Here is a 61,617-nt window from a genome sequence, read left to right on the forward strand (position 1 = left end):
CCGCCCTCCCGCATACATTACCTGCTCCGCGGCGCGACTCCAGTCCCCCGGTCACCGCTGCTCTGTCTGCGCTCTGGTCTCCAGGTCCGGCATGCCTCACTTCTTCTAGCCCGGCAGGAAGTTTAAACAGTAGAGGGCGCTCTACTGTTTAAACTTCCTGCCGGGCTAGAAGTGAGGCATGCCGGACCTGGAGACCGGAGCGCAGACAGAGCAGTGGTGACCGGGACTGGAGACTGGAGTCGCGCCGGCGGAGCAGGTAATGTATGCGGGCTCTATTGCGTCGGTCGTCGGGCACTCGAACGCCGCTAGCGATGCGCTCTTTACCCGCGGGCGATCGACGGTTATTTTCCGCACGGTGCGATCGACGGGATCGGACGAAGTGGATCGAAATTCGCCGTGTAGCGTGAACGATTGGCAGCAGATTCGATCCCAGTGATCGAATCTGCTGTCTACACTGGCGCAAATCGGGCCGGTGTATGGCCAGCTTTAGTCGTGGAGAGGGCTGTTATCTGACTATTATCTCAACTGTAATTGAACTGTTTACTTTTCCTCTGCTAGAGGAGAGTTCATTACTTCAGACTGCTCTGAAAGACTCATTTTGAATGCTGTGTTGTGTAATCTGCACATATTATAGAGTGATGCAATGTTAGAAAAAACACTATATACCTGAAAATAAAAATATGAGAATATTTTCTTTGCTGCTAATCTTCTAGTAATTATTCATAGTACACAACCAATTCATTATATCATATATATTTTTTCGCTTCAGTGTCTCTTTAAGTGAACCTTTAATTCTTCCCCACACAATTTGACATACAAAGTGGTTATGGCCTGACAGCCGTTTGAGGAAGCATGTCCTGCGAAACGGCTGTCAGGCCATAACCACTTTGTATGTCAAATTGTGTGGGGAAGAATTAAAGGTTCACTTAAGCATCATTGCTGTGGTTGGTGCCCGGATACTTTTTGCTATTTTTGCGCTTGGATGATTGTCTTACTGATCCGGAGGCACATCATAAGTAACCTGCTACCCCCTACTGCGCTGCAGTCTGCGGAGCTCATCTGGTGCCAGTCAATCTCTCTTTGTACATTGTACAAGTACTGATGGACCATCACTTGCTGTGCTTTTGTAATGGTAGATATGACCATTTTGAGAAGCTTTTGTCCTAATTAGTATAGAAAGCTATCAAAAGTAAGATTTTTCTTTTAGAAATAAAGGTTTCCATAATTTGCTCTGGTTTAATAATAAAGCCTGTTGGAAATGTCCACAAATTCTTGTATTTCATTTTTCATTTTTATATTGTTGCTGGTGAAAGATTTAAGCCTCTTGCACACTACATGCGATTACAATTTTTTTAAGATTTTTGATAATTGAATCGTAGCAGCATGCAGTATTTTTTTAATCTGAATCAAAAATCTGATTGTATAAAAAAAAATCAGCTTTCTGTGCTGCAAAATCACCATTTTTAAAATGCACGTCCTGCTCATTGGGTACTTGTAAGATGCTTAGGGGTTATGTACAGTCTACAAGCCAAACAAATCAAATTTTGATAAACTGATAGTCAGTATGAGAAAAGAGAAGCTTAAAGTGGATCCGAGATGAACTTTTACTCATTGCATAATTGTGTTCCTTTCCTATTGTTTATAGGGCATTCCTCAAGCCAAATACTTGTTTTTGTTGTAATGCTCTAATTCCCTATAAACTAAATAAGCCACGCCCACAGGTTTTCAGAGAGCCAAGGCACTTTCAGACAGTAGCAAGGGCTCATGGGAGCTCAGTCTTACAAGAGGGGGAGGTATTACTAGCCAGAGATTTCAGAGGCAGAGGGGAGGAGGGGGGGGGGGGTTAGGTTTTTTGCTCAAGATGCAGATAAGATTGCCTCTGTGTAATGTTTACAAACATGGCTGCTGTCATTGTATCACAGGAAGAAATATTCTTATTCTATTAAAGCTGTTTGCAGCTAGATTTGCTGTGTAAACTATCTAAACTTTAGATAAGATATATAGACAAGTTACTTGTTATAGTTAGTTTTTCATCTCGGATCCACTTTAAAGCATTATTTGTGTGGATTTATACAGCCGCATCTTCCATAATTGTACATTGGAATTACAAGACATGGCTGTATGAGACAAGTACAACAGAAATATAACAATTTATAAGCAGTAAGGGTGGTGGCACATTGATTTTCCATCCAAAGCAGCACATTGGTGACAGTGGTTTCATGGTTGAAACATTGTCTAAGCTGGGACACAGCAACAAGCCCACAGGATTCCCTAGTGAAATTGGCATGGGGCCCCCTCCTTGGATCCAAACTGCCATGCGTCTGGTAAAGCACCTGTTCCCACATTGTAGAGTAGCTCAGTGGAACAGTAACATTTTACTTTAGTGCTGAGTTTGATCTCTTCTGCCTGGCAGCGGCATGCTCTATGCTTGTATACCTCCAGCTCCCGATCACATGACTTTCTCTGGGAGCCAGCTATGGAGCATAGAGCGTGTGGCTGACCTGCTGCATCGCTGGAGAAGGTAAATATTAAACTGCTCCGCTACACTATCCTGCAGAAGGGGAAAGCAGGTCCATATATCTCCAGGGGGCCCCACATCCAGTTACTATAGTTTTCCTTAGTTTGTTCACTAAATGTGTACTAGGCTTTAGATCAATGGTCCTATGCTAGAGGTGACTATTTCATAGTAATATTGTAAAATATCCTTTACATTATATTTTAGGCTATGTTTATCTGGTTTTTGAGTCTGAGAAGTCTGTCCGAGCTCTTCTACAAGCCTGCACACAGGATTTGCTTAATCAGGATGGACTGAGTGAACACTACTTCAAAATGTCAAGCCGCAGAATGCGCTGCAAGGAGGTAACCATCATTTAAAATGCTTTTCATTTCCAACATGTTTTGAGATACTTGTGCTTGCCTACGAGCAGGAAAAGCAAAGGATGCTGCTATTGATACTGCTTCAACAGGTTTAATATGTTGGCTGCACAGTTTAATAAAGAGAAGTGGAACAAATCTGTATAAATGATGTCGGATTTTTATCCTGTTGTATACCTGTAACAAGCGGCAAGATGTAGGTAGGGCAGATTTATAGGCCAGGCAGAGCCGGATTAAGGCCAAATGGGGCCCTAAGCAAAGTATCAGATTTGGGCCCCCTCCCTCACCCCCCCCCCCCCTTCCCATGGTCACATCTGTCTAATTTAAATTTTGATCCTGAGTAGCTACGAGTACGGTAAGAGCAACAATACTAGAAAGTGCCCGGAAGATGAACAGGTGCAGCTAGCAGGTGGGGGAATTCACCGCCTTCAGCTGCTCATGGAAAAAGGACCTTAGTCTGTGAAGCACCAATTTATATATATATATATATATATATATATATATATATATATATATATTCATTATCCTTGGTTCTAAACACATCAAATAACTGCCGGCTGCTGCCTGTCTCCTATACTTACTAGTATGGCACCTGCGCCCTCACATTGAGAGGCTGAGCTTGATTGAGTCGCATTCAGGAGATGGCAGGGGGCAGGCCAATGACGTCAGCAACATCAGCGTCTCAGATTCACGGTCGGACTGGGACCCTGGGAGCCCACCAGAGAAATTTCAACCTGGGGCCCACATATCCCATAATTGTGGTGAAACAAAAGAGTGACCTTGCACCAGAAGGTGAGCGTGGTCATAATGTATCGTGGACAGGGCCAAATGTACATAGCAGCATTGTAATTCAGAGACACTGCTGCCCAGCAAAACTTTGCATAGAGTCCCCCTCCAATATAAAGTAATGTCCTAGTTACCATACATATGATATTGATTAGTGTGAGCTCCTCTGAGGAGAGTCAGGGACATGGCTATGTACTCTGTAAAGTGCTGCAGAAGATGTCAGTGCTATATAAATACATAATATGATAGGACATTAGACTATGACTATGGTAGGGTTAGATTGTGAGCTCCTCTGAGGACAGTCTGTGACATGACTATGTACTCTGTAATGTGCTGCAGAAGAGGTCTGTGGTATATAAATACATAATACATAATAATAATATGGTAGGACATAAGACTATGACTATGGTAGGGGTTAGAGTGTGAGCTCCTCTGAGGACAGTCAGTGACATAACTATGTACTCTGTAAAATGCTGCAGGAGAGGTCTGTGCTGTATAAATACATAATAATATGGTAGGACATAAGACTATGACTATGGTAAAATTAGATGGTGAGCAGCTCTGAGGACAGTCAGTGACATGACTATGTACTCTGTAAAGTGCTGCAGAAGATGTCAGTGCTGCATAAATAAATAATAAATGGTAGCACATTGGGCTATCACTATGGTAGAACAGCATGGTGGCCTAGTGGTAGCACATTGGGCTATCACTATGGTAGAACAGCATGGTGGCCTAGTGGTTAGCACTCTCGCCTTGCAGCGCTGGGTCCCTGATTTGAATCCCAGCCAAGTCGACCTTTGCATGGAGTTTGTATGCCCCCCCGGTGTCTGCGTGGGTTTCCTCTGGGCACTTGTGTTTTCTCCCACACCCCAAAAACATACAGATAAGTTAATTAACTTCCCCCTAAATTGGCTCTGGCCAGCAATTCTGTTACATGCATAGACAATAGTAGGACTATGGTAGGATTAGATTGTGAGCTCCTCTGAGGGAGTTAGTGACAAGACTATGTACTCTATACAGCGCTGCAGAAGATGTCAGTGCTGAATAAAAATTTATAAAAAATTGTAGCATTAGCTTGTGAACTCCTCTGAGGACAGTCCGTGGCATGACTATGTACTCTGTATTGTGCTGCAGAAGATCATGTCAGTGTTATATAAATGAATAATATGGTAGGACATTAGAGGGATGCACAGAGGGGATGCGGGTAGGGTGAGGCAAAGGTGGGCACGGGGGCACGCATGGAAGGTGGGCACGGGGGATGCATGGAAGGTGGGCACAGGGGGATGCATGGAAGGTGGGCACAGGGGGATGCATGGAAGGTGGGCACAGGGGGATGCATGGAAGGTGGGCACAGGGGGGACGCATGGAAGGTGGGCACAGGAGGGGGGGACGCAAGGAAGGTGGGCACAGGGGGACGCAAGGAAGGTGGGCACAGGGGGACGCATGGATGGTGGGCGCAAGGGCAAGGAAGGTGGGTACAGGGGAACGCAAGGAAGGTGGGCACGGGGAAGCATGGAAGGTGGGCACGGGGAAGCATGGAAGGTGGGCACGGGGAAGCATGGAAGGTGGGCACGGGGAAGCATGGAAGGTGGGCACAGGGGGAAGCATGGAAGGTGGGCACAGGGGGACGCATGGAAGGTGGGCACAGGGGGACGCATGGAAGGTGGGCACAGGGGGAGGCATGGAAGGTGGGCACAGGGGCACGCATGAAAGGTGGGCGCAGGGGGGGAGGCATGAAAGGTGGGCGCAGGGGGAGGCATGAAAGGTGGGCGCAGGGGGAGGCATGGAAGGTGGGTGCAGGGGCACGCATGGAAGGTGGGCACGGGGGGGGGGTACGCATGGAAGGTAGGAAGGTGAGCACAGCGCAGGATGCAAGGAGAGAAGTCACAGGGAGAGAGGGTGGGCACAGAGATGGGAGACAGAATAGTAAAGAATATAGATCAAATGGCAAAAATATGAAGCTAGAATATATCACCCCTTCCCTCTCTGGCTGAGTGTCCTCAGTCTGGCTCCGGCTCCCACCTCCATGTACATCTTGCAGGCTATGTAGCTGTTATCTGTCTCCGATCTCCTTCCATGTACAGCTGCTGGCTGGATCTGGCTGTGTCTCTGATCTTCCTCTCCTCCACGTGCAGCTCCCAGTGTTCGGCTCGCTCCACTGCTCCTCACTCCTCTAGTACAAATTTTGTACTGAATCTGATGGGCAGTGCTGGGGATTTAGAGGGGATGTGGAGTGGTGAGAATGGAATTCTGGCAGCTGCATTAACTGAAGGGTTCAGGGGAAGGCCAGACAAGGGAGTTGCAGGAATCGAGGTGGAAGATAAGGCCATGGACGAGCAGCTTGGTAGTGTCTGGGTCAGTAAGATCTTGGAAATATTGCAGTGGTGGAAATTGCAGGATCTGGTGATTTGGATGTGAGGGATGGACAGAGCAGAGTCCAGGGTGACGCCCAGGCAACGGGCCTGAGAGGCAGGGTGAATGGTAATGTGTTTGAGGTGGAAATCCAGGAGGGGTGGAAAGATCAGATCAGTTTGGTCTAGGTTCACTTCAGAAACCTAGCTCTCTAGGAGGAAATAGTTGAAAGGCATGAGGTAACCTTGTACATGGGTATGAAGGTAAATCTGAGTGTTGAGGGGATGTTAACCACTTTACCCCCGCGCGTACGTATTTCTCCGCCCCTTTTTCCATCCTTTGACAACCAGGGACGGAGAAACACGTACTTTCCGCGTTCCCGACGCTGCCCGCGCTCCCGCTCGTAAACACGCCGCCCGCCGCTAGTAAACACGCCGCCGCCGCCCGCTCGCCCGGAGATCAATGAACGGGAAAATCCATTCCCGTTCGTTGATCTAAGCCCCACAATGACCCGCTGCTCTCCTATGGGCAGCGCGATCATTGTGAGAAGAAACTCACGTGTCCAGCCTCCTTATTCTTCCTCCAAGCTTCCGGAAGGAGGCTTGGAGGTGGCAATAAAGCAAAAAGTTACTGTGGCCATCTTGTGGCCAAATAGTAAACTACACCCTACACATTTTGCACATACAAATAAATGACTTTTACACAAAAAATTAACTCATTACCTCCCACACTCCCCATTTTTTTTTTTTTTGTAATTAAAAAAAAATTCAAAAATTTACAATTAAAAAAAATACATAATTAGTTACCTTAGGGACTGAACTTTTTAAATATTTAAGTCAAGAGGGTATAACACTGTTACTTTATAAACTATGGGCTTGTAATTAGGGATGGACGCAAAACTGAAAAAAATGCACCTTTATTTCCAAATGAAATATTGGCGCCAAACATTGTGATAGGGACATAATTTAAACGGTTTTATAACCGGGACAAAAGGGCACATAAATTTCATGGGTTTTAATTACAGTAGCATGCATTATTTAAAAACTATAATGGCCGAAAACTGAAAAATAATTTTTTTTTTCCCCACATTTTTCCTATTTTCCCATTAAAACACATTTAGAAAAAAATAATTCTTGGCATAATGTCCCATCTAAAGAAAGCCTAATTGGTGGCGGAAAAAACAAGATATAGTTCATTTCATTGCGATAAGTAATGATAAAGTTATAGACGAAAGAATGGAAGGAGCGCTGAAAGGTGAAAATTGCTCTGGTGGTCAGGGGGTAAAACCCCTCAGTGGTGAAGTGGTTAAACAGTTACAGGTAGTCCATGTTATCTGCTTTATCACAGATCTGGAACAGGCAGTTTTTCCTTGACAGATGACTATAAAGCATAGGGCTTCTGTGAGAATGGAGATTGCTTGGATTAAATGTAGGAATAGCCTGGATGAATATAGTCATTACATATTGCTGCCTAATTTAGAGTAGAGGGCTTTAGAAACCAGAAGGGCAGCTAGGTTAGAACACGTTTTTTGGTATGTCTACTGGGCAACTAGCCCTTTTTTGATTGAAGTTGATCTTCCTATGTTTGTCACCTTGTTTCTGTTTGACATCTAGGTGCAGGTCATTCCTTGGGTACTGGCAGACAGCAACTTTGTGCGCAGCCCATCTCAGCGTCTGGATCCCAGTAAGACCGTATTTGTTGGTGCGTTGCATGGCATGCTGAATGCTGAAGCCCTTGCCTCCATAATGAATGATCTGTTTGGTGGAGTGGTCTATGCTGGCATTGATACAGATAAGCACAAGTACCCAATTGGTAAGCGAGTCTTTCACTTCAGATATCTGTACTTATAAACTAAAGTGCAGTTTTCCTCAGCCTTCCACACCCCCAGTATTTGTAAATGGATGGCACCATTGCAATCTGCTCAGTTCTCCAGCTCTGCATTTAATGCCATAATGCCATCTTTGCTACACAGCAAGCTCTCCCAGCTACACATACCTGAATCCATCTGCAAATGGATAACCGATTTTCTAACCGATAGGAGACAGCGTGTTAGACTTGGTAAACACACATCAAGCTCTCTGACCGTCAGTACTGGTGCACCCCAGGGCTGTGTGCTTTCCCCACTGCTCTACTCACTGTAAACCAATGACTGCATCTCCACAGATCCATCTGTTAAGGTTCTGAAGGTTGCAGATGACACAACAGTAGTTTGTCTCATACAAAACGGGGATGAGTCTGCATACAGGCATGTGGTGGGACAGCTTTCCTCCTGGTGCAGCAGCAACAACTTGGAACTAAATGCTCTCAAAGCCATGGAGATGATAGACTTTAGATCTCCCCCAGTACCTCCCCTTAACCATAAATGGATCCACAATAACCCGGGTAGTCTTGTTTCTTGGGTCCACGATCTCACACAACCTAAAATGGGATAACCATACGACCACTATTGTCAAGAAAGCGAAAGAGGATGTACCATCTACGGCAGCTGAAAGTTTGGCCTACCTCAAAATTTAATGGTGCAATTCTACACTGCAATTATTGAATCCACCATAGCATAATCTATGACTGTATGGTTCAGCTCCTGCTCAGCATTAGAAAAGGTAAGGCTGCAGCGCATCATCCGAACAGCGGAAAGGATAATTGGCTGTAGCTTACCTTCCCTGCAGGATCTTTACGCTAGCAGGTGCAGAAAAAGAGCAACCAAAATTGCCTCTGACCCCTCTCACCCAGCTCACTTCATCTTCCAGCGCATGCCTTCAGGAGTAAGATTCCGGTCAATCGCTACCAAAACCTCCAGACACAGGAACAGCTTTTTTTCCTCAAGCAGTAGCCATACTTGATGCTGAACCACGTTAGAGCTGCTAGGACTTGATAGTAATCAGCACAGAACTGTAAATGAACAATTCTTACATTGCTTACTGCCACTATACTTGCATAAATGTCCTTGACTTGTAATATACACACTGTCTGTCCTTGTATTGTTTTTGTTTGCGTTTGTTAAGCAACTGCCAAGACAAATTCCTTGTAGGTGCAAACTTACTTGGCGAAATAAAATTGATTCTGAAAGAGGCAAATTGTTATGATAGAAATGACATGGAGCAGATTTTAGGCAGATTAGCTGTTGCATTACTGTACTATTGATAGACAATCTTCTGTGGCAGTGTACAACAGCATACAGGGTATAATACAAAATAAAAATACAACAGTTAAAGGGAACCTGAGATGGGTGAATAAAGGCAAAATACCTGGGGCTTCCTCCCGCCTGATCGCTCCTATGCCACCTTCTTCTGACTCCCCCTTTGTCTGCAGTTAGCCCCAGGTCCAACTGCACATACCCTGCCGCGTGCGCGCCTGCCGCAATCACGTCGCCTGGAGTGATGTGCGCCTGCGCAGTACGCTCCTGGTGATTGGAGCGTGCCTGGCCAGCCTGCACAGACTGGCCCTGATTGGAGGATTTCCTAAAGTGAGTTGCTGGTGCAGAAGGCGACTGAGGACAAGGGGCTGGAGGAAACCCCATGTATGTATAATTTTTAAAGGGGGCTCCAACTGCATTACACTCTAACCTCCCTGGTAGTATTGACAGTTATGCACGTCAATACAAAACATGCTGCGAACGGTATACACCAATGTACTCCTGCACTGTATACTAGACCCTTGACATTTTGGCAAGTTACAGGAAAAGTTATGAAAATTGGATCACTTTTTGCACAGAAATCCTGGGGAAATGGAGCGCCAGGGAGGTTTATACAGGACAATGGTGGATTAACGCTGATGCAGTAAACAAACTACAGATTTTTACACAGGGGTGGGAGGTTTGCACACATTACACAGCATTGTGAGAAATGGTAAGAGCTCTGGTCAAGGGGAAGTCTTCACAGTCCAAAGATTTAAGGGATGGGGACAGTAGGTAAAGGGAAGCTGTGTATGAGATGGTAGACATGCTGGTCTGTGGCCAAAGTGTCCAAGGAGTATGCTTGCCTGAAGAGGTTTTCAGATTGTGCTTAAAGAAAACCTGAACTGAAAATTAAAAGTCAAAATAAGCATACACAAGTCATACTTACCTTCCATGTAGTCTACTCCTCAGTGTCTTTCTCCTGTCCCGCGTCCTATTTTGTTCACTGTGATCAAGGGAATTTTCCGTCCTCCATTTTGAAAATGGCCATTACCCATAACAGCTTTCTGGTCAGCACACAGTTAAACTGTAACATCGCCCACTTGAGCCATAGGGAAACATGGACATTACCTGGTACATCAGTTGTCCTCTCAGCTATAACTGACAGCTGCTGATATATAACTGTCAGCAACTGATATATTTCAGATCTGACAAAATATTGTCAGAACTGGAAGGGATTATTATCAGAAGAAAATGGTGAGCTTCTGAGAGGAACTGATGGCAAGGTAACTATGTAATGTTCATTTGAAGTTACCTCATGTGTTTATTTTAAATATTTTTACTCAGTACAGGTTCTCTTTAAAGGGTTAGTGTGGGTGAGTGGCGGATGTGTTGCGGGAGGGTGTTCCAGAGGGTAGATCTAGAGAAGTCTTAAGTGAGTGTGAGAATAGGGTGACCAGAGAAGGGAGGATATTGCTCGTAGTGCTAACAGGAGAATATGGTTAGTAGAAAGAACACTTGAGCCTAGCTAACTTTGTCCATAATGGTGTAGTGGTGACAACCATTTACATTTAAAAGCGGTTATCCACAGATCCTCCCACATTTACCAAATTGTAATTATCAAACTACCAAGGTAGCTAATACATTTTCTCCCATAGGATCTGGGCGTGTGACTTTTAACAACCAGCGTAGCTATCTAAAGGCTGTGAGTGCTGCATTTGTTGAAATAAAAACTGCCAAGTTTACAAAGAAGGTATGTACACTAACTATAGTATGAAAGCACTACTGAAACCACTGAATTAAAATGTTTTGACTTGTTAATGAGGATTTTTAACCTTAAAACATGAATGCTGGCTGTCTTGTGCACGTGCATTTCATAGAATGTTTAAGCCATAGTTTTTATATACTTTTCATAGAACACTTTAAAATGTGCCTAAAGTGTTGCAGGTTTTCAAAGATCGGCAGCACCAGTTCAAGGATCTAATGCCTGGTGTACACAATGCAATTTCCCATCAGATGGGTTAATTTCTGACATATCAGATTTCTGATAGATTTTCTGATCACTTCTATGCAAATTGATAAAGATAGTACATTTCCGATCGGCCCTGTCAGAACTGATCTATTTGACCCATCTGACGGGAAATTGCATAGTGTACCAGGCTTAAAGCGGACCCAAGCCAAACATTTTTTCATTCAAAATATTAAGTTGCACCACTCTGACACATACAAAGATAAACACTCCAAGCCTATGACCATTTCAGTGCATGCTTTTCACCCTCCTCTTTGCATAACTAGGGTTATACAGGTGGCAGCCACTAGCAATTCCTCCTTTGCTGGACACCATCTACTCCACCAGTCTGCCAGATTCTGTCCCGGCAATTTGAAAGGAAGGGAGGGGTTTCTCCACTAAATATAAAATATTTTATTTGTCGTCATGCAGCTGAAAAAAGGCTGCTATTATAATTTAGAAAAGTCTGGTGCAAAAGTTGAGGATGCAAGGACTGGGGAAGAGTTTGTGTGCATGGATAGGGAACTGGCTAATGGACAGAAAACAAACAGTTGTGGTCAATGGATCGTACTCAAAATGGGAGACTGTTAGCAGTGGGGTCCCACAGGGGTCTGTACTGGGTCCAGTGCTCTACAATTTATTTATTAATGACCTAGTAGATGCAGTAGTGAGCAATGTTGCTATTTTTGCAGATGATACAAAATTGTGCAGAATCATCAACTCTCAGGAAGATAGTGTCATATTGCAACAGGATCTGGATAGGATGGCTATATGGGCACATACATGGCAGATGAAATTCAATGTTGACAAATGTAAAGTCATGCATTTTGGTCGTACCAATGGTCTAGCACCATACAAAATAAATGGGATACAGTTGGGAACATCAAACTTGGAGAAGGACTTAGGAGTACTCATCGACAACAAGTTAAATAATCGTACTCAATGCCAAGCCGCTGCAGCTAAAGCGAACAAAATTTTGGGATGCATTAAAAGGGAAATAAAAACTCGAGATGCTAGCATAATATTGCCCCTGTTTAACTCTCTAGTAAGGCCACATCTGGAATATGGAATTCAGTTCTGGGCACCACATTACAAAAAAGATATTGCAGTTTTAGAGCAGGTGCAGAGACGAGCTACAAAATTGATACGTGGGATGGAAGGTCTTGCTTACCAAGAAAGGTTAGATAAACTGGGTTTATTTAGTCTAGAGAAAAGACGCCTTAGAGGAGATCTAATTAACATGTATAAATACATTAGAGGGCAATATAATAGCTTGGCGGATGAGCTTTTTGTCCCTAGGCCTTCTCAAAGGACTAGAGGACATGAGCTGCGCATGGAGGAAAAACGTTTAGCCATTTATTTAGGAAAGGGTTCTTTACAGTAAGAGTGGTTAAGATGTGGAATGCATTGCCACAGGAAGTCGTTATGGCAAACTCTATACCTGCATTTAAAGGGGGCTTAGATGCTTTCCTTGCGTTGAAAGACATCCATGGCTACAATTACTAGGTCATGCCTAATGATGTTGATCCAGGGATTTTATCTGATTGCCATCTGGAGTCAGGAAGGAATTTTTCCCATTTGGGGCTAATTGGACCATGCCTGGTGGGGTTTTTTTTTCGCCTTCCTCTGGATCAACAGGGGTATGTGGGGGACGGGCTGGAGTTGTACTTTGTACTGGTTGAACTCGATGGACGTATGTCTTTTTTCAGCCAAAATAACTATAACTATGTAACTATGTATTTCTGAAATCTTGTATTTTTAATTTGGGTCCACTTTAATTTCTTGACGGCCTTGCACTTTGTACTGAATATCCATGGTGTTTGTTTTTTTCCAGTAGATTAAACAGATTCGGTATAAACATTAAATGTAATGAAAATCTACTGAAACTGGCATTTTCAGTCAAGCCCTTTACATAGCGGAGCCCATTTATGATTACCCAGAAAAGAGAGCCCACAAAGCAATTAATACTACAGTATGTCCTGGAGGGAATTCTGATGCTCCACACTTTTGTTCTGTACAATGTACAGTGCTATAAATAAAAACACCACTCAGCTGCATGCCTCAGGCAGCAGGCACCTATGTGGTTTCTTATAGCACTGTACATTGTACATAACAAGTGTGGAGCATAGATGAGACATTCAAAACTCTACAATCTGGGAAACCTCATTGTGTGGTTTGACATCGCCAATACTGGTACATGTAGCAGAAGAGTATTAGGCAGCACCCAACCATCCAAGAGCGATGTGCTATGGTCGTTGTCCGTCTTTACCAGGAACAGCAGTAAGGATTCGAAGAGAAGGGACCCAGCACTGTCTTCAGTAATTTAAGCTTTTATTAAGGCATCAGGATACAGCAAATAGGGCAGGTAGCGATGACTTTTCGAGAGGCACTCCTCTGTATTCAGAGGCCATGTTGACTTGATAAAAACTATCAAAGCAGCCTTATATAGTGGTAGCTCCAAGGAGCCAATGAAAAATAACCAGGGTGCACTGTTGCCAATCAATCCCTTGAAAAATCTGTCTCAAAATCCCTCCCTCTTGCAGAGGGCCTGATGGGGAACTGCACCTGCTCAGATGCTCCATTCCCCATTAAGTAGTAGCCAAAATGCTGACAAATGGTGATAGGACAGCCCAATGTAAAAAGATGCATGACTTGCGTGAAAATACGCCAAAAATACCCATGTGGCAAAATGGGGGAACATTAGAAGCCCCAGGTAAGTTCAAGTGTTTTTGTTCTCCCTACCCCCTACGGTACTCTTTTAAATATTAAAAAAAAAATGGAATATCTAAAGTAATTTTTTTTTTTTTTTAGGAGACTGAAGATAGATACAATTTATATCAGTTTATTTTCACCTTGGATGTCCTTTATAGATCGCATCTCCTCACATAAATCTGCTATTCGGTCTGGCACGAGCGAACAGGCTGTGGCTAGTCATTTTGCCTCACATTGCCATGTCAGCCAGTTGAGGGTACAGGTCATTGAATCTGTCCCTTCCCCATGGGGGGGGGGGGGGGTGAAAGGGTCAAAGTATTATTGAGACGTGAAGTATTCTAGATTAGGTTGGATGCTATGGATCCTGGGGGTCTCAATCGTGAGTGCAATTTGAATCTATATTTAGTGATGTATATTTTGCGGTTTTAATTTTTAAAGAAAAGTACAACTTTCAACATAGTTTAAATTGTATGGCAGTACGGTTACAGCAATTGAATATAATTAACATGGGCAAAAATAATCAGGGGTGTTCCTAGGGTCCTTGGAGATCAGGGGCACCTGTGGGCACTAGGTGGGGGTATATGCAGCGTGCTGCGGAAAAAAATGGGTGTGGCCATAGGTGGGGCCAAATGTACATGAACTTAGCGGTGTAAGCTACTGATAACGGGCCTACCCATCGAAATATTGGATGGAGCCCCCTGTCCTTTATTTAGATAATTTACAAAGGTGTATACGCACATACAATTTTGGTCAATCACTGACCAATTTTACCACCCCCATGCAGGAAGTGGGCCAAAAGACAATGAGTTTGAACAGAGCTAAAATTGGCAAATAACAATTGTATGTGTACCAGGCTTTACAGCTAATACTGTATATACTGAAAGTAGCAGGGATCAGCATACAATACAGCTGGTTTACAATCAGTAAAGGCACGGTACACACTGGAGGTAGATCAGCACACAGTGCAGGCACTAGAGAACAGCTTATAATGTACATACTGTAGACAGCAGAGATCAGCACACTGCAGCTAGCGCGCCAAATGAGGGGTACGTTGTACCGAAAAATAGGTGTGGCCATGGACCATAATGTGGGTGTGGTCTCCAGTGGAGACAAATTTACATGAACTTGGCAATGGTGGGACATTAGATTAGGACAGTGGTGGCGAACCTTTTGGAGGCTGAGTGCCCAAACTGCAACCCAAAAGTCACTTGCCTATCGCAAAGTGGCAACAGCAATTTAAGCTAAATGCTGTACAAACGTTTTAACTCATACATGAACATTATGGAAAATCCAAGTTGAAAATAAACTGAAGATAAACAATTTCATCCATCCTACTCCTGAAAAAATGTATTCACTTTTTTTAGAACCTCACCGTTTTATTTTCTGTTTGTAAAAAGCTAAAGTAGTTTTAATGCTATTGTCATGATTCAGCTTTTCCCATAGTCTCGCAGTCAGCAATCATGTGACCCCAACAAGACCATTTCGGCAATCGTGAGGCCCCCAACATGACAAATTCAGCAGTCATGAGGCACATAAATACAGCATTTCACATAAATATTCAGAATGCCCCCTTAATTTGGTAGACCACTCTCACCTGGCTTCTGAATTCTCCTTTACTGGCTGCTGTGCCTGGCAATACTGTTTTTGGCTGGACTGGGAATGTGTGGGCTGAAAGGCCTGGCGGTGATGCTGGGCTGTGCTTGGCTGGTTGAAGTAAATGCTGGCCTGACTGGTGGTGATGCTGTGGCCTTTTTGACAGTGATTCTGGCTTGGCTGTAGAGTCCGCGTTGGAGTCGGAGTTGAGGCAGTTTTGGGCACCTGGAGTTGGAGTCGTGGTTTCATAAACGTCAAGAGTAGGATGATTTTTGTTCAAAATTCACAGCCCTGTTAAGTATTTGACTAAGGAGTCGAAGTTGAGGAATCTTGAGTCTGAGCCATTTTGGGTACTGAGTCATGGTTTCATAAATTGAATCAAAGTTGGAGTCTGAAGATTTTTGTACTGACTCCACAGCCCAGGATTCTGGGCTGGTGGTGATGCTGGGCTTGCCTGGATAGTTAAGCATGTGACAGGTTCCCCAAGTGTATATAGTGACAGGAACCCCCCACTGTATGTAGTGAAAAGAGCCCCCAGGTTAGGTAGGGAGTGACAGGGGACCCACAGGTTAGGTGGGGAGTGACAGAGGACCCACAGGTTAGGTGGGGAGTGACAGGGGACCCGCAGGTTAGGTGGGGAGTGACAGAGGACCCACAGGTTAGGTGGGGAGTGACAGGGGACCCGCAGGTTAGGTGGGGAGTGACAGGGGACCCGCAGGTTAGGTGGGGAGTGACAGGGGACCCGCAGGTTAGGTGGGGAGTGACAGGGGACCCGCAGGTTAGGTGGGGAGTGACAGGGGACCCGCAGGTTAGGTGGGGAGTGACAGGGGACCCGCAGGTTAGGGAGTGACAGGCACCCCTCACCTGACAGCCAGCAGCAGCGTCAGACCTCAATCAGCAGGCGACCCGACCGGCTAGAGCGGGCGCACCATGCTGTATATGCGGAAGTGATGTCACTTCCGCATATCAGTGCGGTGTCCGCTAGGTCCTAGCGCCTGCACTAGTGGTCGCCCGCTGATCAAGGTCTGATGCTGCGGGCAGCTGGGGGGGACAGTGGGGGACCCCTAGAAATTGGGGGCACCCCAGGATATGTTGGGGGCACTGGCCCCCTAAAATAAGGCTAGTGACGCCCCTGAAGATAACAAAGTATAGTGCAGATTTATCATTAGTCATTAACGGACATAGAACTTTCTGGCACATACAGTAATTAAGCTGTTTATGGATAATCTAACAACCAACTATATGGAAGCTAATGAGAAAAAGGGAAGGGGGAAGTTCCAGAGGATAGTGTTAGAGAAAGCCAGCCATCCAGTCACTAAACCAATCATGGTAGGATGGAGACAAACCCAAATCTAACTTCTTGGTAATGTGTTGCTGTTTAACCACTTCAGGACGAGAGTAATTTTCACATATCCGCACTGTTCCCATTAATTTGTCAACTTTATTACTACTAGTCACACCTAAATTATTTTAGGCAAATTAGGTTTTTAGTGTGGAAATTGTCTAGTAATTACCTTATTTTCTATGCATTTTAAAGGTAAATTAATGTAACAAATAGAAAAAACATACTATTTTTCCATTTACATCCAATCTAGCTTTATCCAAAATTTTATTTGCTCATCCATCCCGGTTATTACATTTAGATTGGTGGGGTTTTTTTTTTGTTCTCATTGTACACTATTGATGATTGAGACCTTATTTGCAAAAATAGTAATATACCCTCATGACAAACATATTTAACCACTTCAGGATTCTGCGTACGTTTAAGTACGCCCCTGAATCCTGAAGTGGATTCCATGGAAATGGCCGCTGGTATGAGCGGCTGTTCCATGTCAGTTCACGGAGGGTGTCTCCGTGAACACCCTGCGAGCTGCCGATCGCGGCTCGCAGGGTAAATGTAAACACGCAGGGAAGATCTTCCCAGGTGTTTACATATATATACGGCGCTGCTGCGCAGCAGCGCTATAGAGATCGGCGATCCCCGGCCTCTGATTGGCTGGGGATCGCTGGCATCTGATAGGCTAAAGCCTATCCCATCAGGCGCAGAACGGAAATCCGTCCAGCGCTGCTCACTGAGGGAGGGAAGGGGAAGAAGGCCAGGAAGCGCTGCGGAGGGGGGCTTTGAAGAGCCCCCCCGCAAGCGCAAGCAGTCGGCGGCGATCAGACCCCCCAGCAGGACATCCCCCTAGTGGGGAAAAAAGGGGGGGGGGGGGAGTCTGATCGCCCTGGCTGCTAACTGATCGGTGCTGCGGGCTGGAGAGCCCACGCAGCACCGATCAGAAAAATACCCCCCTGGCACAGAAGTGGTTAAAAAGCCAAGTTCCTAAGGTAACAATACATGTGTTTTCTTATATTCCTTCACTTTGATTTCATTTTACAAGTCTTGTATTGATTGATTTTGATTGTGACTAAATAGAATACACAAGATATGGACCTCAACCCTAAAACTCTCAACTCTTTTCTACAACTTATCAGGGTTAAAACGTTACCACATATCTCGTAGTTTTGCTAAGACCTTCCCAAATTTGATCAGTTTTTGAAAATTACTTTGTTGGCTTGAGTTTGTCCCTACCCATTTTTGTCACGTGTGCCCAAGCTTTAAAGAGACTCTGTAACAACAAAAACGTCCCCTGGGGGGTACTCACCTCGGGTGGGGGAAGCCTCCGGATCCTAATGAGGCTTCCCACGCCGTCCTCTGTCCCACGGGGGTCTCGCCGCAGCCCTCCGAACAGCCGGCGACTGTGCCGACTGTCAGTTCAATATTTACCTTTGCTGGCTCCAGCGGGGGCGCTGTGGCGACTTTCGGCACGGAAATAGACGGAAATACCCGATCTCCGTCGGGTCCGCTCTACTGCGCAGGCGCCGGAAACTTGCGCCTGCGCAGTAGAGCAGACCCGACGGCGATCGGGTATTTCCGCCTACTTCGGCGCCGAGAGGCATCAGAGCGCCTGCGCAGGAGCCAGGAAGGTAAATATTGCGTCACGGCTGTACGGAGGGCTACAGCGAGACCCCCGAGGGACGCAGGACGGCGTGGGAAGCCTCATTAGGATCCTGAGGCTTCCCCCACCCGAGGTGAGTACCCCCCAGGGGCCGTTTTGTCGTTACAGTTCCTCTTTAAGACACAAAGACAAATGTTTTCTACAACTCTTCGCAGTTAAAATACCACATATACCTCATTTAATAACAAACTGGTGTTGCAGTCTCCAACTACACTGGACCAGAGATGGATTAGGACCACACAGGGCCCCAAGCAAAGCAATACATTTGGGCCCCTCTCAGCCACCCTGTTGAAAGGATGCCCCCCAGTATAGGTGAGGGATGTCCTTGCAGTATAGGTGGTTGATGTCCCCATACTATAGGTAGTAGCCAGATGTCCTCCCAGAATAGATAGCAAGACAACACCCCAGTAAAGGTTCCCAGATGTTCCCCCAGTTTAGGTAGCAGTGACCCCCCCACTATTGGTAGCCAGATAACCCACCAGTATATATAAAGCCAGCTGTCACCCCCCCCCCCCGTATGGGTAGCCAGATATCAACAGCTGTATGGCCACTTTAATTCCCCAAGGCTCATTCCTCCCCCACTCACTTATGTCCTCCCCTTTGGTATAATCTGTCAGGCCACACATCTTTACTGACCTCCCTCCTGGCACCGTGATCCCTGCCTCGCTAATGCTAATTTCCGAAGTTTCGGTACCTCCCCTTCCATCACGGTTTTCTCTCGCCCACCCCACCCCCTCAACATCCATGCCTTTTTGGTGGTCAGTGCCTGCACACAACCCACTTTACCATAGTATGAAACCCTATAGGCCACATTCCTACTTGGTACCGACAGGTGGAAAAGCCATTGATTCGATCATAGTGAAATCTGTCAGTAACGATTGATGCATGTATGGCCAGCTTTTGATTATGGTTTCTAATAACGAGAGAGAAGACAAAGCAGGTGGTTTTGGTATACGGCGCTCCGCATCGGTTACCCAAACCAGGAGCCCCATAGCAGCAATATCAGGCCTGGATTTACATCACAGGAGTCCATAGGCACAGACACTGCAAGTGTGCTGGCTGGCCTGCCCAGCTTTCACCTCCCCTACTTCTCCTGCCGGGCGTAAGTAACCACAGGTGCCTCTTAGAATAAGGTAACAAGAAGTACCCTCAACATTAGTTTGAGGTGCCCCCAAGTATTAGGTAGGTAGAGATGCCCCAGACTGAAGCGAGATCTCGTTAGTGGAATGCAGGGAGCTTGGTGAGTAATCTCACATTTACGCCCTGCTCAGGACTCTGAGAGGGAAGAAGGTATTTGCCTCACCAGGATTGCACTTATTTAGCTTTCCTGTATGACAAGTACAGACACCCAGCACTAGGGGAAAAGGGGAAACAAAGGTGAATGAGGGAGGGCTGGTGCACACAAACAGCGATTTGAAAAGCGCTTGGCTAATGTACCCTATGAGGGTGTTCCTACAACAGCATTGTTGTTTTTCAAAATCGCAAGCTTGCTGCATGTAGCATTTTTTGGAGCAATTCATTTAAAAATCTCTCTGAAAATCTCTTCACAAAATCGCACTCGCAAATTGCTAGCGATTGCTATTGCGATTTTGGCGTTCACTAGCCCAGAGGAGTGGAGAGAAATTAAGAATGGCCTGAGATGGAGCAGAGAGCTTATCTGTATTGCAGTCCCACATCACACAGAGGCTACTTGCCTGTAATAGGACTTCTGTCCCTGCTGGTCTCTCACACAAGTCAGAAAGCAGCCCTCATGGAGGGACTGTCAAACTTTTCAACTTTAACACTTTATCCACACATGCAGTCCTAACGATGGTCAGAAACAAGACAGATTTTTTTTTTCCTGCCAAACCCTCCAGGCATGCTCTGCATCATGCTGTGTATTTACCAGCTTGCCTGCCCTCTAATTGCACTTTTATCAGCTAGGCTAGTGTTTCACTTTGCCTAATGCCTGGCATACACAGCTCGTTTCTTCCTTATCAATTGAGCCGCTGATGGCTCGATAATATCCGACAGGTCCGATGACCCGGATAGATTCCCTACTTGATCCCCGCGGGCGGACAATAGCAGGGAATCCAGCGGCTGATAAGGGATGCCTGTGGGGACTAGCGGGAATCGATCTGCGCGGACGAGCAATGACATGCCGCCATCCGGTGCATAACTCACTGTGCATTCCCAGCATTACAACAAACCTGAATACACCAGACCAGCCCTAAATCACTGAATGAAAGGTGGTCTGGGGGTAAAACACACGCACGCACGCACGCACGCACGCACGCACGCACGCACGCACGCACGCACACACACACACACACACACACACACACACACACACACACACACACACACACAGATAATTTGCTCACGCTTTTTTTTTTGCTGCCGGATAATGCCACACACTCAGGTATAACTCTGGTTATAAAACGAAGGGTAAATGTTAGCATGGAAGAAAATTAACTACAGATGTCCCTGGCTCTGGCTAGCAAATAGTTCTGCTGTGTGTTTTCAAAACACTTTTTTTAGTGAATGCTGGACAGCGATCACACCAATGACATTAGTCATTCCGGAACCCAGCCTATGTCTGACAGCTAAACTAAGGGGGGAGGGGGGAAAATATCCAGGAGGAAACTGTCTCTTATCTGTTACGGAGAGCATTCCTGAAGACTTTGTTTTTAACGGACCATAAAGAGTTACATTAACAGGGGCAATAAATCTTAGGGCTGCTGGGGCCCCTGACCTTTCACTAGATCAAAGCAACTGCCTCTGTTGCCTGGTGGTTAATCCGGCCCTGCACTGGACAAACATATTTGTCCAATTAGGGCTTAAGTGGTTAATTGACCAGGGCACCTGGGGCCTACTTTGTCCCAAGGTTTGTTTGGGTCCCACCCCTGACTGGCCGCCATTATGTAAGTGGGTCTGGGCATGGCGACTTAACCCCCCCCATTGTTTGCATCCCAGACTGGCTGCTGTCCCTGGCAACCGCCATTCTAGGAATGTTTATTTTTTCTTTAATCTTGGGGGCACCTGTTTGCTGATCGGCCGCCATTTTTTGCGGCTGCTAGTCAGCGACTATTTATTTTTTGTGTAAATCTCCCTTACTCTGCCTAACATGTGTGGTGAGGGGAATTGGCCCATGTTTTGTTTGTACGCTATCGGATTGGTATGTCTATGGATACGTCTGATAGACGATTGATGCTTCAGTATTCATTACACATCTATTTTTGTTTGTGCTTACGGTTTTGCCGCATGTGTATTCATGCGTCTGACTGTTTTGACTTTGGGCTGTCCCGCTATCGCCATTAGTCAGCATTTTGGCTACTACTAGATGGGGATTTGAGCATCTGAGCAGGTGCAGTTCCCTATCAGGTCCTTTGAGTATTCTGTATGGAGGCAACCTATTCAGTACTGTCATCTCACGTAATGTGCGCAATTTAGGGTGAAAAGGCCAAGAACCGCTGGACATGTAGCGTGAGCTTGTGGCTAAGGAGCAACAGTTACATTGCATGGCACAGCACCCTGAGGTATTTCAGAGGATGACAAGACAAAACATTTATATTGCGCTTTTCTCCTTGCGGACTCAAAGCGCCAAGGATGGGGAGTGATAAAAACGTAAGTATACCATTAGCTGTACAGGTACTGCAGTAAAGGACCACTATCTGTAAAGGTGCTTCTGTGGGAAAATGAGGCTATCAGCTGCTGTGGCATGAGTGATCTCACACTGCTTTATAGTATGCACACTATGTACTTTCAGAGGTTTGCAAGTATGTTTAAAACTTAAGGTTAAAATACTTTTAATTCTTTACAGGTTCAAATTGACCCATACCTTGAAGATTCAGTATGCCAGGCTTGCAATACCCAGCCGGGTCCCTTTTTCTGCAGAGATCAGGTATTTCAATCCATTATAGGTCTTATTAAACAGTCAAGTCAGCATGTTCTTCACAATTTAGTACATTTTCAAGCAGTAAGTGGTGGTGTACTTATGACCAGGTGTACTTATGACCAGGTGTACTTATGACCAGGTGTACTTATGACCAGGTGTACTTATGACCAGGTGTACTTATGACCAGGTGTACTTATGACCAGGTGTACTTATGACCAGGTGTACTTATGACCAGGTGTACTTATGACCAGGTGTACTTATGACCAGGTGTACTTATGACCAGGTGTACTTATGACCAGGTGTACTTATGACCAGGTGTACTTATGACCAGGTGTACTTATGACCCGGTGTACTTATGACCCGGTGTACTTATGACCCGGTGTACTTATGACCCGGTGTACTTATGACCCGGTGTACTTATGACCCGGTGTACTTATGACCCGGTGTACTTATGACCCGGTGTACTTATGACCCGGTGTACTTATGACCCGGTGTACTTATGACCCGGTGTACTTATGACCCCGGTGTACTTATGACCCCGGTGTACTTATGACCCCGGTGTACTTATGACCCCGGTGTACTTATGACCCCGGTGTACTTATGACCCCGGTGTACTTATGACCCCGGTGTACTTATGACCCCGGTGTACTTATGACCCCGGTGTACTTATGACCCCGGTGTACTTATGACCCCGGTGTACTTATGACCCCGGTGTACTTATGACCCCGGTGTACTTATGACCCCGGTGTACTTATGACCCCGGTGTACTTATGACCCCGGTGTACTTATGACCCCGGTGTACTTATGACCCCGGTGTACTTATGACCCCGGTGTACTTATGACCCCGGTGTACTTATGACCCCGGTGTACTTATGACCCCGGTGTACTTATGACCCCGGTGTACTTATGACCCCGGTGTACTTATGACCCCGGTGTACTTATGACCCCGGTGTACTTATGACCCCGGTGTACTTATGACCCCGGTGTACTTATGACCCCGGTGTACTTATGACCCCGGTGTACTTATGACCCCGGTGTACTTATGACCCCGGTGTACTTATGACCCCGGTGTACTTATGACCCCGGTGTACTTATGACCCCGGTGTACTTATGACCCCGGTGTACTTATGACCCCGGTGTACTTATGACCCCGGTGTACTTATGACCCCGGTGTACTTATGACCCCGGTGTACTTATGACCCCGGTGTACTTATGACCCCGGTGTACTTATGACCCCGGTGTACTTATGACCCCGGTGTACTTATGACCCCGGTGTACTTATGACCCCGGTGTACTTATGACCCCGGTGTACTTATGACCCCGGTGTACTTATGACCCCGGTGTACTTATGACCCCGGTGTACTTATGACCCCGGTGTACTTATGACCCCGGTGTACTTATGACCCCGGTGTACTTATGACCCCGGTGTACTTATGACCCCGGTGTACTTATGACCCCGGTGTACTTATGACCCCGGTGTACTTATGACCCCGGTGTACTTATGACCCCGGTGTACTTATGACCCCGGTGTACTTATGACCCCGGTGTACTTATGACCCCGGTGTACTTATGACCCCGGTGTACTTATGACCCCGGTGTACTTATGACCCCGGTGTACTTATGACCCCGGTGTACTTATGACCCCGGTGTACTTATGACCCCGGTGTACTTATGACCCCGGTGTACTTATGACCCCGGTGTACTTATGACCCGGGTGTGCTGTAAAGGGAACCTAAACTGAGGATATGGATTTTTCCTTTTAAAATACCAGTTGCCTGACTCTGCTGCTGATCCTGTGTCTCTGATACTTTTAGCCACAGCCCCTGAACAAGCATGCAGATCAGGTGCTCTGACTGAAGTCAGACTGGATTAGCTGCATGCTTGTTTCAGGTGTTTGTCCACTAATGCAGCCAAAGACATCAGCAGGACTACCAAGCAACTGGTATTGTTTAAAAGAAAACGTCCATACCCCTCTCAGTTAAGGTTCCCTTTAACATGTGTGGTTTTCCCTCATTTTATAACTTATATTTAACCATACACGTGATCTCTTTATGCTGACATTGCATGAACGGCTAACACCATTGTGTAGCATGTCAACAGACTGCGTATAGTTTAACCCTGTAGAGACCAGAAACAAAGTCTTAGACAGATTATTAATGTCTAGGGATCCTCAAAGATACAAATTCTGAGTTTTGTGACCTTTTTATACTAAGTTTATGCAAATACATGCGGTCGGAAAACACACTGAAGTGCTAGTGTTCCATTTGGTCCAATTTAAAGCTCCATAAATTTGTATTAAATTACAAAATTCTGCTTCAACCCTGCTTGGAGATGAGTTTTCTTTTTCTCAATCACCATCCCTAGCAGAGATGATGGCTGTCACTTTTCTACTTGTAGTAAAAACCATTGCACTGCATGTACTGAGAATGACATGTCTATCTTAAAGGGGAACTGAAGAGAGAGCTATATGGAGGCTGTCCTGTTTATTTCCTTTTAATCAATACCAGTTGCCTGGCAGCCCTGCTGGTCTATTTCTCTGCAGTAGTATCTGATTAAAACCAGAAACAAGCATGCAGCTAGTCTTGTCAGATCAGACTTATAAGTCTGAACCACTGAAACACCTGATCTGCTGCATGCTTGTTCAGGGGCTATGGCTAATAGTATTAGAGGCAGAGGATCAGCAGGGCTGCCAGGCAACTGGTATTGTCTAAAAGGAAATAAACATGACAGCCTCCATACACCTCTCTCTTCAGTTCCCCTTTAAAGGGAAGATCCAAGGGGCGGAAAAATGTACTTGGGGCTTCCTCCAGCCCCTGGCAGCCGATATGTCCCTTTCCGCAGCTCCAGGGTCCCCTCCATTGCAGATGCCAACCTCACCAGGTCAGAATCTACTGTGCCTGCCGACCACATAGCTTTGCAGCTTGCAAATGCGTTCACGTGGTCTGGAGCGTTGTGTGCTGAAGTACTATGCCTGTGTAGAACGCTTCAAAACACTAGCGTGATCACTAGTGGTGCAGTCACGTGTTCTCACAGGCACAGTAGATGCAAACCTGGTGAGGTCAGCATCTGCAACGGTGGGGACACCGGAGCTGCAGCAAGGGACATATCTGCTGCCAGGGGCTGGAGGAAGCCCTGGGTAACTACTTTTTTTTCCGGATCTTCCCTTTTAACCATGTAAAATGCAAGGGTATTTTATTCAAAACCTAACTGTATTAAACAATTATTGGTATACTATGCCTTTGTGTTCCAAGCAGCAATGTCTGACCGGAGGCCATCTGATTCTCTGTGCTGGTCTGGTTTTTGAACCATAAATGTGCATCAAAAGCCCACTTACCCTTTTTATTTTATTTTTTCTTCAACAAAGGGGTTTGAGGCATAACAATTGCACATACAAACCCATGTATATATCAATGAAGTGACAGTAATACATAGTAAAGATATATATGAATTTAACTGTACAGCATTTATATAAATTCAACAGAAGCATCTATCATTAATCAAGGGTGAACTGATTAAAATAAAGCAGTGGAGGTGCCACATAGCCGTGCATAATAAAAGCTGGTACACATACACTCCAGGGGTACCCATTACTTCCAGAGGCCGGTGAAAGTTTAGGGAGCATCTTAAAAGGGGGGGGGGGGGGTGTTATCTTGTCATGTGACATCCCACAACTCTACCTCTGAGCGTGGATGAAAATCACAGCCATGTACTGAGATCACCGGTACTAAAGTGCTCACCGCTCGTGCCATTTATCCCATATTGGGTGACACTAAGGGGACATATTTAGCTATCATGTTGATACTCTGGTTTTAATACTTTAAGCCATAGACCCTAAAACAAGCATCCAGATCAGATTTTTCTGATAAAAATCCAACATGATTACCTGCACGGTTGTTTCTCACTGACCAGAAAGATGAGCTGGACTGCCAGGCAACTGGTATTATTTGAAGGGGAAATATTAAAGTTGCTCCAATTTCTTCATTTTAACTGACTTTACTTTAAACTCTTCAGAACCGCTCTGGTGTGCACCCACCCGATGTAATATAAGGGACTGCCTACATTATCCATTCAATGCGTTTACTCAATTTACTCTTAGGTCCTGTTTCCACTTGCTCAGAAACTGGGCCGAATCCGCAGAGTTTTCCCTCAGGCAAATCGTGCAGGGAAACTCTGCCATAGTGAGTAATTGAGCCGCCGGCCGAATCTCTTGCACTAGAGATTCGGCCGGCTTTTCCATCCGAATCTGTGCGAATCCCATAGCCGTGCATGGCACGGCTCATGGGATTCGTCAGCGTAACGGCATATCCGGAAGTGCCGCCACGCGTCTCAGACGCGTGCGGCTGCAGTGGAAATGGGCCCTTATATTACATGGAGTTGGTAAAATTGGATGAAAAATATTGGATCATTAGTGGCCACCGTTAATAAACACGGCAGTAGTTTAAGCCCATCTGGACAAAGCCTCAAGGAAGCTTTGGCTGGTGTATTTTCCTACTATTTCTTTGACAACATCATTGTGGTACAAAATTTGGAAAATGGTAAGGCAGGGAACACTCTTCCCGTTTTCTGAAAAACTTGCACTTTTTTCATAGCAACTAATGTAATTGATAAAGAAAACTGGCAATGTACATTTCCCATCCCCCCCCCTGCACATGTAACACATAAAATATGAACTAAGCCCATTGATTAACATGAGTTCTCAGTTTTTCTGTGCAGAAAATGTGCATGAAAATAGTAGTTTCCTGCATAGTAGTGACATGGCTAATTCAATGACCAAGAGGTGCCCAATGTTTAAAGTACTCTGCAACAGAGGCATCTGTTCACCTAAAATGTTAGTAAAAATTCTTGTAGTTTTTTTTTTTTTCTTTAAATGCTTAGAAACTGAATACAAATGTGCCTTCTCCATTTTCTTTCCTAGATTTGCTTCAAGTATTTCTGCCGCTCTTGCTGGCATTGGCAGCACGCAATGGAGCTTCTGCGTCATCATCGCCCACTCATGCGTAACCAGAAGAATCGGGATTCCAGCTAATGTTGTCAATCAGAGCCAATCCTACTTCAGAGCAAACGTGCTGACGACAATGTCCTGCGTTCCTCTTGGCAGCACATGAAGCACTTGCAACTTTTTGTTTCCAGGAGTGAAGTCAGTGGATGGTGGGGGAAATCACGTCATTATTTTGGCACTTGCTGTACTTTAACTATTTTTGCACTTGTGCACAGTGATATCTTGCCAGGGATAGATTTTTATGGTTCTGGAGGGCATGCCTATCACCCCCAGATGTTTTTGCAGTTCCTACTCTAGTCACACTTGCTGAATGTAAGCAGTGTGGACAGGGTCTGAACTTCTGAAGGTTTAATTAATGCCTCAGTCTTTTTTTTGTGTTTTTTTTTCATTTGGTCTTTTTTATTGCAGATGCTTCTTGTTTTATGTCCCTTGCAAATACTGCGGGTGATGCATATTTCATTGGCAGTTACCCAGTTTTTTGCCATTGCCATACAGTGCCTTCTGATTTCTTTAACGTCCCACCTGAACTACATAAACTGGTTGTTCAGTTGGTATTTTTACTGATACAACAATAGCAGACTCTGCTCTTTATTTAAATCAAATCATTTCATATTTTTACCCTCTGTGGGATTTTTACCAGTTCCTTTTTACACTCTTAAAGATGGTTTTTAAGTCCATTTTCCTTTTCCTGGCAGCTTTTAACATTATTGCAACTTTTCTGTTTCTGGGAGCTGCTAGTAAAGAACAAACATGAGTATAAGATATTTGTACAACTGAACTTGCAACAAAAAGGACAGACATGAGGCCTTGGCTGAAACAGATTATGACTTTGTGTGTGTGTATATATAGTTTTAAGGAAGTTTGTTGCACTTTTTAATTTGCACTTCAGGGGATGGTAGTTTTTAATCACTATTTGTTTGGCTGGACAGTAAAGGGCTGTAACTTTGAATTTTCTTTTGAGAATGGGGTAGAGGCTAGAGAGATGAGACCTTCTCCTGGAGGGAATGTGCCCATGCTCTTAGGCTCTTTTGTTTTGTTATAGGAAGCAGCTGACTTTTGCATACTGTTGCTAGCCTTTTTTTGAATTATGTCCGTGTTTTATTTCTGTCCCCCCTCCTTCTGTTTGGAAGCTCTGTGCCAAAGATTCCACTGTCTGTAATGTTCCCTCTTTCCAGTACACGCTGAGCTAAACCTGCACTAGCTGCCCTATGTGGGCATTCCTGTGAAGCTGTGTAAAGTCTCTACCTCAATGTAGTTATGCAAGCAGAAAAATGCACTTAACCTACAGATGTGGTGTTTTATTTTTTTCCTTGTTTTGGCACATAATAAACACGTTGAAGCAGTAAATGTTTTGGCATTTTATTAAGACTTTACAAATGCTATAATCTGCTTGAAAAGTACTATGCCTGTATATACATCTATAACTCTACTTAGAATTGAATCATGCTCTTAAAGTGGTATCCATGGTATAGTACGGTAATAGGTCAGTATAGGCACACCAGTGGATTGAGGGGCAGCAGATACCGCAAAACTTACTGCACATGGCAGTTAGGCACTGCAAGATTATAGTTCAAAATCTCACCTAGGGCTAGTGCACACCACAATTGCTATTGTAATAGCTAGTGTTTAGCAATGGCTATTTTGTGAAGTGATTTTTCAGGGTTTTTTTTAATGCGTTTTTGCTCATTTATGCCAGCTGAATTGCTCCAAACAATGCTACATGCAGCAGGTTTGCAATTTTAGAAAAATTACAACACTGAGAACAACCTCATAGGTTTTCAGTAGCAGAGTTCTATCCAAAGCACTGGCGATCTGGAAAGCTATCTTGGTGTGCACTATCCATGATTCTGGTGCTATATAGTAAATTTGCTCCAGAGTAAATGCACTGGAAATTAAGTGACGGCTACATAGAAAAAGTAAACATTTTATCTGATGGTTCTTTGCTGTTAATCCCAGTTTTTGAACCAAACACCTCATAGGGTAAGTTGGGTTCCGTTTTAAAAACCTTTTCAGGCAAGGATTTCTACAAAGCTATCAGACCACCAGCCTACTTGCTTGCTCCCTATTCTGGCAGTTGGACTGGGCTACTGCTGTTCAGCAAGTGCTTTTGAAAATAACCTTGAGAATCCCCTGTGAGATGGTCTAGTCCAAAACCTATCCGAGGTCAGAACATCACATTAAACCACATAAAGGAAATTTTAGTTTTTATCTGGGAAGTTTGTTTTTTTTTTTTTTGTGATAGTGCCCCTTTAAGTCCTCTAGCCTCACTGGTTTCAGCAAGGACTTTCCTGCACATCTGGCCAGACTATTCTCAAGTCATGCAGTAGCTTGTATCGAGCCTCGGAAGAAGCTCGTGTTCGAGCAAAACTGCCGTCAGGCGGACTGCTGCTCCCAACCTGCTGCACAGCTAGGAACAGTAAGGGTACGTTGCACATGTGTGTAGAAACTGTGGATCGGTTTATGATCTGGAAGATGGATGCAATAAATAACACATCTAACCTTTACATGTAGTGCCGGATGGAATATTCTTTTTGCTATATATATGTTTGATGTTCACTTCAGCGTCCTGAGCACACCGAAGGTGTACCCTTATCCTCCTATACCTGAAAACCATCCTTGTATCAGTCCCATGACAGCAGTGCCAGTTTTTCTTTCTTTCTGATTTAAAGCTTGTATCACTCCACCTGCATCTGTCAGACTACCTCCATGTGCAGAAGATCACTGTGCTATTCTTTTGCCTGGTCATCGCTACACACAGGAGGTACCACATGAAAATCATGGTGCTGTTATATGGGGCATGAGCCTCAAATGCTTGGCCCTAGCAACCTGTATTTGGCACTACTGCATGCACAGTAACTGACCTGCTCAGGATTTGGCAGTAAAAGCGGAGCCTGATCAGGTCCTTGCTACTGCATGTGCATGAGTGCTTGCAGAGGACAGGGTAAGCCTCTGGATTATCCAGTCTTCCATCTATTCAGATCAGCACCCATCTGGAGCACTTTCTTCCCCTACAGGTACTGTTTAATAGTTGTGAAGCTCTGCCTCACCCACCTAATTCATGGCTGAGTGAAAGCCGCATACAAGTTTGGCTGCACAGTCAGATGGGAGCAGGGTGAGCTGAATGTCTCACCCTGCTGCTGCTGCTGAAATACTAGGTGGCTCTAAATTCTGTTCTTCCCTCTTAGATCGTAGCAACTGGGAGTAAAGTAATTTGGGGCACCCAAATAACAATTAAAATCCTGCTACATGGCCAAGACATTAACATGGCAGCACCCAAGTCAGGTGCAGCGCGGGAAGGAGCACGCACCAAAGTGACCTGCTTTGACTGGAGCAAGCTATACAGAGCAGTGGTGTATGCTCCTGCCGGGCTGTGTACAGTGGCCAGGAGCATTCTTGCATGTGTACAACTGCTGTAACAAATGGGTAGTACATATCAGAGCAGGTTCTAGGCTTATCACTGCTTAAAGAAAACATTGTGAGAACCCCCCCAAAAAATGCCCTCCCCAAGCATTGCCACAATCACCTGATCTTTCCTCTGAAGTACAAAGCCTAGATTCAAAGATATGGTATAGCATATACAGCGACTCTCATCCTTGCAATCTTAAAAATAAAAGTGCTGCCTCATTTCCCAAACCCCCCCCCCCCCCCACTGCCACCACCGCCAGTGGTAGAAAAGCAATACACTCAGCAGTTCAGTGATAGGATCACCAGCCACACATCCTGCTGCCTTGGAATACAGCGGCATCTCATGTGACCCAGCAGCATATTCTAAAAGGTTGCACGAGGTGCCACTGTAGTGATGAATATAGGACACTGGATGGGCGGCTGGAGATCAGGTCACTAGAACACTGAGCCAGTCTGTGCCTCATCTATGCTATATCACATTGGGTGGAGGGACACGAGTTGTGACAATGGAGCAAGCCACCACCATGTCTGCTGTCAATGGAGTACGCTATGCAGGCCCCTTCAATAGTAGATCAATTCCCTGGCGCTACATAAACTTGGGAGAGAAAGTTGTCGGCTTTCATCTGTAGAAAAGGCCACACTGCCCCTGAAGATGCTGTAACGCACTAAACTATAATCAGGTGGGCTGCCACTCCCACACTGCCCCACAGCCATTCCATCACTTAGGAACTGTTAAGTTGGACTTGTGATGTCATGCTGGCAGCATATGGATATACTGTAAACTGAAACAAAGCTTTTTAATCCCATGTTTACGTAGTGCCAGGGAATTAATCTACTATTGAAGATATACTTAGGACTATTTTCCTGCACCCAGAGCACACGTGTTAGAGGGGTGAGGGTAAGATGTACTATCTTGGTGACCCAATCACGAGCTACTGCAGTGCCGGACGCCGACTTTCTTTATTGCTTGCTATGCATTGAGTAGGGGAGCTGACCTCGAATGGCCACTGCCCTGAAGCATGCGATTCACACTGTACTTTGGGCCAGTTATTCCATGAAGCAAAGGACCACAGTGAGTATTAGGATGGTGTACCACACAGGCTGGCAGGTGTAGTTTTACAGGTATAGTGGACAGTTCATCAAACCTGATTGAAGGACTTGCCCCAGGTAATGTTTATATTTAGCGCTGACATTTTCTGGTATTTCAGACCACTTGCAGTAGTTCACACCAGTGAACCTGTTGCCATGGTGCCCTGATCAGACTGAGCAGCAGGAGAGGGGGCACTGGGCAGAGCAGCATTGGAGTTGGCATAGTATAGTCAAACGATCCCTGCAGGCACAGCCTCAATATTCTTCCTACTTCCTGGCATCTGTTTCCTTGGTTACAGCACTCACTGTGATGACATGACCGATGTCATCACGGGGTGCTTTTAATAATGTGAGGGATACCTGGAAGGAGATGGAGTGCATGCCTGTGGGGATCAAAAGGTGAGTTAACTGCACTGCTTCCCCCTCTCCTGCCACTCTGCCCAGTGCTTTACTCATGGCACCTTGCTATCTAAACTATACTGGGGTCACCTACCTATGGGGAAAACCTACCTATCCTATACTGGGGTCACCTACCAATGGGGGCACCTACCTATGGAAAAACCTACCTATCTAACCTGTGCTGGGGGCACCTACCTATTTACAGCCAATCAAACCCCCAAGGCCCCAGCAAAGCAACCCCCCCCCCCCCCAGCCTAGCAAAGCCTTCTGGTCCCAACCCAGCAAAGCTTACAGCCAAGCAAAGCCTAGTAATGCCCCAGCAAAGCCCCCCTCCCCAAATTGCCCCAGCAAAGCCGGGCCGGCTCAACACAGCCTGCCAAGCTGGCATAGCATAACCAACAGCCAGGCAGCCCAGCATAACCACCAGCCAAGTACAGCACATAGGCCAGCCAGCCGAAGAAGACAGAAGCCAGGTGAGAGGTTTATTTATGTGAAATACTGCCTACTGACTATTAAAGTTGTGCCACTGCAATGTTCATGTACATTTGGCCCCACCTATGACCATGCCCACTTTTTGTGGCATGGCCATGCCCATTTTCAGTCTTGGTGCCCTGGATCTCACAGGAACCTAGGAACACTCGATTCACACGATGATTTTGCACCTTGCATTAGCTTTATTGTGGCTGAAGACAGAAAGGCTGGACTTCATCCCAGGAAATGCAGCTGACTTCAAGGCCCTGTTGGAAACCCAGGGCAGATGTGGACATTAAGGATTGCATTGAAAGTAAATGTTACATTCTGCCATATAGTCAGAATCATTTTGCTTAAGTAACATTGTAGCAAAAGACTGAGGACTTCCTTTTATACCATGTCAATTTCTTGGCCACCTTGTGGATTCTCTCCCCTTAATGCTTTAAAAGGAACCTATAGTGGGAGGAAAAGAGGTTGCCGTCTCTATATCCTCTGTCGACTGACTTCTATACCGATTATATTCTCTAAAATGTGTCAAGTCACTGGCCCAGAATGAACATGCAGATCCGATGCTGACTCTTGAGTCAGGCCAGTAAAAGGCATGCAGCCAAAAGTCTGACCAAACAAAAACCTAAAGCTCAGTACAACAGACAACTGTCCACCTTTATAAGGGAATGAAGATGGTAGCCTTTGTGTGCCTCACTCAGGTTCACTTTAAATGCAGAACAGGTGTTCTGACCACACAAGCTACAGGCTAATTTCACATGTCAAGACACTGCTGCGGCTAAAAAGATCAGTGGAACATTAGGCAATTTGCATGGTTTAAAAGAATGTTATGCCTGGTACACTCCATGCAATTTCCTGTCAGACGGGTTGAATAAATTGACAGGTCTGATCTGATCAATTTTTTTGTTTAGAAATCAGAAGTAATTGGAAAATAAGAATGATCAGAAATCAATCTGTTGGAAGAATAGTATAATTTTGTTATGGTAAACGTCAAGGGACTAGAAAGTTTTACTAGATCAGAAATGTCCTAGAAATGGCCCAGCATGCACTGGTACATCGCCACAAACAAGCAACTCAGTGATTACAACATCAGTGGTAACGCTGCATCCTTTTGTTTACATTCTTATTACTCATTTTCCCCAGGCTGCTTATTTGTACAGTTCTGTTTATCCAGTACTGATGCCGTTCTTGTCTTACAAATGTTATCAGGCATCAACTCACTTGCAACCAGCCTGAAGAGAGCAGCTGACCATGGGTTTTACACTGACGTTTGAGGCATGCACCACCCACTTTTTCAGCAACACGTAAGGGGCAAAAAATGTTTACTATAACAAGTTTTGTTTTATCCTGGTTTACTATACCAGCCATTGCTCCCATATAATTATAATGGACATTGGCCAAGACCTAGGTAGTTTACTATATCTGAGTTTACAGTTTAATCAGTACAATCTTGTTGTTTTGACTGGTTTAAAGCGGACCCAAACCAAACATTTTTTTTAATTAAAAATATTTAGTTGCACCAGTCTGACACATACAAAGATAAATAAACACTCCTTCAAACCTATGATCATTTCAGTGCATGCTTTTCACCCTTCTCTTTTCATAGCTAGGGTTATACTGGGGGCAGCCATTAGCAATTCCTCCATTGCCAGACACCATCTACTCCACCAGTTTGCCGGAAAAATCCCGGCAATTTGAAAGGAGGGGAGGGGTTCCTCCAATAAATGTAAAATATTTTATATTTGTCAACATGCAGCTGAAAAAAGGCTGCCATTTATTATTATAATTTAGAAAATAGATTTTATTTCTGAAATCTTGTATTTTTAATTTGGGTCCACTTTAACTTATGGGAAATTACATGGTGTACCAGGCATGACAGCAGCCTATGTACCCCATTCAATACAGGCTCCCTTTAAAGCGGACCTGAACTCAGAATGTCCTCTCTGCTCTAAAATATATGCAACAGCATAACCTTTGAACAAAAAAATTTGTTACAGCTGATACAAATACTAAAACCTGCACTTTCTACTTCCTGATTCATAGAAGTAGACATATTGTTTATAGCCTGTGCTTTCAAATGAGCTTATTTGCTGTTGCAGTCAGGTAACAGAAGAGATCAAATTACAACTTGTGAATGGACACACATGAGGGGGAATTAAACAGGCATTCCTCTAAATACATGCAGGGTGCATTTCTCTGTTTTTTTCTGTTCTGTGCAAGAGTTCAGGTCCATTTTAAACGGGTCAAAAGCTAATTTCCATTCAGCCTATGAAGAAGCTGGCAACTTGTTTGCTGCTAATCAGCATAGAGCAATTTCTCTATAAAAAAACATGACCTGCTCTTATACTGTGGCTTGTGTAAGTTGCTAGACAACAGCACTCAGAGCTCTTCATACTGCAGTAATCTGAGAACTGATTATACATTGATGAAAGCTTTGTGACAAAGTGTTGCAGTAGCTGTGGCACAATTTCCAATTTATGACCTGGGGCCTGACCTGTACTGGCATATACAGGATAGCTACACTACTGAAACCAGGGTTGATAAAGATAAATGAATCTTTAAGTGTCTTCTCTTTCCCGAAGAAGATACCTGTAGGCTAATAAGCAGTACTGTATTAATTTCCTCCCCCCCCCCCCCCGTTCTGAAGTAGTGATGCCTGCATACTCCCAATCACAAATTAGAGTAAATCTGGTCACGGCAGAATCTAAATCCAGATATGCCCGTGATCGTGATCCGGATTTGAATCGGAGCTTCGAATTTGACTCTGATTTATTTTAGCCATGATTTCATGGCCGTGATCAGATTTGACTTTAACGTCAATAGCAAAGCTTCCATACATGCTACAGTCACCAAAATTGCATGGATTATAAAGGTGATCAGTGGCTACAACACTTTTTTTTTTTTTTCCCAAAAAGACCTTAGTTTTTGAGAATCTATTTCTCAACGAAATTGCAAATTAAAAATATTTGGTTAAAAAACTGCCAAAGCCAGCTGACTTGAGACGTTAATAGCAAAGCCCTCTTACATGATATCAACACCAAATTTACACAATATGTTAAATAGAACAGTGGGAAAATGTGTTCTCGTTGTTCCATAGCTGTGCATTATGAAAAGCTTTCAGTTAAAAAGCATAAGTGAACTGATCCACAGGTAAACTTGGACACCAGACTACATGTCAGCTGTTTACTCAGTTATAACTGACAGCAACTGATTCAGCGTGAATGGACTTCTGCTGAGAAAGCTCAGTGTCTACAGTCTCTACAGTTTGACTCTACATGCTGTAAGAATTAAAGAAAACCTGAACTGAAAATTAAAAGTCAAAATAAGCATTCACAAGTCATACTTACCTTCCATGCAGTCTACTCCTCAGTGTCTTTCTCCTGTCCCGTGTCCTGTTTGTTCACGGTGATCAAGGGAATTTTCCGTCCTCCATTTTGAAAATGGCCATTACCCATAACAGCTTTCTGGTCAGCACACAGTTAAACTGTAACATCGCCCACTTGAGCCATAGGGAAACATAGACACATCAGTTCTCCTCTCAGCTATAACTGACAGCAACTGATATTTTACTGACAGCAACTGATAGATTTCAGATCTGACAAAATATTGTCAGAACTGGAAGGGATCATTTTCAGAAGAAAATGGTGAGCTTCTGAGAGGAACTGATGGCAAGGTAACTATGTAATGTTCATTTGAAGTTACCTCGTGTTTATTTTCAATATTTTTACTCAGTACAGGTTCTCTTTAAAGGGGCACTATGGCAAAAATTATGCTATTCCATTATCCCCACATTAATTTAATATGGACAGCATACATTACACCACATAGTTTGGGTTTAAAAAGCAGCTGATAACACGAATTCTGCTCTCCTACAGGGCTGAGCTGCCATCCTTTCCATGCTGTAAGCGTCCGACTGCACTGCTAAACACACTGTAACAGATGATTTATAACTAGCAGACACTCGGCAGCTGATTTGAGGCTGGCTGACAACTAGTTAAAAAAAAAACAAAAAAAAAGGCTGCTAAGCTGCTACGGTAAGTAACTATTTAGCAGCCTGTTAATTTAGTTAATTAGCTAGTTAACATATGAAAAGCAACAGTGTGAGACTCTGTAGTGTGTGAGGGCTGGTGCACACCAAGAGATTTTCTGAGCGTTTTTTTTTTAACCGCTAGCGCTTCGAAAAGCATTTGGCTAATGTATTTGAATGGGATGGAGCACACCAGAGTGATGTGCTTTTTTTCCCCAAATGCAAACGTGGATCCAGCAGCATTTTTGCTGATTTCTGAGGCGATTCAGCCTCAATGTTAAGTATAGGAAAGTGGAAAATCGATCTGAAAAGAGCTAGATCAGAGCGATTTTCCCAAGCGTTTTTGATACAGAAGCTGTTCAGTTACAGCTCTACTGTAACAAAATATAAAAACCGCTACACCAAAATGCTCCAAAAATTGCTAGGCATGCTTAGAAAATCTCTAGGCGCACATGCCTAGAATCGCCATAAAAAAATCACTTGAAAAAGCGATAGTTGTGTGCATTTACGCAGCGCTTTTTGGTGTGCACAGGCCCTTTGTTATAAATTAGCATGAGGCCAGGAACCCACTAGAAGTGCATTTCTGAGCAATTTGTGATTTGAAAAGCTCTTGCTAATGTAATGCTATGGGTGTGATCCCACTAGAGGGATGTGATTTTATAAACAAATCTCCCATAGCATTACATTAGCAAGAGCTTTTTCAAATCACTAGCGCTTAGGCTTTGTTCTTATCTAAAATTGAAATTGCTGATGCCAGTGATTGATTTTTTTTTTTTTTATTTGATATGAACTGTCCCATAAAGAATCATTGCACAAGTGCTTTTAAGGTGTTTTTAAAAATCACCGGCACTGGAAAAAGAAATGCAAAAATGCCCTAGGTGTGAACAAGCCCTTAGAAAAGGCTTCTAGTGGGTTTGAGCCCTTATAGAGTCTGTATAAATCAGCTTTATAGAGTGTCTGTTAGCAGTCCAATACTTTCTTATCAGGGATATCTGATCTAATTATGCAGCTCATCTGTGTAGAGGGGGTGTTAGATATTTTTTTTAAAACAAACACTATGATATATGTTGTCCATAAGTGGGGATAATGGAACAGCATAATTTTCACAATAGTGCCCCTTTAACCATTCCAGCTTGCATTCTTTGTCTTTACCCACATATAAAAATACTGCAATTTTGCAGCTTATCTAAAAGCTCATATACAGTTTAAATATTTACTTTTCCAGATTATTTTAGACAGTAGTTTTTGAGTGAGCACAGTACAGATATGCTGCTTGGCTCCCAACTATTTTGCATATTCTGATGTAAAAAGAGGGGAAGGTGAGAGATGCTCGAGCATCCTCAATCTGGTAAGTTCCTGCAGAACAGAACAAAAGGTAATTGGTCAAGACACATCCATCCTGTTGGTTCCTAGAAGTGGAGGCCAAGAGATGGCCTGGAACATGTGCACACAGTTTAGCTTTTTATTTTCCCTGAACATTTCAGCTAGAAATGTAAAGTGTGAATGTTTGGCAGAGTTAAGTCAAGCTAAAAGAAATATAATTTTTGTTTCAAGGGTGTTTATTGGAAGTTCAAGCAAGTAACAAAGAATAATGAGCAAATGAGTCCACTCACAGGATGAGGGGAGGGGGGGGGGGAGATAATATGGTAGCTAAACAAGCATCAATTGACAAAGGGGGGAAAAAACAACATATTGCTGAAACATTACAATAGTTTTAGGTATTTTAGTGGGGATGAGAGGGAAGAGTAGGGAAAAGAGGTGGGGGAGTGGTGGAGACGGGAAGGGATGGGCCATGAGTGGTAGCCACCACATGCCAATGGACCCGTCTGGTGGGGAAGGGAGAGAGGAAAAGGAACGGGGGGAATAAGGGAGGGCAGGAGAAAGGTGGAGGTGGGGTGTGCAAGACAAAGGGTAACAATTTATAGCATACATATTTATAAGCGATTAGAACATAGTGTTTCATAGTTGGTCTTGTCTCCAAGTAGCTAAGAAAACATAATGTTCAGGTACATTGATGAATAGTATAATCAGAGTAACCTCTGCAATATTGAAATTTAAATTGGGGTTTATGCCAGATGACCTAAAAGGTATGCAAGATGTATGATAGGCCGGCATTATCTTGCCAGTCAATCCAGGGGGTCCAGGTCTTGAAGAAATGGTAATGTATCTTACTTTTGCTAAGATGTGCTCTAAGGGCTGGAACCCACAGGAGCGCTTTTGGCAGCGTTTTGGCAGCACTGCGATACGCTAGCAGTTTGCCAAAACGCTGGGCTAATGTTAATGGATGGGGCAACTTCCACAGGAGCGTTTGCGTTTCTCAGAAACGCAAACGCAGGACATGCAGCATTTTGGGAGCGTTAGCGCTTCAATGTAAAGTATTGAACCGCTAGCGGAAACGCTCAGCAAAACCTAAACTGAGCGGTTTTGCTAGCGTTTTGCGGTTCAGCACACTAACAAAATGAAAAATAATTCACAGGACCAATCAGGATAAAAACGCAAAACGCAAAACGCTAGGCACCCGCTGGGGAAAAAAATACAATGTTGCAAAACACGACCAAAAACGTGCATGAATCCGCTTGCAAACCGCTCAGACAAAACGCTAGCGGTTGCGTTTTGCGTTTGCGGTTTTCAGTGGGTTCCAGGCCTGATAGTATGGTTTAGTTCAAACTATTGAAGACCACCTCAGGAAAGGGGAATTTCCTTGAAACCTCTTTGGATAAATAGGCCTCTTATTTTCCTCTAAGACAAATGAATAAATTCACAAGGAGCAGAAGCTGTAATGTTTTTTTTCTCCATGAATAACTGATTGTATAAATGTTTATCCGTAGTAAAGGCAAGAAGTTTTGAACCAGGATGACACCATTTATTGGCTAACTCAAAAAAGAGAGTAAGCTTTCAGCTATTCAGCCTTCATCAGACTCAAATCCTGTACGTTTATGTCCTTTGGGCCAATCGCTGCACCCGCTCAGTAGCAGTGATTGGCCCAAATGATGAAACTGTGGTCCCATCCTCAAGACCATCGGCACCAATTACAAGCAGCCTCCAGCACTAAGGGATGTAAGCCTTGTCCCACTCTTGCAGCTAAGACCAAGACTTTGCGGTTTTAGCTGGACTGGGGCAGAAAGCATAAGGCACGGATCCTCCAGTTGCTTGGAGCTACGGGAGCCGCCATCAGTAACAGTAGAGCGGTGTCACAAACTGGTTCCTAGCCAATGGGGACGCAATATTCTCCATTGGCGGCTAGGTGCTCTGAGCAGCCAATACACAAAAGAGGTGGGACAGCAAGGTAAATTCCCTAGAGACCAGCCACACCAAGTTCATGGCCCTCTACCAATTGACAGGAAAGTGTCAACACCGGCTGTTAGGCCAGGCACCTCAAGCCCAGCTTCCCATAAAGTTGCCCATTAATGCTACATTTTTTTTGTCCTACAGATTCAATCTTTTGACGAGAATTTTCTGATTGAATTGTATAGAAAACTGCACCATGTGTGGTCCAAATCGATGTGAAATGATTCTTTTGTCGATTGGAAAAGGAAAAAACATTGATCCGAAGGTTGGAATTTATGATCGAATCAGAATGTAAAGCTTTCTTAACCACTTAAGGACCGCAGTGTTAAACCCCCCCCCCTAAAGACCAGGCCATTTTTCACTTAACCTCCCTGGCGTTCTGGGTAATGCGTACATAAGTACGCATTACCCTTTTTGTTAAAAAAAATTTCTGCTTGCTGTAGCTAGCGTATTGCTAGCTACAGTAGTACGCCACGCCATCCGCGTCCGCATCTACCCTCCCAATCCCCGCCGGCCATACTTGCGCATCCGAGATCCCGCGAGATGCGTGACTTCCTAGTGTCGCTAGGTGATGGTGATGATCGGACATGACGTTGTGACATCATGGGGAGCTCCGATCCTTCCCATTGCGCAGCCTGGCGGTGATTCGCCAGGCTACGCTAGGCGTTTCAGGGGGAACAGCCCCTTTAACGGCGGAACAGCGGGTAGCGGCAGCGATCGGACAGCAAAGCGATGTAGCTAGCAAAGTGTTGGCTACAAGTTTTTTTTCCCACCAACAGAGCTCTCTTTTGGTGGGGTCTAATTGCTCCCTCAATGTGTATTTTTAAAAAAAAAAAATATTTATTTTATTATTTTTCTAATACATTTACCTATTATTTTTCACCCAGCCCTCCCTCCCCCCGCCAGCCAATCACCATGATCAGCTGTCATAGGCATCAGCCTATGACAGCCGATCATTCCTGTGTCCCCAGTACAGTGCTGCCTTAGATCGCAGCGCTGTACAGTTATTAGACGGCCGTCTAACAGTCTCAGATCGGTGATCTCCATTGGAAGACTGATGGCGGTGCAGAGCTCTATCATTCATGCAGCGCACAATCTCCTGCATTTCTCATTCACACCAATCAGCGTGGAGTGGTCTTGGGGCTGCCGCCACTTTCACGCCACAAGAGGTTAAAGTGAACAATCAATAATTGCCTTCCAATTAGTTTTGATCATTCAAAATGCGTTGAAAGATTGAATCTGAAGGAAATATTATACCGTTAATGAGCAGCTTCAGACAGATGAGACCGCTAAATATGCATGTAAATGCTGAAGGAGTCATCACTAGCTCCATTGTGTCCCTGTTAACATGTGGTGTGTGGGACCCTGCTTAAAACTCTGCTGTGTCCAGAATGTAGGGGATTCTGCGCTCCAACGTGCGTCTCACGTGGTCGCGCTGACGTCATCGGACGTCCTCCGGGCTGCACTGTGCAGGCGCAGAACTACTGCACCTGCGCAGTACAGCCCGGAGGACGTCCGATAACGTCAGCGCGCCCGCGTGAGGTGCATTTTGGAGCGCAGAAGAGCCCGACCTGGCAGCTGGCCTGGCCAGGTCGGGTGCACCACCGGAGGAGACTGGGAGCCTGCGGAGCGGCGCAGAGGGCACGTCCTTCCTGCCACGGGCTGGAGGAAGTTCCGGGTAAGTGGATTAGCTTTTTTTTTTTTTTTTTTTTTTTTAGGGACCGTGAACCTTCCCTTTAAAGGACAACTGAAGAGAGAGGTATATGGAGGCTGCCATGTTTATTTCCTTTTATGCAATACCAGTTGCCTGGCAGCCCTGCTGATCCTCTGCCTCTAATACTATTAGCCATAGCCCCTGAACAAGCATGCAGCAGATCAGGTAATTCTGACTTTAAAGTCAGATCTGACAAGACTAGCTGCATGCTTGTTTCTGGTGTTATTCAGATACTACTGCAGAGAAATAGACCAGCAGGGCTGCCAGGCAACTGGTATTGATTAAAAGGAAATAAATATAGCAGCCTCCGTAAACCTCTTACTTCAGTTCCCCTTTAAAATCTAGGTGCGTTTTATGGTCTGAAAAATATGGTAGCTGTGTGCTCCAACACCTTTTCAGCATGCAGGATTTGAGTCTGATGAAGGCAGATTAGCCAAATGCTTATTTATTTAAGTTAGCCAATAAATGGGATCATCCTATTTCAAAACTTCCTACCTTTACTGCTAACCCGGTTCAATACTCTACTGCTAATACTATCTTGAGTAACTGACTGATACTCATCCAAAAAGGGTTTAAAGCCTATCTAAGTGTTAAAAAAAAAAAGAATCATTTGAAAACGCAAAGATAAGCATAACCTCAGAAGCATCAATGTTTTTGGCATGTGGTTTGGTTTTAAAAACTGGTTGATAACCAGTTACCATGGCTCTATGGGTCATCTTCAGAAATGAGGGTAACTGGATATCTTACCCTGTTCAGCCATATGAGACTACTGTGTGACATACAATACTCACCACTTGTGAACAGAGCATTTCTGCTTCTCAATAGTTACAGCAACTCTCATCTCAACACATCCCCACCATGTATCGAGCTTATCAGCCCACTGTACCTACTGCCAACATTTACTTACAGGAGAAATGGGATAGAAGCAGGTATACAGAACACAGAAGAAAGGTAAGCACCTTGTCACTGAGCTTAGCGTATAACAACTGACATAACGAATGAGGCAGTGCAATACTAGCAGCCGCTATGAATGAGCAGTGTCGGTCGTATCCCTGCTTCAGTATTGAGATTCTATATCCCATTTGGGCATGCCAGTAACCCACCGCCACTTAAAGTGGGTGAGTAAACAAAAAGTAAAGTGAAGCTATGTTACGTCACACTACCATTATGCAGGGAGTTTGTTTTTTTAAATCTGCATAAATGAACACCTCTTTATTCAAACTTGTTCTCATGTAAGGGTCAGATATAGTTAACTCCAGGAAGAAAGTAGTGTCTGTATAGAAGGACAATGTCCTTCCCATTAGGTGCTATTCGTAAACCAAGATGCCAAATTCAGGTCATGTATCTAGCTGGATGGAAATGAGGTTAGACGTTTGAGTCTAACAGAATAATGTGAATTTTGGAAACAAGCACTGAAATACTGATAAAAGCCAAGTCTGATTGGTGTCGTATAAATCACATACCTTAGAGAAAGGCTTGTATAGTGCAGCCTTGGTGCAGCAATAGGTGTTGCAGAGGTTGCAATCGCATCAGGGACCCTATAACTGAGGGGCTCACAAGGGACCCTCCTGCAGACACTGCTGCAACAGCTATTTATTAGAGATGGCCCAAACCTCTGATTTTCGGTTCGCAAACTTCCGCAAAAGTTCGGTTCACGTCAACTTTCGCGAACCGAAATAGACTTCAATAGGGAGGCGAACTTTGAAAACTAGAAACGCTTATGCTGGCCAGAAAAGTGATGGAAAAGATGTTTCAAGGGGTCTAACACCTGGAGGGGGGCATGGCGGAGTGGGATAGACGCCTAAGTCCCGAGGAAAAATCCAGATTTGACGCAAAGCAGCGGTTTAAGGGCAGAAATCACATTGAATGCTAAATTGCAGGCCTAAAGTGCTTTAAAACATCTTGCATGTGTATACATCAATCAGGGAGTGTAATTAGAGTACTGCTTCACACTGACACACCAAACTCACTGAGTAACGCACCGCAAACAACTGTTTGTGTAGTGACGGCCGTGCTGGACTGGTGCGCACCATGACCAGAGTGCAGGGCCGTGGTGGTTTTCAAGCCCATATGGTCGCCGGGCTGTGGTAGCTCAATGATAGAACAACAGTGACTGTCAGGTAGGTATATGCAGTGATGGGTATTATGTGCACCTGTCAGCCACAGACAGGTACCGTACAGGCACAGTGACACTGCGTGCGCTCACGTAGGTAGGTGGGTGCACTGAAGTGAATGACAGGTATTAGGTATATGCAGTGATGGGTATTACAATGTGCACCTGTCACACACAGACAGGTACCAGACAGGCTCAGTGACACTGCGTGCACTCACGTAGGTAGGTGGGTGCACGGAAGTGAACAACAGGTAGTAGGGTATATGCAGTGATGGGTATTGCAATGTGCACCTGTCACACACACAGGTAGTCATTGAATGTGCTGGGCCTGGCAGTGGCACACACAGTAGGAATTACGAAGGCTGTCTATGCAACACAAGTGTCAGTGGGACACACACACAAAAAAAAATGATCACAAGAACAAGATTAGCTCTCAAAAGAGCTGTTGAGGGGTGCTTTTTTTTTTTTTTTAGCAATAACAATCAGCCAGGAGCAAGCTAACAAGCCTACAAGAGCCTAACTAAGCTTTCCCTATGAGAGTCTGCAGCAGCTGTCCCTTCTCTAATTACTGCAGGCACACGAGTGAGTCCAATGCCTGACGCTGCCTGCCTTTTATAAGGGGGGTGGGCTCCAGGAGGGAGTGTAGCCTAATTGGCTACAATGTACCTGCTGACTGTGATGTAGAGGGTCAAAGTTGACCCTCATGATGCCCTATGGGGGCGAATCGAACTTCTGGAAAAGTTTGCTGTTCTCTGCGATTGCGAACCACGGAAGTTCGCCGATTCCCGTTCGCCGGCGAACCGTTCAGGCCATCTCTACTCTTCATTGTTGCTATAGTGGTAATGGTAAACTCACTGAGCTCAATACCACTTACAAAACTCATGTCTCCACAAAGACATTTTCCATTTAGACACAGATGTGATCTGGTCACCCTACTCCAATAACTGTAAGATTCAGGCCCAGATTTACATCACAGTAGCCTATAGGCACAGATGTCCTGGCGCCCTAGACCTCGCCCACCATGAACTTACAAACTACGCTGAACCACAACTGCATTGGCTGTTGTTGTGTGCAAATGTGCTGCCTGGCCAAGATGTCACTTCTCCCTTACTTTCCTTGCATGTCATAGGTAACTATAAAAGCTCCTTAGCATTAGGTTGCCAGAGGTACCCTCAGTATTAAATAGCTAGCGGTGCCCCAGACCGAAGGGAGACCTCGTCAATGAAATACCAAGAGCTGGGCGAGTACCCTCTCATTTACGCTCTGCTTGGGACTCTGCATAGGGAGGAAGGCATTTAAGGAGAGGAGTGAGCCGCCTTCTCATCATCAGGCGCCTGCAGGCACGTGTCTACAGTGCCTTATGGTAAATCCGGCCCTGGTAAGATTTCTACAGGTTGCAGCCACTGGGGCCTTCTGGGTGTATAGCCACAAAATACAGTGAATGCATTCTCTACACCTCTCATTCATCCACCATCCTGAAGTGATGCATTGTGGATCTCAGACATGTGATACCATTCCAGCTTCAGTTATAACAAAAACTTATATATATATATATAATTTTTTTTTTTTTTTTTTTTTTTTGCTTTTTTTTCTGCAGTGTTTTCAGATTCTGTTCAATCCTCTACATTAAATACTGGTTGTCCAGAATTTACACAATTCAAATTGTTTTTGGATGCTGTATAAGCTTGATTAGCATATATATATATATATATATATATATATATATATATATATATATATATATAAATAAATCGGACGGGTGTGTGTGCCGCCATCACTCGAAAATACCTTGACCGATTTCTACAAAACTTGGTATACAGATCCCTTATTACCTGGGAAGATATGTTTTGGGGTCTTACATCACACCTGCACACCTGGGTGGAACCACAAACGGCCAATCAGATTTCACCCATTCACGTGAATGGAAATATTCAGAAGGCTTGCCGTTCTCACAGTAATAAAGCCCCCAACCTTGGCACACTTGGTCTCTTACCTGGTGAACGAGGTTAAAAATTCAGGGTAAGTGGGCGGAGCATAAAACACAACCAAACTTCAGCCATTAATTTTAAATGGGAAAATGGGTGAATGAGGTTTAAATAAAGAAAAGGGGGCAGAGCTACAAACAGCCAATCAGATTTGTTTGATTGATAAACTGCTTCCATTCTTACATTATTGATGCCAAGGACCCCAAAGCTCACAAACGTATTCATTGAGTAACTGTGTGTCAAGGTTACAAAAAGTGGGTGGGGCCAACAACAACCACATTTTAACATGGGAAAATTTAAACCATTCTTAGGCCTCTTGCACACTGCATGCGATTCCGATTCAGATTCCGCTTTTTAATCAGTTTTTACATCCGATTCAGATTCTGATTTGCAGTGTGCAGGGAGCAAACTGCAAACCGGAATCGGATGTAAAAACTGATTAAAAAGCGGAATCTGAATCGGAATCACTTGCAGTGTGCAAGAGGCCTTACACTGTTAATGGCAGGTTTCTCAGTTGGTGACTGGGATTAATATTCAGCAAAATGGATGTTGCCTACAACAGCCAATCAAAATTCACCTATTGATTTTCAAGTGGAATATTTAAATTGCTGCAATTCTTAAACTGCGGTTCTGGGGGTGTGGTTAGCTCACAGGGACAACAAAGGATTATTTCCATATTCAGCGGTGATGCATTGTGAAAGACATCATATGCTCACTTCAATCTGAAAAAATCGCAAACTTTAGTAAGGCCTGGAACCCACTGAAATCCGCAAACGCAAACCGCAACCGCTAGCGTTTTGTCTGAGCGGTTTGCAAGCGGATTCATGCGCGTTTTTGCTCGTGTTTTGCAACATTGTATTTTTTTGCCCAGCGTTTTGCGTTTTGCGTTTTTATCCTGATTGGTCCTGTGTATTATTTTTAATTTTGTTACAGTGTGCTGAACCGCAAAACGCTAGCAAAACCGCTCAGTTTAGGTTTTGCTGAGCGTTTCTGCTAGCGTTTCAATACTTTACATTGAAGCGCTAACGCTCCCAAAATGCTGCATGTCCTGCGTTTGCGTTTCTGAGAAACGCAAACGCTCCTGTGGAAGTTGCCCCATCCATTAATATTAGCCCAGCGTTTTGGCAAACTGCTAGCGTATCGCAGTGCTGCCAAAAGCGCTCCTGTGGGTTCCAGCCCTAAGAGAGCTTTTTGGTCCTTTGTAGCCCCTTACACACTACTAGGAGTTCTCCATGAGCTTGTTGGGTAATCTGTAACTCAGTCATGAAACAAATTATGCAAACATGATTGTTAGACCAAGATTTCACTTTCACGCAAAACATGTCAGCACATCTTCAACTCAGCTAACAGATGGTATATATAGATCTGTGCCCGCATTTGCGCATTAACATATATTTATGTAGGTGTGTAAGGCCCAGTGCGCACCAAAAACGCTAGCAGATCTGCAAAACGCTACAGGTTTTTGAAGCAGATTTCAGAGCTATTCTAGGCATGTTTAGAGACGTTTTCTAAACATGCCTAGCAGTTTTTGGAGTGTTTTTGTGTAGCAGATTACAAATCTTATTACAGTAAAAGCTGTTATTGAACAGCTTCTGTAACAAAAACGCCTGAAAAACCGCTCTGATCTAGCGTTTTCCAGAGCGGTTTGAGCTTTTCCTATACTTTGAGGCAGAAACACTTCTGCAAACCGCAAAAGCTCTGCAGGACCCACGTTTGCGGTTTGCTAAAAACCGCAAACCGCCGGTGTGCACCAGGCCATTGAAATACATTAGCCAAGCGTTTTCAAAGGCGGAAGCGGTTTGCTGATCGCTTCAAAAACCGCTTGGTGTGCACCAGGCCTAAGACTGGTATGTGCAAAAAGTGAGACATCATAATGGATTGTTATTTTGTGAGGAGAAAGCTAAAGGCAAATAAAATGAGTGAAATAAACATATAATCTTTCTTGTTACAGGTAGCAATGGCTGTGCCTGCAGTAGACACAAAAGGCTCCCAAGCACCTGCCCATTTGCTTGTGAACATGAAAAGAATACAGGTATGGCACTGGCAATGTGTGTGAGATCACATATCACACAGCTGCTGGGCTGGAAAGGCACATATACTCGCTAAACCTTCTGGTATACAGGGCATTCACACACATCACTCTTCCCAAAACCTCCATTAATAAACAAAAGCAGCACATAATATAGAACAAAGTAAACATATTCAAATTTACAAGTTTGTATTTGAATTTTCTTATTTACTAGAACAAACATATTAAAGGTGAACTCCGAGCTCAGCTAATGTGAACCTGGAGTACCATTACTCACTGCTGACCAATATGCCATGGAAAAAATTACCTTAAACCTTGTTTCACCTTAAGCCCTGCTTTTTTTTTTTTTTTTTTTATTGCTAGTAAAGGTGACCAGGGGACTATCATTGCTTAGACAATTTTCATTTGAAAAAGAGAACATTTTATTGAAAATGTTTTAAAAAATGTTAATATCATCTGATACGGTTACTGATCAGTGTTTGTTATCTTTTTTTGTGGATTTTTATTGCTGAATATGAAATCAATTTTTTTAAACTGCTTAATAAAGATATTTTTCTGAATAAAAAAAATATTTATATCCTTCTTACTTGTTTCCAACAGATGAATAGAGATCTTCATGCACGTATACATAAGCAAAATCACATTCACTTTGCTAAGCTGAATTCTATTCGCCAATCTCACGGAAGGCTTGATAACTGGAACTACTACCCACAGCTCAGGTAATCGCCACAAATACAAACATAAATGCCAAACTGAACATTGTTTTTTTTTTTTATTATTATTTCTGTCTATGACTCTGCTCAATAAAACTGTACTCTGCATTCTATCCCAGTGACACTCGCTGGATCTAATAGCTCTGGTCTGAACTCTGGGCACCACAGGAAGTGATAGACCACACGCAGTAAAAACCAATGCAAAACACTCATTGTTAAGATAATGTACATTATGCCAATAGCATAATGGCCTTTACATTGTTTACTTAATGCCGGTGCAATGTACTGTATGTATTTTATGTGTGCACTTACATTTTACTATTGGTTAGTGAATCAGGGCCCAAGTGTGTGGCAGCAGTAACCATGCTGTTCCCATCTGAACTAACCTAAGAGCAATGAGTGTTTTGTCTGAGAATAGAGCTTTATACACACCAAAGTTATGCCAAACCATTGTTAACCAATACCATCGTTCAACGATGTAGGGGAAAGGGAACATAACTGTTCATAGCTCTCTACACAATGCTGATGATGAACAATTATCTGTCTAAGTGATTAGTCATGATCAGTAATCGTTTAAAATTGTGAATCCTTTGTTTATTATTGCTTTAAAGGGGTTATTTCGCGAAAAAAGTAGGCAGTTAAAAAATGTGACAGATGACAGGTTTTGGGCCAGTCCATCTTTTTAAGGGGGATTCTCGGGGCTTTCTTTGTTTTCAACAGCATTTCCTGAACAACAGTTGCAAAATCTAACTGACATAATAGTGTGCAAGTGATTAGGGAGGCCGGCTGGTATCTTGCTATTTTGGCAGTTAAACTGCTGTTCAGGAAATGCTGTTGAAAACAAAGAAAGCCCTAAGAATCCCCCTTAAAAAGATGGACTGGCCCAAAACCTGTCATCTGTCACATTTTTTAACTGCCTACTTTTTTCGCAAAAGAACCCCTTTAAGCCATTGTTTGTGCTTTGGATTTTCAAACTACATCTGAAAGATGAGTCGTTCATCGTTTAGTTTATAACTATTTCTTTCTCCCCGTGTGTATATGAGGCTTACGCACTGACACTGCAGCACTGGCCTAAAAGCACTTTGTCACTGAATTCCCCTACAGATACTCTCACTGGAGCAAAGTCCATTCTACAAGGCACAGTACCATAATGCTAATATTTATAATTAAGATAATGTTGCTTTTATATTAATGATACCATTTTATTCAAATATTTTTATTTTCTTTTAAAACAAAAATCCATAGCTTACATGCAGGGCAGCGACAACAAAACTTGCGAAGAATAACTCAGGAGAATGAAAAAATATTGGAGAGGATTATGAAGCGGGATTCTGAATACGGAAGATGGGAATCGGACTGGGAAAAAGTGGAACGGATTCGAGCACACATATCCCGCTACCCACGGCTTGCCAGACCTGCTAGGGTAAGAAGCAGCCAGCAGTGCGGCTGTATGAGAAAGTATAATAACCTGAGACATCTGGGACTACACAGATCACATCTATCACAACTGGCCTTCACTTCAGATATGTACACAAGAACCTCATATAGGCTGATTCTAGTTTCTTCTAGGGACAGTACCATCAATTTGACTTTCATATCATAATTTGCTAGTATTACTTTTGTACACATGTATATTACTCACAGAAATTGTTATGGTAGTAGATCTGACTAGACAAGATATTTTCAAATCCATCAATAAAATGCCCTTTAAAACCACCAGCAAGCAAGAAAATAATCAGAGTAATTTTGACAGTACTTATTCACGTACTTTTTGATACTTTTTCAATTTCAGAGTGCTGAAAGTTTATTTAAAACTGAAGATGAAAATGATCTCATAAGAGAAAAGTGAATTTATTAAGGGCCATAACATCTATATTGCACTTTTCTCCTGGTGGACTCTATGCCACTCTATGAGCAAATGGGATCAGTAGGGAGCTTTTCCCAAAGACTCCTTACTGTTTTACATACTAACTTTGGCCAGGATTTGAACTCTTGTCAAAGAGTTTGTTTGAGGAATGTAAATGCCTAGGTAGAATAAGGTAGACACGGGTATCCGCTTGTTGGGCAAAATGGCTGCCCCCACTGCCTAATCCCAGCAGCCAGCCCAGCGTCAGACCTCCAATCAGCCAGTGACCAGTGAGGGAGGGCTCTAGGACCTCGCGGACACCTCACTGATATGTGGAAGTGACATCACTTCTGCATTTGCAGTGCGGCGTCCACAGGGGGTACTGTGCGCCCGCTCTCACTGGTCGCCGGCTGATTCTGAGGTCTGGGGGGGAAGGGCATTTGTCACCACCTAAACTGGGGGGGGGGGAGGGGGAGAGAGTCCCTGTCACTAAACATGGGGATCCATGTCACTATGTACACTGGGGGGCACCTATGTTGGAGGTGCTCACAATCTAATACCTACTATAGTCTTATGCTGCATACACACTTGAGATAAAAGTCTCTGGAAAAGGCAAGATCACAGACCAATTTTACCCCCTTCCATGTAGTATGAGAGCCATACTCTACACAGTCTTTTCTATGGAGCTGAACTCCCCATCAGATAAAATCTTTGCAAGATGCTGCACACAAAGATGCCCGTACACACTCAAAAGATCATTATCTGCAAAAGATCTCTTCCTGCAATAGATCCATTCCTGCAAAATGCATTCATAGTCTATGAGATCTGCAGATCCTCATACACACCTTGTTTAACAGACTTCATCTGCATATCTGGCAATCATCTGCAGATCTGAAAATCCATCCTGGTGGATCTGATCTGCAGATGATCTGCAGATGATTGCCTGTTAAACAAGGTGTGTATGGTGATCTGCAGATCTCATAGACTATAAATGCATTTTGCAGGAATGGATCTATTGCAGGAAGAGATCTTTTGCAGATAATGATCTTTTGAATGTGTACGGGCATCTCTGTGTGCAGCATCTTGCAAAGATTTTATCTGATGGGGAGTTCAGCTCCATAGAAAAGACTGTGAAGGTATGGCTCTCATACTACATGGAATGGGGTAAAATTGGTCTGTGATCTTGCCTTTTCCAGAGACTTTTATCTCAAGTGTGTATGCAGCATAAGTCTAATGTCCCACCATTGCTAAGTTCATGTAAATTTGGCTCCACCCATGACCACACCCACATTCTAGTCCATGGCCATGCCCATTTTTTGGCATGGCGCACACTATTACCCCATCCTTTTGCCCCTCCTGGAAAATTTTCTGCGGACGCCCATGAAGGTAGATTCCCACAAGCTTCTTGAAATCTGAACCTAGTGTACAACTCATTATAGAGAGCACTTTTAACAATTACTCCAAAATACCAAAATATTGAGCAACAAACAATAATGAGGAAAATAAATATACATATCATTATTACAAACTCAAATTTGTTAAATCAGGTGAGCTTGGGTATTCATATATAAATAGGATCAAACAATCAGGGCTCATTCACACTAAGGGCGTTTTTGCCCTTTTTTTCAAGCTCAGGCGATTTTTAAAAGCGCCCTAAAAACACTTGTGCAATGATTCCTTATGAGAGAGTTCACAGCTGAGCGGTTCATTTGCGATCCACTCAGCAAAGCGGTGCCTGTACCATTTTTGAGACGATTTTGCCTCAGTGGAAAGTATAGGAAAAATGCACTCACAAAATCGTTTTGTGCGGCGATTGCATGAGCGTTTTTAAGAATAAATACATTGTATTTATTATTTTCCTGGTCAAAGATTATTAGTATGTAGAACAGAGGCGCCAGCAGGATAAAATTAGATAACATTTTTAAAAATTGCTTGGAGGAAGTGGTGGGCTTGCCTCCAGAAAGCAGACACGAAATACTGTTTCAATAAAAGTAAACACATTTATTATATGATACCCCAAAAAATGCAACGGGTTTCGCAGGCCAAGCCCGCTTCATCGGGCAAAAAAGTGTGGACAACTGTAAATGGGAACCAACGAAAGAGGCTATAACAATACTGCAGAAATAAGCATTTTACACATATAATACAAGGAATGTTATGAATAAGCATATGATGATGTTGTATTGTTATCATATGTCTCAATAGTGTGTAGTGGGCAAACATTGGTGGGGCTATGGACAAAAGCAACTGTTGTGCAACTTGGGACCTAGGAAATGATACAGCTAAATTAAGTGCAAAGTAAAGATTAAGTAAAAGTGGACTAGAACCCAATGTGTTGCCAGCAGGCTGTCTAGCATCCACCCCCAGCTCTTCAGCCAGCCTAGCACCATCCCCAACCAGTCTAGCATCCATCCCCAGCTCTTCAGCCAGCCTAGCACCATCCCCAACCAGTCTAGCATCCATCCCCAGCTCTTCAGCCAGCCTAGCACCATCCCCAACCAGTCTAGCATCCATCCCCAGCTCTTCAGCCAGCCTAGCACCATCCCCAACCAGTCTAGCATCCATCCCCAGCTCTTCAGCCAGCCTAGCACCATCCCCAACCAGTCTAGCATCCATCCCCAGCTTTTCAGCCAGCCTAGCACCATCCCCAACCAGTCTAGCATCCATCCCCAGCTCTTCAGCCAGCCTAGCACCATCCCCAACCAGTCTAGCATCCATCCCCAGTTCTTCAGCCAGCCTAATACCCATCCCCAACCAGTCTACATCCATCCCCAGCTCTTTAGCCAGCCTAGTGCCCATCCCCAGCTCCTCGGCCAGCCTACTACCCATCCCAGCCAGCCTAGTACCCATCCCCAGCTCCTCAGCCACCCTACTACCCATCCCAGGCCAGCCTAGTACCCTTCCCCAGCTCTTCAGCTAGCCTAGCACTCATCACCAGCTCTCCAAGGCAGCCTAGCACCCATTTCCAGCTCCCCAGCCTTGCACGTAACTTAATCTGACATTTGGCAAGCTTCATGTCAGTGTAGAAATTCATTACAAAAATGCAAACGGCATAGTATAGTAATGCATGCTGAAGACAAAAACCTAAGCAATAAAAGGGAGGTCGGTGAAAAATATAAGGTGCATAAAACAAAATAGGAAGATCTGTGAATTTGTAAATGACTTACTACTGTTCAGATCACAAACAGCTAAACTTCTGTAGCCCTTTCCTACACCACCACCAAAATGGGAATGGTGGGCATGATTGCGGGGCCCCCTTGAGGCGCGGGGCCTGGGGCTTCCCTTCCCCCCTCCCCCCCCAAAGGCCGCCCCTGCTAGCGGCCATCCTGTAAAACGCTGAAAAACGCTACCCCATACAGTGCAAAAACGCTCAAAATACTATTGAGAAAAACGCCAGAAAACTTTGCTTTTGCGTTTAGCGATTTGTAGTGTGAACATAGCCATAAAGTTTAGAAATGAATTGGGCTAATTCATACGAACTGAGTTATGCTGCCATCAAGTGGCCAAAAGTTATATAGCAGATTTAGGGTAAAAGGTTATTTTTTGTGTCTTATACAGAATAAATTAATAACAATTAATACAAAAATAAAAATCGGAAGTAAGATAATATCATAATATGATGAGTAACCTCCACAATGAAGATAAAAACAGATATCATTATATGATGAGTACCCTCCACAATGAAGATTAAAACAGATAATCAAACATAAATAGGACATAAATTACTAGAGGATAGTAAATGCATAAAAATGGATCGCTAACGTACACAAAAAAAACGTCCAGAGTAATGCAGAGGATGATGAACATATACGGATGACAAAATTCATACTTCCAACAAACATTGGTAATAAAATGCTTAAAAATAGTACCAGGGATAAAAGAGAGTGGTCTAGTTAAAAGAAAAACGGTACAAGGGTGTTCAATAGATTTTCTCTAACACTTCATTAAGGCCCTCTGGAATGAGGGTTTGTAAAGTTTGAATCCAATACATTTTGTATTTTCTGGTCAAAGAGTTCACTTCCTGACCTGCGTCAGGGAGTGAATTACAAAACTGCTCTGGTAAAGCGCTATGAAAAGCGCTTTTACCAGAAATGCAGTGTGCAGTGGTGCTCTGGGAGGGGGGAAAAAAAGTGCACAAAAACACAAAATGCTTGCGTTAGTGTTTTCTATTCTAGGTGTGTGCGTTTGCGTTTTCTATTCAAAGTGAGTGAATCCCAAATTCACAAATTGTACAGACTAAATGTGTTTTCTGAACACAGAAAACTTCACTGCCTCAGGAGTACAGTTATAGGGAAACAATGGGAATATGGTTAGGCCTCAGAAAGAAAGTTAAAAACATGCATATTCCGGGGTTTGCTATCCATGTAAAACAGGAAGAGAATAGGGGGTGAGAATAACTTTACAACGTTTCTGCTTGGATTTCTCCTGAGACTTCTTGTCCCAGTTGGATAGAACGCCCTAAAAAGGACAGTAACCTACAACTGTACTTGTAGTTGATATTTTATACATTATTTTTGTTATGTAGATGTATTTGTGTCTTTTTCAATAAAATTGAGGTAAACCGAAAGTACTTAGAGGAGGAGAGGAGAAGTTACAACATGTTGATACTTTGCTCTCTCCTTGACATTTTGGCTCGGATGAAAACCTGATGGTGACAGCTCTTAGGCTCCCTGCACACTGCAAATCCGTTTTCCGATTCCGATTCCGTTTCCGATTTTCCTTGAATACATTCAACAGAAAAACGGATCAAAAAACGCAGCATGCAGTTAAGATTAAAAATCTGAATCGGAATCGGATGTAAAAACAGATTAAAAAGCGGAATCGGAATCTGAAATGCATGCAGTGTGCAAGAGGCCTTAAAGTGTAACCGAGGTGTTTTTTATATAAAAAAGGTACACAGAGGCATGTTCACATCTAAAGGACATGCCTCTGTGTACCCTCTGAGCTGCTGACAGTCCCCCTTTGCTGTGCTAGCCCCCACTGCATCTGGCGACATGGAGCTTGTCGGCAGACGCCCGTCCATTGCAGGAGAGTAACTTCTGCATAACGCCCCTTTCCCGCCCCTCACTGACTCTCCTCTGTCTTCTCCCACCTCTTTCCCGCCCCCTGCATTTCAATCTTTGCTCTGCACTCACAGAGGAGAGCACAAAGCTATTTCTTCAGCGTTGTGACCCCAAAGGTCACAAAAATGAAAGTGCTATAAATCAGTAACAAATCCCCCCTCCCCCGAGTTTGTGCGGCAGCATTGTGAGCCGGTCATTTGGCTCACCCTGCACCAAAACGAACTGAGCTCAAAAATGCCATGTACGCCTTCTACTCCACCACCATCAAATCTGTCCTCTGTTCGTCCTGGTCTGGTTCCCTGGCTTCACTGCCAGCAAATGATACAGACTTCAGAGGATCATCAGATCAGCGGAGAATATAATCGGGACACCTATTACCCCACTAGACCTCCTTCACTACTCCAGACCGTGCTTCAGAGCAATGAGGATTGCCATTGATCCCTCACACCGAGGCTGTTGTTACTGATAATCTGTTATTGTCTTCTTCACATTTTGTGCCCTACATTCCCTGTATGTGCCAAATCCAATTCCGGACACTACCCAGTCGTGCTTGGTGAATAAAACTGATTCTGATTCTGACCACCAAGGAAAGGAAAGCTAGGGAAGGTGGGCTCAGACTAGACCACCACCAGGGAATAATGTGAGGGGGGAGTGAGAGAACCACTAGACCAGCGGGGAAAGTTATTTGGTGATGGGGAGACTATGAGACTACTAGGGAAAGCTATATGGGGATAGAGGGGACAACTAGACCAGCAGGGCATACTGTAAGTGGGAGGAATAACCACTAGACTGCCAGGGAAAATGTGTATATTAAAGGGGGGATGTTACAATATCAGGGAAAGCTTCATAAAGACACATTATACATTTTAAATTTGGTTTTACATATCTCAGTAATCCTGGGAGTAGTGCTGATTTTATAATGCAGATGGATCAAAGGGATGTCAGTGCCATGTAGGATTGTCTTACTCAGGCCCTGATGCACAACACTGTGGTAAAGTTGGAAATGGTAAAATTACCATGCGCTCCAATTTTCATACAGAAAGGCTACATTCACACTGACACGTTGTGGTTTGTTGTTTTGAACAATATAATCGTATTTCCAGCGCGGCACAATTATTTTGTAATGCATCAATGCGTTAGGAGTGAGGTGCAACAGAATCCATTGAAGTAACATTATGCATGCAGTGCATAAGGAGCGCGTTAAGAGTTGCAGTGAAGCATAATTTGTATCTACTTGTATGCTTCACTGTAGGTGTTGCACCACACCACACTGATCCTGTTTTTATAGGCTACGCACCACAACAAGTCACTATGAATGTAGTCCTGGCTGTGTTGATGACTGGGGAAAGCATAGCTAGAACAATAACAAAATCTAATTAAACTTTTGATGTCCTTCTAAATTTTAAAGGCAGCATGCCACAGGGTTACATTTATGGACATGAAGAGGAGTGTGAACCTCCAGAATTTGGCAGAAGAAAGTGAGATGGGAAGTACACACACCAGTGAGTAAACTTTTATAATCAAACGATCTCTTCCTTCATATTGTTTTAACCTTTCATCAATTGGGCTTGTACACATCTTGTGAGATGCACAAGCATTATGCACACAAGCACATACAGCTCACATGAATTTAAGGCCATATTCTGAAGGTGTTCACTGGCTTGCGAGTCAAATTGTGCCTCATGTTACTCTAAAGGTGCCCATACACTCGTCAGATTGGCAGCAGATAGATAAGAAATGCATCTGATGATCTATCTGATGCGTTTTTAGAACATTTTTTACCAGGATAGAATTCCAATAGATTTCAGTTTGAAATCTATTGAAATTCGATCTGATGGCATTTTTTTGCCATCAGATTTCCATTAAGGCCAATGCAAACTGATAAGCAATCTCATCAGATCGACCTAAATTTTCCACCCTGCAAGTTCGATGGAAATCCATCGAAATCGATCGAAATCGGCCGTCGATCGGTCGATTGGCCAACCGATTTGCAATCGATTGATCAATCGATCGATCGGGATCGATCGGTCGGCCAGAAAATCGGCTGAGTGTATGGGCTGCTTTATACTTCCTCCTTCCTGTTTGGAAGCAGGAAGCATCGGAGTCGCGAGAAAAGCAACGTGACTCACAAGCCAGTGAACTCCTCCTTACCCTGTCTACTTGTTTGGTGCTGAACAGGGGGAGACGGGAGTATTTGGATGTTTTGAATTCGGCTATGCCAAATTCAAACACCAGCACTAGTCATTACTTCTGCTTGTTTTGCAGCTCAACAAAGCAGACTGTATTAGCTGTTGTTAGGTCTTAAAAATTGAGCCCTTAAACTGAGAATTTAAAGAGAATCTGTATTGTTAAAATCGCACAAAAGTAAACATACCAGTGCATTAGGGGACATCTCCTATTACCCTCTGTCACAATTTCGCCGCTCCTCGCCGCATTAAAAGTGGTTAAAAACAGTTTTAAAAAGTTTGTTTATAAACAAACAAAATGGCCACCAAAACAGGAAGTAGGTTGATGTACAGTATGTCCACACATAGAAAATACATTCATACACAAGCAGGCTGTATACACCCTTCCTTTTGAATCTCAAGAGATCATTTGTGTGTTTCTTTCCCCCTGTTCTCATGCACTGAAGTTTCAGGCTGCTTGTTTCTTCCTGCAAACAGCTTTGCCTTTGTCTATAATTCCTCAGTATGTGAAAGCCCAGCCAGCTCAGAGGACGATTTATCCAGCTTGTAAAAGATAAGAGAGAAGAGAGAAGCTGCCCTAATCTAAATAATACACAGGCAGTGTGCATAGAGGGGCCTGGAAGGGGGAGTTCATAGCAGAACCACAACACTGAAGAACTTGGCAGCCTTCCAGACAGGCCGACAAGTCTGACAGGGGAAAGATACATTGATTTATTACAGAGACTGTGATAGTATAAAGTGCTGCAGTAAGCCAGAACACATTAGAATAGCTTTTGGAACTTGTAGGATGATAAAAAACAGGATGCAATTTTTGTTACGGAGTCTCTTTAAACAATAACTCATTTGAGGCCAGTTTTACACCAGCAACCAGCATTATAGGCCCGGTGAGATCGTATTATCGCATTGCACCATAACGTTAAAAATTGTCTTTGGAGATTACTGTGGCAATGCACGGTAATCTCACTTCTGGCTGCAAGCCAAACTATAAGAGAGGCTCTCTAGCGCTCACCTCCTGTGGCCTAAATAAGAATTGCACAGAAGTGTATTGAAAAAAAATACGCTTTTGCGCATGCGCAGTGCGAAAAAATGTTAAATACATGCATCGTCATTGACTTCCAGAACTTCCGGTCAATGCACGCCGACGTGAATGTTGCCCGGTAACACGCTGTTGCTTTCACGTCAGATGCGTTGCCTCCGATGCATCGCATTGCACCGTGCCAGGTATGAAATGTCCCATAGACTTTAATTGCATTAGCCCTGTGGTAAAAAAGGGTAACGCAACGCACTTGAAACATCCTAGTGCGAAAGGCGCCTCAATGTTACTAATCTTCTATTTACAATTAGTAAAAACAAATACAATTAATTATAAGTTTATTTTCACTTCAGGTTTACTTTAACCTTATAAGGATGAATATAAGAAATAACTTGTTTTGCAGTTTTTAGTACAGGGCATTCTCAGTTTAGGCCAAGGCTATGTACTAGAAACAGATGACATTCGTGTGTGCAGCCTGGCCAAGCGATGTCACCCAAGGGGATCAGGTCCTCCTGAACCCCTAACAGGCAACATAAGTAGAGAGTGTGTACATAGCCTAAGTTATTTTATTTTTTGAATCGCTTTGGTAAACCAAACCAAAATTGCTGATTTGTTTTTTTAGACCTTTTATAAACCTGTAGTTCAACAGACTTTTGTTTTATTACAGGACCAGTGCTGGATCCCAAACCAACAGAAAGTCAGGGAAAAATTGATAAATTATCATTTCATTCAGATAAAGCTAAGCTGACCGCAGCTGAAGCTGAAAAATCCATGGATACCTTGTCTCGGGCATCAAGCAGATGCGAGTCTAGACAGGGATCTGCACAAAAGTTACATAAAAAAAGTGCTTTAAGTAGTGCAGCATCTGTCATGTCGGACCATGTACCTCATAACAGATCTAAGTCAAGAGATCAGAAATACAGCAGTTCAGATAGTGATTCTGATTCATCAGTTGATGTGTCCACGGGAAGAAGTAGCCTGTCTAAAGAAGGCCAAGAGGATGCAATCAATGAAGACAGCCCTGTAAAAGAGAAAAGTGCTTTAAGTCATAAATACAGTCAGAGTAAAACGGACATAGAACAAAATAGTGAAGGAAAGCTGCCATATGCTGGATCAGATGATGTCTTTTCATCCGAGGATTCAGATACAAGCTCCTGCTACTCACTTGAAGATTCTGCAGACAGCCTTTCATCTTCACCTTCAGAAACGCCAGAGGTTTCTGAATCGTTGTCGAATTTAAGCCTCAATGTGAAAACTAAAGCAGAACGTAGTGGCACTATGTCGCAAAAGGGTCCTAAGTCCCCAGTAGCTTCAGGAAAGACCCCACATTCTTCATCTCAAAATTCTAGTAGAGCATCATCCCTTCAAGAATCCAAAAGTAGCCACCAAGAGTTACCAGAAACCACAAAGGCAAGGTCAGATACTCCATCACGAATGAGCAACCGGAGCACTGATTCTGTATCATTTGTGACAGATAGAAATCATGGTTTTGATTCACCTGGGGCCAGTATGAGAGCTTTTAATCGAAGCTCACCATCTTCTTCCACCTTTGGACACGAAAGCCCTGATGATGCAACACAAAACACCTATATGTATTATGAGCCTATTACAAGAGAAACTAGTCGTACGCCCGATTCCTTAGCTTGAAAGTCAGATGTCCAAAAACATTTAAAGCCCAACTAATCCCAAAATTAAGTAGGCATATTCTTAAAGCAACCAGGTTGATAAGTGAATATGCTTATGCTTAATAAACACAATGCAATCTTTCCTCAGATTGACGGTTGAATCAATTAATCCTGACAGGTCCTATTTGATTCCCAATTGTTTCTGGTCCATTTTCTGATCACATCTATACAAAATCAATCTGAAAACGATTGAGAATCAGATTGGACCTGTCAAAAATAATCGTTTCGACCGTCGATCTGATGGAAGATTGCATTGAATGCACTAAGCATTAGATTTAAAGTGTACCAGAGCTGAACAAAGTAAAAAGATTAATACATACCTGGGGCTTCCTCCAGCCCCATCCGCTCGGATTGCTCCCACGCCGCCGTCCTCCTCTGCTCTCAGCTTTGGGAACCGGGCCCCATCACTTACGTCAGTCTGAGCCAGTCTACGCAGGAGAAGTGCGCTCTTTGCGTATCTCTCCAGCAGCCGCACTTCTCCTGCGTAGACTGGAGCCAAATGACAGAAGTGACAGGACCCGGTTCCCAAAGCTGCGAGCAGAGGAGGACGGCAGCGTGGGAGCAATCCGAGCGGATGGGGCTGGAGGAAGCCCCAGGTATGTATAAATCTTTTTACTTTGTTCAGCTCTGAGTCCCTTTAAGCAGCCTTATCAGGAATTCAGCTAGAGCAATCAGATGTGACAATGAAACAGTCAAAGTTGTTGAATAAATATGAAAACAAAAGGAAGGGATGGGTAACAGGAGAACAAATCAGGCAAGGTTTGATACACAAGTATGAGACATGGATTGTGAACTGGGAAATGGGTTACTCTCTCCCTCCTATTCCCAAGTCATTGTCAGCAGTGCACCCCAAGAAGCAGTATAGACCCCCAATAACCTAATAGGCAGCATCACACTCCAATAATATAATTAGGCAACATAACCCCAGAATAACATAATTAGGTACTTTAACCCCATGTAGCATAAGTAAGCAGCATTAGGAAACACCCAAAAAGCAACTAGGCAGCAGCAGAACTCTCAAATACCATACTTTGGCAGCATTACTCCAGGAATTCTTGCACTGTGATTGAGCACTCTTTGGAGCCCAGAGCTTCAACATACCTTCACCTATACTGGTGTCCCTGATCTACATGCTCCCCCTCAGTTCCCTATGGCTGAGGGGGCAGGAAGGCAGCTTATATTGCTTGTAGCCTGACCTGCTTGTTGGAATGGGAAGGCTGCACTCATATTTTCCATCAATGCTGTATTCTCAT

At 43.9% G+C, this 61,617-nt stretch overlaps 2 protein-coding genes across 5 annotated transcripts in view; both read left to right on the forward strand.

The window, feature by feature from the left end:
* CPEB1 (cytoplasmic polyadenylation element binding protein 1) overlaps nucleotides 1–28,659 on the forward strand; it is a 90,338-nt gene extending 61,679 nt beyond the window's left edge. For all 4 annotated transcript variants that reach the window (XM_068275639.1, XM_068275640.1, XM_068275637.1 and 1 more), the window contains 5 exons: nucleotides 2,723–2,859; nucleotides 7,626–7,824; nucleotides 10,783–10,877; nucleotides 22,239–22,319; nucleotides 27,229–28,659. In XM_068275639.1, coding sequence (XP_068131740.1) covers nucleotides 2,723–2,859; nucleotides 7,626–7,824; nucleotides 10,783–10,877; nucleotides 22,239–22,319; nucleotides 27,229–27,339 — 623 coding nt within the window. In that variant the 3' untranslated portion in view covers nucleotides 27,340–28,659. The remainder of the gene's footprint in view (nucleotides 1–2,722; nucleotides 2,860–7,625; nucleotides 7,825–10,782; nucleotides 10,878–22,238; nucleotides 22,320–27,228) is intronic.
* Nucleotides 28,660–32,536: 3,877 nt separating this feature from the next.
* Nucleotides 32,537–60,576, forward strand: LOC137561299 (uncharacterized). Its single transcript, XM_068272566.1, has 7 exons — nucleotides 32,537–32,678; nucleotides 42,537–42,662; nucleotides 47,761–47,841; nucleotides 48,439–48,557; nucleotides 49,797–49,974; nucleotides 56,869–56,962; nucleotides 59,347–60,576. Exons 2-7 carry the CDS (start codon nucleotides 42,570–42,572, stop codon nucleotides 60,324–60,326), a joined length of 1,545 nt encoding a protein of 514 aa, XP_068128667.1. The 5' UTR covers nucleotides 32,537–32,678; nucleotides 42,537–42,569; the 3' UTR covers nucleotides 60,327–60,576.
* Nucleotides 60,577–61,617: the final 1,041 nt, after the last annotated feature.

The sequence above is a fragment of the Hyperolius riggenbachi genome, chromosome 3 (genome assembly GCF_040937935.1).
Source record: "Hyperolius riggenbachi isolate aHypRig1 chromosome 3, aHypRig1.pri, whole genome shotgun sequence".
Classification (NCBI taxonomy): Eukaryota; Metazoa; Chordata; class Amphibia; order Anura; family Hyperoliidae; genus Hyperolius; species Hyperolius riggenbachi.

Coding starts and splice junctions, on each gene's coding strand:
- LOC137561299 (XM_068272566.1), top strand. CDS start 42,570: ATGTATCGAGCTTATCAGCCCACTGTACCTACTGCCAACATTTACTTA. Junction 48,558..49,796: donor AACTACTACCCACAGCTCAG/GTAATCGCCACA, acceptor AAAAATCCATAG/CTTACATGCAGGGCAGCGAC. Junction 56,963..59,346: donor GATGGGAAGTACACACACCA/GTGAGTAAACTT, acceptor GTTTTATTACAG/GACCAGTGCTGGATCCCAAA.